The 72089-nt window shown below is 42.3% G+C and overlaps 1 protein-coding gene and 1 long non-coding RNA gene across 2 annotated transcripts; one reads left to right on the top strand and one right to left on the bottom strand.

Annotated features, from left to right (window-relative positions):
- Nucleotides 1-30503: 30503 nt before the first annotated feature.
- FBP1 (fructose-bisphosphatase 1) lies at nt 30504-63758 on the bottom strand. Its single transcript, XM_037056217.1, has 7 exons — nt 63444-63758; nt 52277-52439; nt 43539-43631; nt 37465-37605; nt 33931-34068; nt 33003-33122; nt 30504-31419 (listed from the first exon to the last, which is right to left on the bottom strand). The coding sequence occupies exons 1-7, from the start codon at nt 63611-63613 to the stop codon at nt 31228-31230; spliced, it is 1017 nt and encodes a 338-aa protein (XP_036912112.1). The 5' UTR covers nt 63614-63758; the 3' UTR covers nt 30504-31227.
- LOC118993718 (uncharacterized) lies at nt 42517-48466 on the top strand. Its single transcript, XR_005067930.1, has 3 exons — nt 42517-42606; nt 45978-45979; nt 48456-48466. It is a non-coding gene; the product is annotated as an uncharacterized LOC118993718 (long non-coding RNA).
- Nucleotides 63759-72089: the final 8331 nt, after the last annotated feature.

The following is a 72089-nucleotide window of genomic DNA, read 5'->3' as shown; positions in this document are numbered from 1 at the left end:
ATGAAGGCCCAGTCATCCCAGTGGAAGTTACCTTGTTCTCCACACCCAAAGAAGGAACAACAAAGTCTCAGCAAGATCAAGACCATGTTAACTGTCTTTTTGATTGGGAAGGAGTTGTCCATCATGAGTACACCCCTCAGGCCAAACAATTAATGAGTACTACCTCAATGTCCCTGTAGGCTGAGAGATACAATATTACGAAAACCGCTACAGCTATGGGCAACTGGTGATTGGCCACCTCATCATACAACGCACCCACTCATGCACCATGTCTCGTGAGATTTTTTGTTAAACACCAAATTACCCAGGTGACTCAGCACCCCCACAGCCCAGATTTGGGGCCCTGTGACTTCTGGCTTTTCCCCAAACTAAAATTACCTTTGAAAGAGAAGAGTTTTCAGAGTGTCAATGGGATTCAGGAAAATGCAAAGGGACAGCTGATGGAGATTACAACAAAGATTTTTGCAGAGTGTTTTCGACAGTGGAAGAGGCACCCCAAGGTGCCTCCTTTGAAGGAGACTCATTGTCCTATGCATGTTTCTTGTATCTTCTTCAATAAATGTCTCTTTTTCATAGTACATGGCTGGATACTTTCTAGAAAGACCTCATAAACCAGAAAACTCTGTTTTTTCTTCCCTAGAGATTCAGGGAATTGTGATTACTGCAGCATGGAACTTTCTTTGATCCTGATGAGTCATATTGCCTTAACAAATAACTAAGTTTTGTCTTTCCCATAGGCAATCGACTATGATTCTTCAGACATAATTACAGGATGAGATGGCAATTGGTTCTGGGCCAGTAAATGACTGCCTGATGAAGAAAGTGGCCTGATGGGTTGGTTTCCTGGTTCCTTTTGAAATCTAACATTGTCATCTAATGAAGGGTTTCCTGCATGATTGGCACAAATCAGTATCACTCCAAGTGGACGTCACATCTTCCTTAGATATGAACATGTACATCCACACAAAAACCCAGTCACAAATATTTTTAGCAGCTGAATTTATACTTGTCAGAAATTGCAGGCACACAAATACTCTTCAAGGGCGAATGGATAAACCATTGTAGGTCTATAAAATAGAATACTATTCAGCAATCAGAAGGAACAAGCTATTGTCACATGTAGCACTGGGATGAATCTCAAAGGCACTGTGCTAGTGAGAGAAGCCAGCCTCCAAAGACTATGTGCTATATGATTCCATTTGTATGATATTCCTGAAAAAGCAAAATTGCAAATAGAGAACAAGTCCATGGTTGCCAGGGCGTAAGAGTGAAGGGAGGACACAGAAAACAGGAGTATTTTGCCTGGAGGAACTGTTCTATATTCTGGTTATAGTGATGGTAACTCCAATCTATGTGTTCCTGAATCTTTGTGTTTGAATTCATAGAGCTGTACATTTTTTAAAAGTCACTTTATGGTAAAGCAAAATTCAAGTGGATCATGGGAAGTCTGAAAACTGTGCTGGTCCATTACTAGGTAGGTAAAAAAGCTCAAAATTTTTAAAAATATCTGTAACACTTTCATATATTCTGTTTATTCTGATCATATATATTAAAATATAATTTAAATTTGACAATGAAATGTAATTTAATTTTAATTGACATAACAGTCTAACACTAAACAATCAGGACCTATACTTGTATTTTATAACTATTTTTAATTTCACTTTTCCAGTAACTTTTTTTAACCATTTCAACTATTTTTAAATGTACAGTTCAGTGGCACTAAGTACATTTGCATTATTTCACAACCACCATACATCTCCAGAACTTTTTCATCTTCTGGATAAAGCACTGTGCCCAGTAAACAATAATTCCCACTCAGTCCTTAGCCCCTGGTAATCACTGTTCTACCTTCTGTCTTTATGAATTTAAATATTCTAGGTAATTTATATAGGCAGAATCATGAAATGTTTGTCTTTTTGTGACTGGCTTACTTTACTTAGCATAATATCTTCAAGGTTTATCCACACTGTAGCATTTGTCTGAGTTTCCTTCCTTTTTAAGACTGAGTAATATTCCACTGTATGAATAGACCACATTTTGCTTATCCATTCATCAGTGGACATTTAGGTTGCTTCTACCTTTTGGCTATTGTGAATAATGCTGCTATGAACGTGGTTGGAGGAATATCTCTTTGATATTTCATTTCATTTAGGGTTCATTTCCTTTAGGGTTCACACCCAGAAGTAGAATTGCTAGCTCATATGGTAATTCTATATTTAACTTCTTGAGAAACCACCATACCTTTTCCCATAGAAGCTGTACCATTTATACTCCCACATGTATTGCACAAGAGTTCCAATGTCTCCACATCCTCACCAACTGTTGTTATTTTCTGTTTTTTGATAAGAGCTATTCTGATGAGTTCAATAAAATGATACCTCCTTGTGGCTTTGATTGGCATTTCCCTAATAATTAGTGATGTTGAACATCTTTTCATGTATTCATTGACCTTTCCAGTAATTCTTTTAATTATGTTTATAAGACATAATTTGTTCACAACAGATTGGAAGTGAAACAAACAAACCAGTGGTTTAAAACAACTACAGGGAGAGGCACTAGTGCCCAGCACACTGTGGGTGTGAAGAATGAGTAAAAGACTGGATAACTTAGGCATCAGGAGGAAGAAGTATTCTTCAGAGTTAATTATAAGCAGTCAACTGCTCTCCCATAAAAGGAGCTGAGGAAGGGTCTCCTGTTTCTGCCACCATCTAGCCCAGGCTGACAGATGAGTGCACAATTATCCTCCTTGCAGCTACATTTAAATGTTATTAGTTCGAGTTACCCAGTGATCTAAAATTGCAGCTGACGACCTTTCAGCAAATGCCAAAGTTCTTTCGGGGCACACAACAGGGTGGAAACTAGAAGAGCAGCTGCGGTGAAAGCCCACAGGAAGGCAGAAGAGCTTCCAACCCACATTTGCTCCAGTGCCACTGATACACTGGTGACGACAAAGCTATCTATGGCCTTGCTCTGCTTAGTGAAAGATGCTCACAGACCTGAGTCTAGGTCAGTAAGGACAAGCAGACTCTCTGACAGCTGAGGCAATCTCGCTCATGTGTCAGGGCCTTCCATTCAAAGACATGGACCTAGAAGGTGACTCTGGAATACAAACAGAGAGACCATTCTTTGTTAGCAACTCCGCTAACATGCTTTAAATGCACTCTCTCATGTAATCCCAATTACATGGTTATCCAGGTTTGGGGGTTTTGTTTCTTAGTTTTCAATCAGGAAAGGGTTTAGTAGAAGAAACAATGTCATTGGGTACAAATGAAAAAAATACTACACAATTATATCAAAATGTTTTAAGAAATCTGTGCATTGACCACCATTGGACTATAGTACTTACTGCACACTTGAGCAGTGAACATAAGATGTCATTTTACACTGCTTCACATAGGGAATTTGATTTCTTGCAGGTTGCACCTACTTTTCTCATGCTACAGTGAAATCAGCTTGACGCTCACGCATCAACTTTGTAGGATAACAGAAAAGAAAGAAGAAAAATAAACAATACAATTTTTGGAATTTTCAGTCAAGATGTAGGCATAGGTAAAAATGGCTCACATCAAAATTACAACTAAAACATAAAACAAGCATCACTCAGAACCATCAGAAATTGAGCTGAATGTAAGCCTGAACTACAGAATTAAAGAAACCACATCAACCCAGGTGATAAGAAGGGCAGAGATGCAGAGATGCAGAACAAGCTGGTCACACACTCATATGTGGTGGATAAAAATTCTGGAGGGATATCTTAGGAGAGAGGGATCCCAGCCCCACACCAGGCCCCCCAGCACAAGTTTCCTATGCCAGGAAGATAAGTCCCCCTAACTTAAGGCTGTAAAAACCAGTGGGCATTGGGTCCGTGGAAGAAATTGCTAGATTCCCAAACAATTTCTCTTAAAGAAGCTGCACATGGATATAGTCCTATGACTGAGCTAGAGCTCAGACTTACTTCCTTTGAGGTCCACCACCAGGTTAGCAGCTTGAGAGGCACCAGTAGGATACAGGGAGGAGATGAAGTGTTGGCATCAAGGTGAGAGCCGGGAACAGCTTCCTCCCAGACAGAAAGGAAGGCAGAGGCCATTGTCCCCTTTTTTTAATCCTCCCCTGACTCCTAGAACCACAGAACCATGAGGTGGGTGCCATATCTGGGACTCCATCAACCTGGCTAACACTGTTAGGTCTTCCCTAGAGATACCCTGAAGCTCCGCCCCACCGGGCCCAACCAAGCTGTGATCAGTGGCTTTTCCATATGAATGGTTGGTCTTGGCTCATGCTTCACAACTTCCTAAATACTCTCAAATAAGCAAGAGCCAGCCTCAGTGATCCCCCAGGCCCTGTACATCTTGCTAAGTGACGTGAGGCCCAGCACTAGCAGCAGCCGACCTAGGTTCACAGCTGGGCTTCACCTGGGAACCTCCAACCCCTGCACAAGTAGCAGCCATCTGCAGATTGATTTGTAGTTCCTGCAGGTGGCCTTGGGCAGAACACAGCAGGGAGGCTAACCTTGGCCTGCACCACCCAGGAAACTCCAGAACTAGCACACCCAGTGAACAGCTGCAGACCACACTGGAGCACCATCACCCTGATCCTGCATAGCTGATCCTCCACAGAGGGCAGGTATTGGTAGTCAGTGGTCACAGCCAGTCTTTGCATCTGACTGGCCTGCGTAAATCCCTTCCAGTGACCAGCCAACAGCAATCAAGTTTCAACTGAAAAAAGAAGATGTATTCAGCTTATATGGAGGATGCACCTCAAATATACCCAGTTGGGGTGAAAGGGGAGACTGTGCCACTAGACTACAGGACACCTACCACATTAGAACATGCTACCAAGACAGGAAATCAGAATGGCACTACCTAATACAAAGAAACAAGCACAGGAAGGCTGACAAAATGAGGAGACAAAGAAACATTGTCCAAATGAAAGAATAAATCAAGAATCCAGCAAGAACTAAACAGAATGGAGATTAACAATCTATCACATGTAGAGTTCAAAACACTGATTATAAGGATGTTCAAAGAACTTAGTGAGGACCACAACAGCATAAAACAGTTCTAGCCGGAAATGAAGAATACACTAATTGAAATTTTAAAAATTTACAGAGAAACAACAGTAGAATGGATGAACCTGAGACTCAAATCAATGATTTGGAACATAAAAAGCAAAAACAAAACCAACCAATCAGAACAGGAAGGAAAAAGAATAGAAAAAATGAGGACAGTATAAGGAGTTCTGGGACAACTCAAGTATTTCAAAATTCACATCATATGGAGTGCCAGAATGATAAGAGAAAGAGCAAGGAATTGAATACCTATTTTAAAAAATAATGAAATTTTTCCCCCTAATTTGGTGAAGGAAATAGACATGCAAGTCCAGGAAGCACAGAAAGTCCCCAACTAGATGGATGCAAGAAGGCCCAGTCCAAGACACATCATAATTAAAATGCCAAAGGTTAAAAATAAAGAGAGAATCTTAACAGCAGCCAGAGAAAAGTAGTTAATTACCTATGGGGGTGTTCACATAAAACTGTCAGCTGATTTCTCAAAAGAAACTTTGCAGGCCAGAAGGGATTGCCAAGAAATATTCAAAGTCATGAAAAGCAAGGACCTACAGCCAAGACTGCTCTATCCAGCAAACTATCATTTAGAATCAAAAGACATATAGCATCCCAAATAAGAAAAAACTAAAATATTTCATCATCACCAAAACATTATTATATGAAATGTTAAAAGGACTTATTTAAGAAAAAGATAAAAAATATGAACAATTAACTGGCAATAAATACATATCTATAAAAATGAATCTAAAAGGTGAACTATACAAAAAAGAAGGACAAAGACAAAATCAAAGATATGGAGAGGATCTTGATGGTTGCCAGATGAGAAGGGATTGTGGGGGAATAGGTGAAGAAGTGAGGGAATTAAGAAGTGCAAATAGGTTGTTACAGAATAGCTATAGGGATATAAAGTATAGTATAGGAATTGGAGTAACCAAAGAATTTATACATGTGACTAAAGAACATGAGAAAGGGGTGGGAATTGCTTGAGGGAGTGGGGTTGCTGGGTGAGCAGTGCAAAGGGGGAATTATATATATATATTTTTTAATTTTTTTTACCAAGGGTGAACCTAGATTAAAACATCACTATCATCCAAAGTCCATACTTTACATTAGGGTTCACTCTTGGTGTTGCACATTCTATGGGTTTGGACAAATATACAATGACATATGTCTGTCTTTATTGTATCATACAAGTTTTTCACTGCCTTAAAAACCCTCTGTGCTCTGTCCATTCATGTCTCCCCTCCCATACCTTACTCCTGGAAACCACTAACCATTTTACTGTCTTCATAGTTTTGCCTTTTCCAGATGTCATATAGTTGGAATTATACAATATGTAGCCTTTTCAGATTGTCTCTTCACTTAGAAACATTCATTTAAGTTTTCTCCCTGTTTTTTTTTTATGGCTTGATGGTTTATCTCTTTTTAGCACTGAATACTAGTAATATCTCATTGTCTTCATTATTCACAGTTTATTTATTCATTCATCTACTGAAGGATATCTTGGTTGCTTCAAAGTTTTGACAATTATTAATAGAACGACTATAAACTTCCTTCTGCATGTTTTTGTTAGGAGATAAGTTTTCAGCTCCTTTGGGTAAATATCAAGAAGTTCAGTCACCAGATCACACAGTAAGAGTGTATTGAGTTTTGTTAAAAATTGCCAACTGGCCTGTGTTTCAAAGTGGTTGTACCATTTTGCATTCCTGACAGCAAGGAATGAGAATTCCTGTTGCTCTAGATTCCCACCAGCATTTATTTGGTGGTGTCAGCATTTTAGACTCTCATCACTCTGATACCTGTAGTAGTACAGGTAGTAGTACCTGTAGTAGTACCTGTCGTATTTTAAATTGCATTTCCCTGATGACATGACTTGGAGGATCTTTTCATATGCTTACTTGCTATCTGTACATCTTCTTTAGTGAGGTGACTGTGAAGGCTGTTGGCCCATATTTTAAATCGGGTTGATTTCTTATTGTTGAATTAAGAGCTCTTTGTGTATTTTGGATTATAATTCTTTACCAGATGTGTCTTTTGAAAATATTGCTTTCCACTTATGGCTTGTCTTCTCACTCTCTTGATATTGTCTTTTCCAGAGCACAAGTTTTTTAATTTTAATAAAGTCCAGCTTATCATTCTTCTTTTCTTTTTTTTAATATTTTATTTATTTATCTTTAGAGAGGAAGGGAAGGAGAGAAGGAGAGAAATATCAATGTATGGTTGCCCCTCGTGAGTCCCCTGCTGGGAACTGGCCTGCAACCCAGGCATGTGCCCTGACTGGGAATCGAACCGCAATCGTGTGGTTCGCAGGCCCGTGCTCAATCCACTGAGCTACACCAGCCAGGGCTCATTCTTCTTTTCCATGGATTGTATTTTTGGTATTGTATCTGAAAAGGTATCGCCATACCCAAGGTCATCCAGTTTTTTTCCTATGTTATCTCCTATAAGTTTTATAGTTTTACATTTTACATTTTGGTGTATGATCCATTCTGTGTTAATTTTCATGAAGAATGTATGGTGTATGTCGAAATTCATTTTTTTTGCTTGTGTATGTCCACTTGTTTCAGCACCATTTTTCAAGAGACTACATTTTTTCCACTGTATTGCATTTGCTCTTTTGTCAAAGATCAGCTGACTATATGAGGGTCTTTTTCTAGGCTCTCTATTCTGTCCTATTGATCTATTTGTTTACTCCTTTGCCAGTACCACACTGTATTAATTACCACAGCTTTATAGAAAGTCTTGAACATGGGTAGCATCATTGACCAACTTTCTTCCTCTTCTTCAATATTGTGTTCACTATTTTGGGTCTATCCTCTCCATATAAACTTTAGATTCAGTTCAGTTTGTTGGTATCCATAAAATAACCTGCTGTAATTTTGATTGGGAATGCCTTATATCTATAATATAATATATAATATAATATATATCTAATGCATTTTATACCTATAAATTTATATCAGGTTGGGAAGAACTGGCATCTTGACAATATCGAGTCTTCCTATCCATGAACACAAAATTGATTTAGTTTTTCTTTGATTTAATTCATAAGAGTTTTATAGTTTTCCTTATATAAATCTTGCATATATTTTGTTAAATTTATACCTAAGTATCTCATTTTGTTGAATGCTAATGTAAATAATATTTGTTTTTAATTTCAAACTCCACTTGTTTGTTTTTGGCATATAGAACAGCAATTAACTTTTGTATATTAACCTTGAATCCTGCAATTTTGCTATAGTCTCATTAGTTCTAAAAGGTTTTTTCATTGATTGTTTTGGATTTTCTACATAGGTGATCACGGCGTGTAAGAACAAAGGTAGTTTTATTTCTTCCTTCCCAATCTGTACACCTTTTGTTGCCTTTTCTTTCCTTGTTGCCTTAGCAAGGACTTCCAGCACAACACTGAAAAGGAGTGGTAAGAGGGGGTCATCCTTATCTTGTACCTGATTTTAACGGGAAAATTTTGAGTTTCTCATCATTAAAAATAGTAGTATTTGTATGCTTTTGGAGATAGTTCGTATCAAGTTGAAAAAGTTTCCCTCTGTTCCTAGTTTACTGAGAGTTAGCATCATGAATGGATTTTGTCAAATGTACTTTGTTCATTTCTTGATACGATCGTTGATTTTTCTTTCTTAATCTGTTGATATGATGGATCACATTAATGGATTTTCAAATATTGAACTAGACTTGCACACCTGGATAAATCCCACTTGTTTGTGATGTATAATTCTTTTTTATACTTTAGGTGATTTGATTTGTTAATATTTTGTTGAGGGTCTTTACATCTATGTTCATGAGATATTAGTCAGCAGGTTATTTTCCTTTTTTGTGATGTCTTTGTCTGGTTTTAGTATCAGGGTAATACTTTACTGAATGAGCTAGGAAGTATTCCCTCTGCTTCTACCCTGTGAAAAAGGTTTTAGAGAATTGATATTATTTCTTCCTTATATGTTTGGTAGAATTCACCAGATGCATCTTAACCTTATAATTTCTGTTTTGGAAAGTTAATAATTATTGACTCAATTTCTTTAATAGATAGAAGCCTACTCATAGTATCCATTTCTTCTTGTGTGACTTTTGCAGATTATCTTTTAAGGAATTGATCCCTTTCATCTAGGTTATCAAAATTTGTGGGCATGAAGTTATTCATAGTATTCCTTTGTTATCCTTTTAGTGTCCATGGAATTTGTAGTGATGTCCTCTTTATTTCTTCTTACTTTTTCCTTTTTATTTTTTTAATTTTTATTGAACTTATATGGATGCCATTGGTTAATAAAATTATATGGGTTTCAAGTGTATAATTCTATAACACATCATCTGATTACTGTATTGTGTGTTCACCATCCCAAGTCAAGCCTCCTTCTGTGATCATTTATCCCCCTTTACCCTCTTCTACCTGCCCCTACCCACTTCCCTCTGGTAATTACCTTACTCTTGTCTATGCCTATGAGTTGTTTTCTGGCGAGTTTTTTTTATTTGTTTGTTTGTTTGTTTTGCTTAATTCCTTTACCAGTCTCACCTAGCTCCCCAGCCCTGCATCCCTCTGACAGCTGTTCATCTGTTCTCTATAAATGTGTTTCTATTTTGTTTATTTATTTTGTTCATTAGATTCCACATCTAAGTGAGATCATGTGGTATTTGTCTAATTTCATTTAGCATAATACTCTCCAAGTTCATTCATGCTGTTACAAAGGTAAGATTTGTTGTGGACCACTCTGCCTGGTTTCAGGAATTGTAACTCTGCCCCCTGTGGCTTAGGAGGAGCAGTGACCTTTGGAATGTGAGCCCAGAAAACAAAGCTTGTCTCTAGTAGCAAATGCTGCCTCAGTTTCCTCCCTGCCCCCAAAGCATGGTCGAAAGTCCTTGATGGGTAAGACCCCTCAGAGGAGGGACAACCTAGGTCAGACACGATCACTTGGGAGGCCATCATGGAAGGACATGGGGGGCTGCAACAAAGAGCAATGAACTCTTCCAGCCCCCAGCTTTGAGATAGCCCAAGTCCCCATGTCCTCTGGGAGAAGCAATTCCTGGCTCTAATCCCCTTAAGCCTGAATACCTGATGGGGAGGGGTGCAGCTCCTTGCCTTGCTAGAGCTTGTTGGGGGCGGGGGCAGATCTGGCATCACAAAGAATTCCTGATAAACCTGTGAAATCTGCTGTGCTAAGAGTGCTTTTATTCATGTTAAGGGTTCAAGCAGGAAACTCTAAAACTCTCTTCCTGACAGACTCTGACTCAGACTAAGCCCTCAGATTTTTAAAAAATATTTTATTTATTTATTTTTAGAGAGAGGGGAAGGGAAGGAGAAAGAGTGGGAGAGAAACATCAATGTGTGGTTGCCTCTCATGTGTCCCCTACTGGGGACTCGGCCGCAACCCAGGCATGTGCCCTGACTGGGAATCGAATCCACGACCCTTTGCTTCACAGGCCTGTGCTCAATCCATTGAGCTACACCAGCCAGGGTGCCCTCAGATTTTTTTGAAATGTTATCTACTGTTTGATCCTTGCTGCCCTGTATTCCTGTGTATTATAACCCAATAAAAGCCCTTGGAGGAAGGGGCTCAATGCCTTTTTCCCCTGAGGAACTGGCCACTGCTCAAGGCCTTTTTCCTCTGGGAAACTGGCCACCTCTCCTCCCCACGCAGGTCACATCATGTCTCAGTCATGTTTACTCTCATCCATAGCACATGGGGGGGACTTGCAAGGAAAGTCATCCCCACATAATATTTCCTTCTCTTTTATGGCTGAGCAGTAGTGTTTCATTGTGCAAATGTACCACAGCTTTTTTTATCCATTCATCTAGTGATGGGCACTTGCACTGCTTCCAAATCTTGGCTATTGTAAATAGCACTGGAATGAACATAGTGGTGCATATATTCTTTCTAATTAGTGCTTCAGTTTCCTTTTGATATATTCCTAGAAGTGGAATCACTGGGTCATAAGGCAGATACATTTTTAATTTTCTGAGGTAACTTCATACTGTTTTCCACAGTGGCTGCACCAATGTGCATTCCCACCAACAGGCCATAAGTGTTCTCTTTTCTTACATCCTCGCCAACACTTGCTGTTTGTTGATGTATTGATGATAGCCATTCTGACATGTGTGAAGTGACATATCATTGTGGTTTTAATTTGCATTTCTCTGATGATTAGTGACATTGAACATCCTTTCATATGTCTATTGGTCATTTATATGTCCTCTTTGGAGAAGTGTCTATTCAGGTCCTTTGTCCATTTTTTAGATTGTTTGGTTTTTCTTGGTGTTGAATTGTATGAGTTCTTTATAAATTTGGGGTATCTGTGTCCTCTCCTTTTTATTTAGTTAGCCTGACTAGAAGCTTATGACTTTATTGATGTTTTTAAAGAACCAGCTTTGTTTTTTTCTATTTTCTTTGTTGATTTCTTGTTTTCAGTTTCATTGACTTCAGCTCTAATTTTTATTATTTCTTTTCTTATGTTTACTTTGGACTTAATTTGCTCTCTTCTTTCTAGTTTCTTAATCCAAATTAATTTTAGATTTCTAACATATATTCAATGCATAAATTTCCCTTTAAGCACTGCTTTTACTGCATCCCACAAAGTTAATAAGGTATTTTCAATCAGCTCAAAATATTTTAAAATTTCTGTTAAGATTATTTCTTCTATATGTTATTTAGACATATGTTATTGACTCTCCATGTGTTTTGGTGTTTTCTAGTTAGTTTCCAGTTATTAATTTCTAATTTATTTCTATTTTGGTCTGAGAGCAGAAATTGCATGATTTCTATTATTGTAAATTTGTCAAAGTATGTTTTAGGGCCACAAATGAGGTATATCTTGGTAAATGACTGCTGTTGTTAAATGAACTAGTCTAAAGATGCCAATTATATCTTTCATTGTTTAATACAGTTTATTTTCCAAATGTACTCCTGGTAGGACTTGTCACTCATGTATCTTCACCAGCAGCTGGGGCATCCCTGCCTTTGGTGTTCCTTATATAAATTACTTTAGCTCTGTGTGTTGAAACTAGTTTAATACATCCTTTACTACAGAGCTCCTGAATGGCTGCCCTAGCCAAGGAGCCATGGATCTTCAGTATCTCAGGAACAACAGATGGGATTATAAACTTGTAGCTGGGAACTTCCTGACAGAGTTTGTCATATGTTGTTTTGTCAAGATAGGTTATTGAGCTTGTCTTGAACTCTGCCTTTGTTCACTAGGGCTTTGTCTTTCTCAGCTGACTATCTAGCATCCCTCTTCTTCTTGTCATCCATGGGCAGCACAGCAAACTCAAAGAACAGCTGTTACCACTACAGCCTTGATAAGATGTCAGACAACAATGACAAAAAAAGCCCTATTTTACTTTATTGATTGGTGGTATTGTTAAGTTCAACTACCTTCTTACTGATTTTCTGCCCACTGCATCTGTCCATTTCTCAAAGAGGATTGTTGAAGTCTCCACCTGTTATGATGGGTTTATCTATTTCTCCTCACAATTCCATCAGTTTTGACTAATGTAGTTTGACTCTGTTGTTAGGTGCATACATGTTAAGAATTTTTTATATCATCTCGGAGAACTGAACCTTTCTCGCTATGCAATGCCCTGTTTCTTCCTAGTAATTTTCTTTACTTTAAAGTCTGCTCTGTCTGAAATTGATAAAGCTATCTCTTCTTTTTTGGATTAGTATTAGCATGGTATGTTTTTCTTCATCACTTTACTTTTAGTCATGTGTCTAAATATTTAAAGTGGATTTCTTATAAACAGCATTTAGTTGGGTCATGAGTTGGGTCACCCTAACAACCTGTCTTTTAAGAGATAAATTTAGACCATTGAAATTCAAAGTGATTATTGGTTTGGTTGGATTAATACTTACCATATTCATTACTGTTTTCTATTTGTTGCCCTTGTTCTTTGTTCTTATTTTGGTTTTCCACCATTTTGCTGCATTTGGCTGCTTTATTAGTTGAGGATATGATATGATTCAATTTTCCTCCCTAGCCTGTCACTTACTTTGTTATTTTTTTAAAAATGGTTGCCTTAGAGTTTGCAGTATCATTTACAACAAATCCAAGTTCACTTTTAAATGACACTATTCTGTTTACAGGTAAAGTGAGTATTATTTGTTTACATAAATAAATGATCCTAACTTCTTCCTTCTATCCCTGTATCATCATTGTCATTCATTATACTTTTATGTAAGCATATATGAGGTCTGTCCATAAAGTATCCAGCCACCTAATATGAAAAATACACACATTTATTAAACAAGATACAAGAGCATTGTACATAGGACAATGATGCCTCCCTCTCCTACAAAGTGGGCACCTTGGAACCTCATACAGTTCTTCCAATCACCATCAGCTGCCCCATCATATTTTCCTGAATCTCATCAACAGTCTGAATTCTCTTCCCTTTTAAAAGTGATTTTAGTTTGGGGAAAACCAAAAGTTGCCAAATCTGGGCTGCAGGAGTTCTGAGTCACCTGGATGATTTGGTGTTTCATCTAAAAACTCTGCACAAGAGGTGATGCATGAGCAGGCACATTTTTGTGATGAAACTGCCAATCACTAGCTGTCCACAGCTACAGCCTTCTGAATCATCCAAATAGTTTCCATGGAGGAATGTTCAAGTTTCATGCAAAATTTGATGCAGATTTGTTGCTCAACTTGCTCAGTCATTTTGAATGCCGTAATCACACAGTACACATGCTCACTCAATAGCATCTACTGCCCCAACTCACTAATACAGTAAAGTCATCATTGTTCACGCATTCGCATTCCAGTCCACTCTCCTTGGCTGCCAGGTTACACCAATATTGCACAAATCCCTCTGATTATATTAATAATGGCTGTACATTTTCTGGGCAGACCTTGTATATGCATGTATACGTAAGATACATATATAAACACACACATATATATAATCAAATACATTATTGCTATTATTACTTTGAACAAACTGTTATATGTTGTATCAGCTAAAAGTAAGAGAAACAGAAGTTTTTATTTTACCTTTACTTATTCCTTCTTCAGTGTTTTCCCTTTCTTTACATAGATTCAAGTTTCTGGTCTCTATTATTTTCCTTATCTCTAAAGAAGTTTTTAAAAGCAGGTTGACTAGCAACAAATTTCTTTAATTTATTTATTTTAGTCTGAGAAAGTCTTTAGTCTTCTTTATTCTTTCTGTTGTTGTTGGTTTAGTATATTACATATTTTAGCTGTGAAGGCTATAGAAACCAATTATTCCAAGTTTTCATATAAAAGATCCATTTTTCTAACCATTAAGCACAATTTTAACATAATGATAGAGTGATATTTCATAATTTTCCAATATAAAATGAAGTCAATGACTCAAGAAAGTTATCTTCTGCAGTGAGTTTGAGGGGAAATTTCATAATCTATATCATTACAGATATCAAGTATAATGTTTCAGATTTTTAGTGCTTGACAGTGAGGAATAATGACTAAAAAGGTCAATATGAAATCATTTGACCATAGTAGCAGTATCTAACATTTGAAATGCACCCACACTCTTTTGTATAATTGTAACAGAGAGGATCTGGCCATATCCCTGGCCAGAGAGGAGGGATCCTCAAGAAGGTCCGAAAGGCCGCACTCCCCAAAGTGAGGGAAGCATTACAGGAAAAACAAAGCAGCAGACTGAAGCTGCAGCCAGCGTGACCCATTGCCCCAGGTGAGGGTAAACACACCAGCCTGCTGTGCCCTACCCCAGGGCAGGGACGCTGTGCCCTGCCTGTGGCTAGAAACCCTCCTACCCATTTCTGGATCCTGGTGGCAGAAGGAGAAGCAAAGATGCTGTGTGGGCCGATGCATAAGATGGATATTAGCCTGGATTTGACTGGCAAGTTGGACAATCCCACATCACACAGGATTCGGGGGTGGAAGATTTAAATGGAGGGCATGTGGAAAATTTCCTTCACTTTGGGTGAAGGTTGGGGACCTGAGTGTTACTGGGCCAGCTGGCCCTGGAGACTGTGTGGCCAGGCTATAAGCCCTGTGCCCCACCCCATGCAAGAAGCAATAGAATCTCTAGTGACTGGCACTCTGCTGGCCAGTCCAGCCTGGTCAGGCACGCAGACACACTGGCAAAGCCATAGGGATGGGTCACAGGCACTGGACTGGCAGGCAGAGGCTGCATCAGCCGGACAAAAGGGCAGAACACAAGTAAGACTCTTGGTGAGTACACAGACTCCAAAAGGCACATGAAGCTGGATTGGGACTGGGAACAAGCTAAACTGTCTGGATGAGCATTCTACAGCCACCTACACGTCCAAAAGGACTGCATTTTTAAGTGTGAGAAGGAATTTCAGGTGCAGCCTAGAAGTGATCTAGCAAAGGGTGAAGAGGTTGTTTGTCCTTGGATATTTAAAGGGAATGGGCTTTGAGGCAGAATCCCATTATTCTTCCAAAATTGTATAGATAAGTAAATTGTATAGATAAATAGTCCTTTAAATAAAAGACTCCTTTCCTTTTCCACCAAAATCTCTGCCTCCAGAATTTATGGGCAGCAAGCAGCAGAACCCCCATCTGTCTGTTTGGTAGCACAGTCATATTAGAGTCAAGTATACTTACTTTTACATTTGTTATAATTGCTATTGCAAAGGAGAAACACTATTGTCTATTTTTCCAAGAGATACACACAGAGCATTTTTTTCTGCAGGAAACTCGTGCAAACCAATATAAGATCTAAATTTTTTACATATCATATAAAACAGAAGAGGTCTCTTCAGATCCATCTTGTGAAGTACAGAATGCTGGCACTTTCCAATTAGGCAACAGCATTTCAGTCCAGTAACGTGGCTCAGAGCTGCTGCTTACTCCGGGTCTAAAGCAGCAGACCTGATTTATTTTTAATATTTCTTTCCTAGTTTTTTTTCTCTTTATCTCTCTGACCAGGCCACAACATACCTCATTAGTGTTGATTTTAGACTTTGCAGAAGATTCTTCTTTTTAAAAGAATTTTTATGAGTTTATTTGAGCCAAACTGACAATTGCCAGCAAGCAGAACCTCAAAAAATTGAGAAAACGCTCCAAAAAAATTAGCAGTTTCACACCTTATTTTATATATTACAATCAAAAGAGGAGGCATAAGGGGGTTACATAAAAATTCACCGGTGATAGATTAGGGAGGCAGGAGAAAGCAAAGCAGGGAAACCTTTGGGATTGGATAAAAAGATAAAATGATAGACACTTCTTTTGCATAAGTGAGTACAGCATAGTTAACAGTCAACAAGTAACACAACAATAACAATGAAGGGATTTGTGGTCTCTGCTTAAATGTGGTGTTGTGTCCCAGAGGTCTGGAATAATAGGAACTTATCTGACATGCCAAAGGTATGTTATTACAGATACAAAAAGACAATAGACAGGCTGTATGAAGACAAAGATTGACATTTTATCATGTAAGATTCTAGCCTACGGCAATAACTGCCCACCATGACCTGCTCTTAGTTAATAAGTTTTAGTTTCAGACCATTCTTGTGCTTACTTTAGGTCTCTCTTTGAGTTTGTAAGGCTGTCGCACAGGCCTCCGCTGAACTTGTCAGGTTTCACATGTGGCCCATTTTCCCTTATGGTCATAAACTCAACCAAAGACTGCACTGATGACCAACCTTCTAGTTAGATAATGAGGCCCCACTGTGCTAGGAAGGCTCATTCCTGGGAAGTCTCAGTCTCTGCATTTTGTCTTGCTGAACAATGGACCATTTGGGTGGGGCAAGATGGTAACCTTGGATGGAAGTCTAGGCCAAATATTTTCTCAAATGAAAGGCAGGTAAATGGGAGGCAGTCAGGTCTTACCAGCCTTTATTTAAAAAAAAAAAAAAATTCTGGATCATTTCTAACCTATGAGCTATCACAGCAACAGAATGTCAGACTATATAGTTCTGGAACAGATGAGCGGCTCTATTGCCCATTGCCAAAAAACACAACTCCCAGTGCCACAGTTAGGTGAAATGGTAAGGGAGTGTTTATTAAAAGTTATACAGATTTAGAACAATGGCAGAATTCTGTTTCTAAGTCCCAGTCCCTTAAAACCAAACACCTATAAACACACAGCCCTGCCTCCCTTTCCCAAACTAGGCCAGCCAGAGGTACTGTCTCTCAGGAAAAAAAAAAAAAATAGAAGTTTGAAGCTTAGTTAAGCAGGTTCCCATTCAGTGTTCCAGCTTTTCCCAGTCACCCTTCCTTATCTAGGCTCCCGCAGTTTCCACCACCATCAGCTGTGTCTCTGTGTTCTCCAGCTTTTAATCCAGATCCATGCATCGAAGTACAACCAGTTGAGAATACTCTCACCAAGTCTTCTGTATCTCACAGTATTTCTTGCATGTCTCATGAGAGTTCCTTGCTTTCTCAGATGGGTTCAGTAAAGCTTGCACAGCAGTTAGCATTTCTATAATACTAGCCAGCTGTTATTTATATGCAAAGTAATCATTAATCACTATGCTGCCACTCTTCCTGGCCCCCAGCCAAGTTTGGAGGTTTTGAAGCTTCTCTGCNATTTTATCATGTAAGATTCTAGCCTACGGCGATAACTGCCCACCGTGACCTGCTCTTAGTTAATAAGTTTTAGTTTCAGACCATTCTTGTGCTTACTTTAGGTCTCTCTTTGAGTTTGTAAGGCTGTCGCACAGGCCTCCGCTGAACTTGTCAGGTTTCACATGTGGCCCATTTTCCCTTATGGTCATAAACTCAACCAAAGACTGCACTGATGACCAACCTTCTAGTTAGATAATGAGGCCTCACTGTGCTAGGAAGGCTCATTCCTGGGAAGTCTCAGTCTCGGCATTTTGTCTTGCTGAACAATGGACCATTTGGGTGGGGCAAGATGGTAACCTTGGATGGAAGTCTAGGCCAAATATTTTCTCAAGTGAAAGGCAGGTAAATGGGAGGCAGTCAGGTCTTACCAGCCTTTATTTAAAAAAAAAAAAAAATCTGGATCATTTCTAACCTATGAGCTATCACGGCAACAGAATGTCAGACTATATAGTTCTGGAACAGATGAGCGGCTCTATTGCCCATTGCCAAAAAACACAACTCCCAGTGCCACAGTTAGGTGAAATGGGAAGGGAGTGTTTATTAAAAGTTATACAGATTTAGAACAATGGCAGAATTCTGTTTCTAAGTCCCAGTCCCTTAAAACCAAACACCTATAAACACACAGTCCTGCCTCCCTTTCCCAAACTAGGCCAGCCAGAGGTACTGTCTCTCAGGAAAAAAAAAATAGAAGTTTGAAGCTTAGTTAAGCAGGTTCCCATTCAGTGTTCCAGCTTTTCCCAGTCACCCTTCCTTATCTAGGCTCCCGCAGTTTCCACCACCATCAGCTGTGTCTCTGTGTTCTCCAGCTTTTAATCCAGATCCATGCATCGAAGTACAACCAGTTGAGAATACTCTCACCAAGTCTTCTGTATCTCACAGTATTTCTTGCATGTCTCATGAGAGTTCCTTGCTTTCTCAGATGGGTTCAGTAAAGCTTGCACAGCAGTTAGCATTTCTATAATACTAGCCAGCTGTTATTTATATGCAAAGTAATCATTAATCACTATGCTGCCACTCTTCCTGGCCCCCAGCCAAGTTTGGAGGTTTTGAAGCTTCTCTGCCTCCATCCCATTCTTAACCTCATTCCACACCTGTTACCGTTCCCCCCTTTTCAGATTTTAGGGCCCTTCTATTCTTATAAAGGACAAAGGGTGAAGGTCTCATTATCTTCTATGGCTACTTTCTGCTGGACTTGGCTATCATCCTACCCAGCCTTGGGTCCAGAGATCCTTAAAAGAGTAGAAGATGTGGAGCAGAGGGGGGCCTTCATGCATGGGGAAGGATCTTGCAGAGTCTAGGTTGATTGGCTGCTCCCTTTGGGCTTGATGTCCAAAGGCTGGCATTACTGGACATGTTGGCTTCCTGGTTGTATTCTGGAGGCAACAGATTTGGCGAGAGGGTTGGAAGGCACAATTAAAACTATAACCACTAAATGACAAAGGCAGGGACCAGTTCTTCAATGTCCTGTATTAGGAAGAGAGTGGCTTATCTGGTAGAAGGTATGCAAGGCATGTCACACCTATCCGAAGCCCACTACATTTAGCTTGGGCTGAAGGGATTATTTTGGGGATTTCCCCTCTTTCAGACTTCTGGGTCCTTTCTGTCCAAGTCATTAGAGCAGAAAAGGGAACCTGTTTTAAAGTGAAGCCCACAGACTGCCCCATACTTCACCACTTAGTTCAGTCAAACTGTTGAGTGTCAGGAGGCGGTGATATAGATGGGCTTAAGTGAGACTTACGTTGCAAACAATCAGTTAGGTAATGAAATCATAGGCTTATGCCCGATGAAAACAGAAGAACACACAGGTTAATTCCCACAACCCACGAACCCATCTCTGAGTCCATGAGACTGTCTTTTGGGAAGACATCCAGTTGCAAGGCCTCTACATGACATTTAATAGTGACAATTTGACAAATTTTTTCTTGCCTGTAAATTGAGCATTTTTGATGATGTTACAAACTCAGTTTCAACGTTCAAGTGAAAATTTTGAATACAGCTACACTAATCTAATTTCCGACACTGAGCATTGTGATTTTCCTTAAATCACAATCTTTCTCCTTAAGATCACCCTATTGTCCTCAAAAGATTGTATTAAGTCCAATTTTAATTTTTCTTATTCATTTGCATAAACACAACAAGAGTGGCAATTGATCACACATGATCTTCAAGTCTTCTTTTCTGGAATTCATATAAGGAACAGTTAGACTGACTCTTTAGCCCATCCTTCAAAGCACAGAAGCTGAGCTACACATCTGCCATCTGGCTTCACTTGCACCAGTTGTTTCTTTCAAGTTCTCCAGGCCTTCATTGTCTTAGTTTCCTTTTTAGCCATCTTTCAGGAAAGCAGCCTTCATTCCTTCCCTGGAAAGACTTCCATGAACCATATAAACAGGCTATTTTCCTCATGAGCTTTCATTAGCTTCACAAGTCAATCCCAGTTCCTCGGGGCTTTCTGGTGAAATCCAGAACCTAGATATACCTCCTTCATATGCAACATTCCAGTCAATACCTTCGTTAACAAAACCACCATTAATGACTGGTCATTGGTCTCATGCAAAGAAATCTTATGTCATCACTCACTCCTTCAGAATGCCAAATTCTGGAGGGATTAGGTAGGGAGAAAACTACACAGTGTGAAGGAAAATACTTGTCCTTTCAATATCTACTAAAATTGCATTTCCATGTCTTATACTTTCCTTTTTCACTTATTACAGAGTGTGAAGTTTCAACTCTCCCTGGGAAACCTCAATTTCCTTCAAGTACAGAAACAGAACAAAATTCTGAACACAGACAGTTTATAACAGAACAATAGAGAGGCGAACTTTCCCACGTCCTTGCTGATAGAGGCACTCTCTCATCCCCATCAGAGCATCTGCTGACCTCCTGGCAGAGACACGCCCTTTTAGGCTGAGTTTCTTCATAGAGACACGTTCTTTTGCCTCAGGCCAAAATACTCATCAGCCCTGAATGACCCTTCCTTGGTCCTGAGTGGTAAAGGCATTCTCCCCAACCAGTTACAGGCCACCTTTCCTAGGTCTTACTGGCTACCCAGATACAAAGAATTTCTGACCAGAAACAGCAAAATTCAACCACATTTTTCATAAAATCAGAAAACAAGTAATTGAGGTTTCCTTTTCTCCAGGTTCGAAAATTTTACAACCTTAATACATATTTTTACCCATTCAAGTTTAACCATAACTCATTTTCCATTCTTATTCTTTTGCACTGAGAAGGACTATACTCAAACTCAGTATCTGGCATTTAAAAGTCCCTAGCTTTTCAAGCACATTTAACAAGTGACAGAAACATGGTCACCTCATGTTGGGGTTCACTGTCCTTCTTCAGAAGAGGAATTTCAAACTTTCTTCCAGAATGCAAGTCCAGCTTTCCTTTTCAGCATCAACCGTAACAACAGGGTCTGCATGCTTCTCAGGCGGTGCCCATTTTACCCATGTGTGATGCATTCCCATCACCTTCAGGGAAGAATGCATTGCCAACAGGACATCACAGGGACTAGCTCATTTTTCAGCCAGCTGCTGTTCAGGGCCTTGAGTCTTCCAAGCCTTCAGTAAGACCCAGTCCCCTGACTGGAGTGGGTGCAGGGGCTCATCAGACAGAGACAGACCTATAATGTGCAAACTTCTGAAAAATGCTTAGTGTTTGCCCTAAATGTTGTACATATTGCTTAACTCTTGCCTCATGCTCCAAATCTAGAGAAGACATTCCTAAACCAGAGATTTGGAGGGGTCCCCCATAAACTATTTCAAAAAGGCTCAATTTGAGCCTACTTTTTTGAGCCTCCTAATTTGGAGCAAAGCAATAGGGAAAGCCTGGTCCCATTTTAAATGCATTTCCTGGCATATTTTTCTTTCTTTACTGTGTGATTCATTTTTTGTCTTTCTCATAGATTGAAGACTCCAAGATGCATGCAATTTCCATTGTATTTGCAATGCCCATCCAATCTTTTGGGAGTTCTCCAAGGTAAATAATGAATGATTTGAATGAATGAAGTCACCTTGAATGCTTCAAGGAGGTCCAATCCTAGGAATTATTTCTTTAAGTAACAGTTTTGCTGTCTCAGTTGCCTTTTCAGTTCTAGTGGGATATGCCATTACTCATCCAGGAAAAAGAATCCACAAGACCAACAAAGATTTAAAATTCCCTCTAGTTTTAGGCATTTGCATGAAATCCGTGTGCCAGTCCTCAAATGAGCATCCCTTTGTATTGTAATCCCTTCGCCATGTGGATATGCTCTGTCTTAGAATTGTTCTTGGCACATATATGACAGACATGGCTGATCCTCTAGACAGTCCTTTGTAAATAAAACCCTTTTAAATGTGACCTAAGGAGGTCCACAAAAGCATCCCTTCTATAATGGGTCTTTTACGTAGATGTTTGAGCATGGGATACACTTGAGCTTCAAGGAGAAAGATCATTCCATGGGTGTTGACCTTCCACATAGAATTGGGATCAGTGTTGGTGAAGCCCCATTCATGGGCCCATTCCTCATCCTGTTCTGTATAATGAGGTTTAAACTCTGACAAATCCAGATGGGGGACCAGAGTCCCTAGGCTAGGTGGCTCCCTGGCTGCCTGTCTTGCTGCTCTATCAGCCATTAGGCTTCCCTGACTCGTTTGGGAACCATCCCTCCAGTGTTCTGGGCAGTGCATTATGGCCATTTGGCCTGGTACATTCACTGCCTTTAGCAATTGTAAAATCTCCTCTGCGTGTTTAACATCCTTATTCCCCAAGGTTAAAAGTCGTCCCTCCTTCCGTATTGCTCCATGGGCATGGACTACCCTTAAGGCATATTTGGAATCTGTATATATGTTAACCTTCTTTCCTTGAGACAGGATAAGGCTCTTGTGAGGGCTATTAGTTCAGCCTTTTGTGCTGAGATTCCCAGTGCAAGGGCTTGAGCTTCTATTACTTTGTCTGTGGTGACTACCACATACCCAGCTCGCCACTTGCCATTGTCCATGTAGCTACTTCTGTATGTATACAACTCCCAGTCTGGTGCTGCCAGTGGCTGGTCCACCAGATGTGGCCTGCTGGGATAAACTTGATCAATAATTTCCAAGCACTCATGCTGTAGAGCTGAATGCCTCTCCATATCTGGGAGTAGAGTGGCCAGGTTCAGAGTTATGGTGGTCGGCAAGGTGACATTTGGACTGTCCAGCAGAATGGCCTGGTATTTCCCCATATGCCCTGCTGTCAGCCAATACCCTCCTTTTTTCCCAATAGAGTCAGGACCTGGTGTGGTACCAATACTGTAGTGGGCTACCCCAAAGTAAACTTCTCAGCTTCCTGTAAGATGTCACAGGTAGCTACTACTGCCCAGAGGCATGGTGGGCATCCCTTTATTGTGTGATCCAACTTCTTTGAGAGATAGACTATGGGTTAGGGTACATTTCCCGGAGTCTGGATTAGTATCCTCAGTCCAATCCCCTGCCTTTCATGAACATAGAATTTGAAAGGTTTCTATAAATTGGGCAGTCCTAGAGCAGGAGCTGAAATCAGCTTTTCCTTTAACATATCAAATGCTACCTGACAATTCCCTGTCCATTCAAGGTGTTCCAAGTCCAGTCCTTTTAAGAAATTGTACAGTGGCTTTGCTATGAGTCCAAAGTTTAGAATCCAAAGCCGACAAAACCCTATAATTCCTAAGAAACCATGAAGCTGCCTCAATTTTCTGGGATTTTTAACACAGCAATTGCTTGCTTTCTGTCTGCCATCAGGCTCCCAGTACCCTAGAAATTCCATTGAAATCCCAGATATGCCACTTCTTGTTTGCAAATTTGGGACTTATGAGGGGACACTTTATATTCCCTTTTTGCCAAATGATTTAGGACTTTGATGGTGTTGTGCAAACAATCCTAATAGTTACTGCTGGCTATTAACAGGTCAACCACATACTGCAAAAGAACTCCTAATTTCAACTGAACATCCCTTATGTCTTTTGCCAGAACTTCCCCAAATGTAGTTGGGGTTCTTCAATCCTTGTGGCAGCACAGTCCAGCAGTATAGGAGCGTGGCTTTAGTCTCTGGGTTCTGCCATTCAAAGGCAAACAATTGCTGAGCCTATTCATCTATTGGGATGCAGAAAAGGCATCCTTCAAGTCCAGGACTGAAAACGATTTGCTATTCCCAGGCACCATAGCCAACAGGGTTAGGCACTGTTGGGTGAAGTCATTTATGGCACTAAGATCCTGGATGAACTGATATTTTTCAGGGTGCAGCTTTTTGACTGGCAAAATGGGAGTGTTGTAGGGGGACTGGCATGATCAAATCAATCCTGATTTTAAAAACTTTTGCAGCATTGGCTGGATCCCCTCTAAAGCTTCCTTCAGGGGGTACTGCTTCTTTTGTGGAAACTGTGACCCTTCTGTTAGATTTATCTTTATGGGTTGCACATTCACCAATTTACCTGGGGTTCCGTCAGCCCAAACAGTTCAATCAACCTGTTCATAGATCTCAGGTGGGAAGGGGTCACCTCTGGGACCTTCTGGACAGATCGGGAATGGCTGCAGTCGGAGGGCATGTTCCAGCAGGACTTCCACGCACAGCTGCTGATTCTTGGGAGAAAAGGTTATTTGCGCTGCAGTTTACAAAGTAAATCTTAGCCCAGCATAGAATGGGACAATCTGGCATATAGAGAAAACTAAGCTTTTGATCCCCAAGCTGGCATTCTAGAGGTCACAGGAATGCTTGTTTTTATAACTGGCCAGTCACTCCAGTAACCATTACTTCTTTGAACTTTTCTTGGTTAGTTTTATGTTCAATACTGAGTATGTATCTCCCGTATCTACAAAAAATCAGTTGGCTGGTTCCCCACAGTCAACTGTACCTGGGACTTCCATGGGGAAATAGTAACAGGTTGGGATATGTCCAATGGAGCTGCTGGGCCTCCTTATTCACCATCCTCCCTTCTCATTTTTAGCATTGTTCAGTGAGGATTCTCATCTCCGTTTTCCCTGTTGTGATTTGGGTACTCATTCCTCCAAAGACCCTCCACTGTTCAATAAGCACATTGATAGGCCTAAAGAGTCTTTCCTCCCCTCTTTAGGGCCCTCCTTACAACAGGCACAGTGGTGGGTGCCTAATGAGTCTCTCTTCTCTACGGTCTTGACTCTTCTTTTGGCCTCCCCCGCCTGCTCTCACAAACAATCAAGGCCTGTTTTGTCATGCCTGTTTCCCAGGCATTGTAAACTTTAAACCCCATTGTAAACCCCATCTACATGCTGCAGTTTCCTTCTAACACCCAGGACACTTTGCCCAATAAAAGTCATGTTCATCATTCTCATATTTTCTGGTGCCTCTGGGTCAGCATCAGTGTGCTTCCTGTAAGCCTAATAGATCCTCTCTAAAAATTCAGAAGGCTCCTCATCTGGCCTTTGCTAAAGAGTCTGTATCAAATCTAGCCTCCTCTGCTTGGGTACTCCTTTTCTAAGCCCTTCTGTTACATACCTTTTGTAATGTTTCAAGGAAGCTTGGCCCCCACTGTTATTTGGGTTCCATTTAGGCTCCACTACAGGAATTGCCCCAACAGGGTCGGGGTCCCAGTGGGATCTTCATTGTGGGGAGACTGCGCCTCTTCCCTTGCCTTATTTATAACCATCCCTTTCTCATCCATAGTCAGCAAAATACTTAGGAGCGTCCGTACGTCTGCCCAGTTTGGATGAGGAGCGGCAAAAATAGAGGCCACGAACTCTGCCATTCTCCGAGGATCCTCTCTGTGGGGAGGGGGCGGGGTTGGAACTCCTCCAGTTCAGTAAGTCGGAAGTGGAGAACGAAGCACGGGCCCACAGTAGCCAGCAGGCTGGCTTTCCTGATTTACTCCGCCTATAGGATATTGCCTCAAAGGGAACTGTCTTGTTGTGAATCAGGAGGTCCCCTGGCTACACGGGTGCCCTGACCAATTGGGGCGGGTTAAAACCCATTCCATGTCCTGCAGGGGTAGAGCAGTTGGCTATGTGGTCTTCACTTCAGGAGCAGTTCCCAAAACGGGTGATGGCAGGAAGCCCCTCCAGTGTGTAAAGGGGGCGATGTCCTGATGGGCACTCCCACCTGCAGGGGGGAGGTGTCGTGGAGGCCCCTCCTACTTCCAAGCCTCTGCCCCTGGGTTTAGAGCATTAATGAGGTTTATTCCCTCATTACCCCTTTCTTCCTGCATTTTACTATTAGGGAGGGGTTTGGGGGCCACCTTCCTTCTCTACCATAAAGTGATTCTCTCTGTCTCTGGCCAAATGCTATTGCCCAAAGAAAACGCATTGAGATAGCAGAGTTCCTCCCAGTTTTCTGACTGTTGGCAAGGTTGTTTCAATTGCTTAAGGATGCAGTAATGATGCAGTAAGGGAAACATCCACAGGCCACCTTTCCTCACCATTCAAAACATACTTGGGACAAAGAGTTTTAAAGTAGTCAATCAATGTTTCCTTAGACATGGGATTCTTAGACATCGGATTGCTGCAGTAAATCTTCCAATCCTCTAAATTCTACCCAGTGGGCTCCCCCTAGGGGCCAGACCAGAACTGCCTTTATTGTTCCAGCAGCACATGCAAAAAAGCCATAACAAAGAAAATACAGACCACGTGAAAGTCACATATACCCCAAACTATTGTCCGAAACTCCAATTCCATTATTCCAAAACAGTGCTCAGAAACAAAATTTCAACCAGTCTCACTTCTCTGATATTTTCCCAGATCTATGATCCATTTCCTTTTCACCTTCCAGGCGTGTTTAGACAGACAGTGCCCTCAGGGGGTGTGCAGGAAATTTTCAGAGACTGTGGAAGTCCACAGTCTCCCTCTCCCACTCCCAAGGGCATTGACCTGCCACAGGAAAGTCTCAGCCACTGGTTGGACACCAAGAACTCTAATGGAATGCCAGGTTACTCGGTCCGGGAACAGATTTGGGGTTCTATTGCCCATCACCAAACAACATAACTCCCAGTGCCAGAGGTAGGTGAAAAGGAAAGGAAATATTTATTGAAAGTTACACAGATTTAGAATGGTGGCAGAATTCTGTTTTTAAGTTCCAAGTCTCTTAACCAAACACCCATAAACCAACACAGTCCTGCCTCCCCTTGCCAAACTAGGCCAATCAGAGGTACCATATCTGAGGGTGGGGGAATAGAAGTTTGCCACTTAGCTAGGCAGGTTCCCTTTCAGCATTCCAGCTTGTCCCCGTCGCCCACGCTTGGCTAGGTCCCCGCAGTTTCCAGCACCATCGGCTGTGTCTCCATGCTCTCTAGTTCTTAACCCGGAACCACACATCCCAATGCAAGAAGTGCTACACGCGACCAATTCAAACACTCTCACCCAGTCTTCTATGTCTTGCAGGATTCCTTGCATGTCGGGAGAGTTCCTAGCTTTCTTGGGCAGATGCAGTAAAGCTTGCACAGCAGTTAGCATTTCTGTAATGCTAGCCAGCTATTATTTATATGCAAAGTAACTGTTAATCACTATGCTGCCACTCTTCCTGGCCCCCAGGTAGGTTTGGAGGTTTGGGGCTTCTCTGCTTCCACCTCATTCTGAGCCTCACTCCACACCCATTACATCATGACCCAGGTTTTGTTGCCTGCCTCACTTTTCTATATGTTGCACCTAATATAACATTCACTTATAGTCTGAGAGCTAATCATACACCTTTTCAATTTCCATAATCTGACCATGAGATAGGATTCTAGTTTCTATAACCCATTCACTTCCCATTGGAAGTACTCAGGTGCTGTTGTTAGTTTGATTTCTGATAGTTGTGCAATTGGAAGCCGTCATCTTAAATTTTAATCTGGGCTAAGTCTGTAAGAACACAATGTTTTAAATTACAATTGTCGTCTAAAAAAGTCCAGATGCCAGGAGAACAGAAAGAGTTTTATAAGTAAATTTTTCTGTGCCTCAGGAGCAGCTGTAGATGGCCATCTACAGAAAGATGTAGAAGATTCTTAATAAGCAGAGTTACACCACTGTCTTGCTAAGTTCTTACCCTGTTCTTTACCAACTACTTACTCATCTTCCAGGTCATATTTATTGCCAACCAAAATCATTGAAACATCTTCTTTTTCCTTAACCTGTAAAATTTGTCCCCTCAGGTCCTGTAAGTCATTAAGTGTGGACTGAGCTGTAACAGTGCAAACCCTTGGCCATTCTTTATATACAAATCCCTCATCACTGTAAATTGCTTTATTTCTTCTGTATCCATTTTGAGCATACACTGTTGGCAATCTATTTCATCTTGCTTTCTGTAGGAATCTTCTATCATTGGGTCATATTTTTCAACAAAAATTCTCTGGACATATTGGACTGTCAGAGAAGACTTCCTCACCCCTCTTAAAGCAAAGGCCAGTAGCTTGCACTCACAAAGTGGTCTTTTTAAATACTCGCAATCCCTACCACTCCCATCCAGCTCCTCCTCCTCCCCCTCCTCCTTCTCCTCCTCCTTTCTCTTTTGGGCTGTGGCTCCTTAGGCTCTGTGACTTTATCACTCCTGCACTTTTGAAGGATAATTTTACAGGGTACAGAATTCTAGGTTGGTACAATTTTTTGCTCTCAACACGTTAAATACTCACTCCACTATTTCCTTGTTTGCATGGTTTCTGAGAAGTGAGATTTAATTTTATCTTTGTTTCTTTCTAGGGAATGTGTTTATTCCCTCTGGCTTCTTTCAGGATTTTTTATATATCTTTGATTCTTTGAAGTCAAAGATGTAGTTTTTTGCTATTTATTCTGCTTGGTGTTCTCTGAACTTCCTGGATTTGTGGTTTGGTGTCTGACATTAATTGGAGGAAGATTCTCAGTCATTCTTATTCCAAATATTTTTTGTTCCTTTTTCTCTTTCTTCTTCTTCTGGTATTCTCATTTCATATATGTTACATCTTTTGTAGTTGTTCTATATTCCTTGGATATTCTGGGGTTCTTTTTTCAGTGTTTGTTCTGTTTTCAGTTTTCAGGGATTCTCTTGATATATTCTCTAGCTCAGAGATTCTCTCTTAAGCCATGTTCAGCTCATCAAAGGCTTTTTTATTTATTTTTTCCAATTTGTATTTATTTATTTTTAGACAGAGGGGAAGGAAGGGAGAAAGAAAGGGAGGGAAATATCAATGTGTCGTTGCCTCTCACACATCCCCTACTGGGGACCTGGCCCACAACCCAGGCATATGCCCTCTGGGAATCGAACCAGTGACCCTGTGGTTTGCAGTCTGCCACTCAATCCACTAAGCCACACCAGCCAGGGTGCATTCTTCATTTCTGTTACCGTATTTTTAAATTTCCGGTATTTTTTTTGTTCTTTTTTAGGATTTCCATCTCTCTGTTCAAGCATGTTGTGTATTTTATCCATTAGGGCCCTTAGCATATTAATCATGATTGTTTTAAATTTCTGATTTAATGATTCCAACATCTCTGCCTGATTTTGCTCCAATCCTTGCTCTGCCTCTTCAAAATGTTTTTTTTTTTTTTTTGCCTTTGGTATGCCTTGTAATTTTGAGTTGATAGATGGACATGATATACTAGGTAAAGGAACTACTATAAAGGAACTACTATAAAAGGCTTTTTTGTTGTGTGATGGTGAGGTGTGGGGGGGGAGTGATCCACAGTCCTATGATCAGGCCCCAGTCTTTCAGTGAGCTCATGCCTCTAGACTGTGAACGTCACAAGTGGTTCCTAGTTCGTTCCTCCTCCCTTAGGTGGGACAAAGTGGCTAGAGAGGACCAGAGTTGGGCATTTCCCTTTCCCAGGTCACTCAGGCTCTGTTAATACCAGGTTAGGCTCCAGTTAATCAGTTTTCCCTGAAGGCAGGCCTTATTAAGAAGGGTAGAGTGCTCTGGTATATTTCAAAACGGTCCCTTTTCCCCTCCACCCTGCCAGAAGCCCATGGATTTTTCTCTGATGTTTACTATGGCAATATGGTCAAGCTTCTAGAGATAAATCTCACCATACTGTTTGCTCTTCCTCCCCCGTGATGAGTTTTTAATTCACAGACTTGTCCACACTGAGCCTCCAGGAAATTGTCAGTTATAGTTCAGGTTCTCCTAGTGCACAGGTTCCCATGGTGGTTCCCTCTTGTGAGTCTCTGCTCTGTAAGTCCATGACCTCTGTACACACTTGTTGATCTTTCTGATCTTAGGGGCAGTGGTTTTCCCTGTGTCCTCCCATACCTCAGGGACCAAGAAGAATTGTTGGGTTTCCAGTCTGTTTAGCTTTTTACTTGTTAGGATGGAGTTTCATCATGGCACTGAGGTGGGGGAGGATCATTTCCCATCTACCTTCCAGACTGACACGGCTCCCTCAGTGCTTGGAGAACCAGAAGTGACAACGACTGACTTACAAGTTGACTAAAAATCAAAAGGAGCTTTGAAAGTCAGGGGAGAAATAGTGGCACTAGGTCCAGTCAGTGGACAAAAGCAGAGCCAATGCTTGAGATCAAACTAAGTTTCCTATTGGAAATCCATGGAATCGATGAGGAGTATTTGTAGAAAAAGGAGGAGGATTTACACAAAAACCTGTTTTAAGTTAGCAAGTAAAAATACATACATACATACATATATACATACATTTTTATAAAATCTAGAGTAAAGTATATGACTGTCTAACACTATGCTGTCTGCCTGAAATTAATACAAAATAATGTTCAATGTAAACTGTGACTGAAAAAATTAAAAAATAAAAAAAAATCTAGAGCCAAAGAAAAGCCAGATGTTTCTTAAAACCTGATATAGATTGCCATGACCTTGGAAATTCTAGTCCAAAAAGAACCAGGGTCAGCCAGGGGAGCAAATGTTTATACAGAGTCTAGTAAGAAATACACTTGCTTGCAACAATGTATTATTTCCATAAATTTTGCTTTTATGATGAAATCTTCCTTATGATAATTAGACCTTAGAAATTACTAGACTCTTGAATTCAATAAAGTGTTGTTTTTATTTTTAAAAGTCACCATTGAGTAATAATGTAAACTTTCATTTGTAATTCAGATCATTATACCCACATATAGAAGCCAAGAGGCTGTAGACAGGCACACCCACTAACTTATCACCTCTCCAGCTCCCAGGCACAAACAGCTTTGCTCAGGTTCATTCTACACACCCAGACCTGAACAGACAATACATAGGAGAAGCAATGGGCTAACTCAGAGTTTAGTGACCAGATTGCCTGGGATCATATCTGAGCTCTGTTGTTAATCGGCTGGAGATCTTAAGCAGATTATCTCAATTCTCTGTCTTTCATTTTATCATGATGTAATGGTGAAATAAGTTATTCATAGCACCTAATTCATAAGGTTGCTGTGAAGATTAAATGAGTTACCTAATGTTATATGCATTAACTGTTATTACTACTATTACTATTATTTGATGCAAAGCAATAAAGACTATTTTTAGAAAAAAGGAAAAATATGTTTATTTTTTCTCTATCCATTCAAAACATATTTAACCATCAGTGGCATTATATAGATAGCATTTTGGTTAGGCAGCAGCAGGCGTTACACAGCATTTGATGGTGAAGGTATCTGTGCTTTTTATTCCTGCTATCTAGGAATGTATAATGCACAGTCAGAATAGGGTATTGCCATGTGAGATAAAAGCCCAGATAAAAGGCAATCTTTTTGATGTGGGAAAAGTCAGCTCTTCATTTGGCAGCGTGCTTCTTATATATCTCCAAGAACTCAGTCACATCTTCAGGGGACCCTAAGATGACTGGCGCCCTCTGGTGGATGTCAGTAGGAACGATGTCCAGTATAGCTTCCTTCCCGGTTGTAGCCAATCCTCCCGCCTTCTCAATGATGTAGGCCATTGGGTTACACTCATAGAGTAGTCTCAACTGGAAAACAAGAGCCAAGGGCAGGGACTTCACACCAGAAGGTATTACATACAAAGGGGATTTATTCCATAGCAAAACAGTGCAGAGCTAGTGGAAGTTTCCAAGGTAGCCGATACTTTCCCTTTCCTTCTATGAAGTTGTAAAAGCTCCCACATACCCACCAAAGGTTCCATATAGAACTAAATGGTTAATTTGGCCATTTGGTTAAATTAAGCCATTAATCAAGCTAGAGGCAAGAATTGATTGCTTGATGCAAATATGAGACAGACCACCTGGACTCAGTACTGAATGACATATTGGCAGAACTGATGGTTCCCTTCTCTTTACAGCATAGAAATTGGACCTAATGAGTGATTCTGTGTGTGTTTTGGATGGAGCTTTGCCTATTCTAAAAGCATACAAAAATTCATGGTTGTGTCTGGCTGCAGACATCTGGAAAGCATACTGGCTCCTCCAAACAGTATAATATTGTTTGCAACTCTACACACATTCCTTTTATAATTCTCCCAGGGCTTGAGGGTTGGGGTTTACTGTATTATATGCCTTGGCATTTACTTCTAAATATTAACTTTTTTATTGTATGTATTTTCGTGCAGTCTGCCTACCGAGCAGACAGCTTTTTGCAGGTGTTTCCTGACTCTATTTCTATACAGGTGACATGGCCAGATTTGCAAAACTGAAAAAAAAGAAGAGACTTCAATATTTGTGCTAAGAAACAATTTTTTGAAACATTAGAGAAAAGTGCTATGAAGCAGGCTAATCATACAGGTTGGGACCCCAGAGGTGTCTATGGCACGAGTGTTTTAAGTAAGAATGCCTTCAGTGAAGTGGACACCATGTGCTGTAAACAGAGATCTGAACATATCTGAATACACAGATTTCTAACTATCTTAAGGGGATTATTGTTTCCATTCCTTCTCTCATATTTAAAAAAAGGCACTCTGTTTATTGGGGGGGAAAGGACAATATTGAGAAGGAAACACTGTCTCTCTGTGTAGAAGAAAAGTGAGACCACTCAGCCAGCCTAAGCCAGCAGAGCCCCACCCCACCTTGTGCAAACGCTGTAGGCATTAACTGGTGCAATCACTGCTAACAGCTTACCTAAAAGCTCTAGGTTTCCCCTGAGATTCTTTCCTTCCCTAGAAAGGTACCATTTTCCAAGCAGCAAATGTCAGCTCATTAGTTATTTCTATTTTATACCCTTTACAAGCAATCAAAGAAAACCTCTAATACATATTTGATTTGCTGCCTTGGTAATTGGGGCTGGACTGTTTCATTTCTCTTTATGAATGGGATTTATTCTGTTCAAGCCAAACCCTGTGCCCAGTGGAAGCACTGAACACTTTTAGTCCCCTCCTGGCCATAACACCATCACTTATCTTTGGCAACAGCAGGGCTCTGCAGAGACCATTTTTAGCTCCTGTTGCCTGGCTTTAACCAGGGCAATCTCTAATCTAGACACGAATATGTCACAGATACCCTTCACACCCTGCTGCAGAGTCTAACGGTTATCATAACCTTTCTCCCTAATCAAATCCCTGGGCTGCAGATGAAACCCAGTGCTTCTCAGAGGATCTGTTTACCTTTCCTTTGGGGCTCTTCTTGTTAGCTGGGTACAGAAAGATCCCTCCGTAGACCAGGGTGCGGTGGACATCAGCTACCATGGAGCCCACGTACCTGGAGCCGTAGGGGGCTGAGTTATTCTGCAAGGTTAAGACCAGAAATAATCAGGGTTGCAGAAAAGAAAGAAAAGGAAGTTCTCTGTGTGTCCTTTACACTTATTTGATTAAAAATGGTTTAGTGAGCACCTATACAGTGCATGTTTAGATGTTTTCTAGGAAATGTGATGAAAATCCTGTTCCCAAGGAGCGGAAAAATGGAAAAATGGAGACAGTCTCTCATATGTCTTACACTAGGCCAAATTATACTCAGAAGCCTTGAGGAGGGTGCTGTTGATTCTGGCTCTGCGTTTGGGGCAGGTATCACAAAAATGGTACCACTTAGCAGAACCTTGCAAGGATTTTGCCAAGCTGAGGAGGGTGGGATTTTCATCTTGTGAGAGAGGGAGGTGCACAAGCAAACTATGTACAGAAGCAAATGCTGTCTACCTGGGTCTGGGGGAGGAGCCATGGGTGGGGTGGGGTGGGATGAGGGGAATTCAAGGTAAAGTAGAAGGAGAGATGGTGAAGCTGGAAAGAAAGCCTGGGGCCAGCTCCGAGGGCCCTGAATGCCATGCTAACATTTGGGCTTCCTCCTTAGGACACAGCAGCCATCAGTGGCATCTAATAACAGTGTGACAATATTGGACATTCCCAGATAAAAGCAGCTCTGCAGACAGTCATTTCTTTTCTTCATACTCAGTAATTAGTAACTGACAGATACCAAGATGGACACCTTCAGTCTTGTGAAAATTTGATAGAAATCCACCAGACATTGTAAAGCAGGTACCAACTGGCTTAATTATCCTGATTTCATTCTGCCAAGAGGAAATAGCAAAGAGCTCTCACTTACTGGCGGAAACTTCTTCCTCTGCACATATTCAGTGACAACAGGATCAAAATCCTTGGCATAGCCTTCATTGAGGCTGTAAATGTTCCCTTTCTTTTTGATCTTCACATCCTTGTCCACCAAGATGAACTCTCCGATGGCCTGTGAAACAGGAGGAAAAGGTGTAGAAGTGACGAGCCCTCTCCCCTATCTGTGTGAGGGTGCAGCAGGCCAGGCCAGGTTGGGGGAGGGGCACAAGGCCAGCAGTCACACCCGTGTGTCAATACCAAGAGCCTGGTTTTCCGTTTTGTGAGTTTTTCTTATTGAGGTATAACTGACATGAAGCATTATATTACTTTCAGGTGTACAACACAGTGATTCAATATTTGTACACATTGTGACATGACCACCAGCACAGGAAGCTTCTCCTGGCCCTGGGACTCCGGTGCCTCCAGCCCACCTCTCCAGCAACTGTGGGCAGGGCCAGGGCCGGGAAGAGTCATGGGTGTGACTAGCGGAAAGGAACTGGGAAAGACGAGAGGTCCCTGCAGATGTTGATGGGGATAGAGGAGACTTTTGACTTTGCTTTTAAATGGTTTCAGTAAAAGATGAAAGAAAACAGCCCTGGCCAGTATGGCTTAGTCGGTTGGAGCATCATCCAGTAAACCGAAAGTTGGTAGGTTCAATTCCCAATCAGTGCACCCAGGAGAGGCAACCGAATGATGTTTCTCTCTCACATCGATGTTTCTCTCCCTCTCTTTCTCCCTTCCTCCCCTTCTCTCTAAAATCAATAACTATGTCCTTGGGTAAGGATAAAGAAGAAAGAAAACATTAAAAAATATGGAGGGCAGAAACAGGTAAAACAGCAGCAAAGCCTCGGGGAGAATAAGAATTTTGTGTCCAAAGCAACGTAACAAGTGCATGCCTTCGAAAAACACAGCAAAACAAGGACCTGGTGCGGACAGGAGGTGGGCTGTCAGCTAAGTCACACCAACATGCTGAGGGCTGCTCTCAGATTTCCATTTCTACCTGCTGACATTTCCCTTCTGTGTGTTACTACAGAACAGAGTAGGACCCTGAGTTCTGGTTCACAGCACATATGTTCAGGTGACTCTGCTCAATGACTCACAAAGTATTTATTTCTCAGAATGTCCTTCCACAATGTCCCAGTGCTAAGCTGGTGCCTTTAAAGCTTAGGTTCTTCAAAGGAGTTTGGAATTTGGAGGAAAAGTGTCACATAACTTCTATTGCTCTGGACTGAGGATCACTTGGCACTCCTGGGTGTCACTGAGAAGAAGGTGATTGGGGCTCTGCTCATCTGGTGCAGGGGTGCTCCATGGAAACAAGAGGCAGAAGAAGGAAGCCCCCATCAACACGTTTCTCCCCAGCCATTTATTCCCATAGCAAAGGTTGCTGCCTGCCAGTATGCACTATGTTGGAACTGCAGAGGGAAGGAGGAGGGTGGGCAGGAGGAACGGTTAGGGGAAGAAAAGAGACAAGAATTAACAGTGGTCATTGAGAGGTGTCATTGCAAGTGGATTCTTTCTTTTATTCTTTGCTGGTATTTCCAACTCTTTCGAACACAAATATGTAGAAATATTCTTTTTACAAATACCTTTACAAAAAGAAGTGTGGGAAATGAAGTCATGGCGTAACAAGTGCCGCAGAGCTCACGCAGCCAGGCTTTGCAGACACCCCACCCAGGCACCTAGCCAGAGCACCCAGGATGTGGAGGGGAGTTTCTGCACATGGAGACAAGAGACTGGAAGCTTTGTGAAAGTTAAAACCTGCTAAAAATGCAAATAGAGCTGTTGGGGCCCTTTCTAGCAGAAACTCTCAGCTTGTTCCCACAGCAAGCCAAAATGAAAAGAAAAATGCTAAGCCAGTCCAAGGCTCAACCCCAGCATCAGCCAGCAGAGGGTTAGTCAGATCTCCGGAGGGCAGCCAGCAGGGGATAGGACAGCAGGCTTGCATTTTCCTTCCAAACACTGAGGGCCATTAGGTGTGAGGAGAGCAAAAGACTATCAAAGACTATCAAACACCCAGAAACTTATTCCTGGAGACACCGGTCTGCAATTTAGAAACAAGAAGAGATTTATTTTTTTCTACAGGCCCAGCAATGTAAAGGTAACAGAGAAGTCACCAGAAGAATGTCAAGGAAGCAGGAAGTGTCTAGTGAGACATTAAATCAATACTCGTCAATGATTTCTGAAACTGTACCCTGGGCTCCGAGTGAAGTGTGCTCTGGTTCTGCCACTGTTTTCCCTGAGGTCACCTCATTTGGAGGCTGAACCTAGTGCTGGCGCCCCACCCTTGTTTACTTAAGTGCCAGTACTTCCAAGGAGGCAAAGTCCGATTGTGCAAGAGTACAGGGGCAAAGGCAGCCTAGGCTCCAAACTGTGCGACCTGTCAACAAGCCCCACACCTGAACCGTCCCTCACAGGACTCCAGCGGCCTGTGTGTCCTCGTATTCAGTGTGTCAGCAAAAAACACAAAATAAATAACATGCTTCATTAATGTCCCCCAAGAACATTTCCAAAACTAAAGGCTGTTTATAAACTCAATTCTTTCCCCCTTGGGACACTGGACCAAACACATAATGTATGTGCTGACCTATTAAAGATTGTTCTATGGAATTTGTTTTCAGTGGTGTGGTTAGTTTGTGCCAGATATTTAAAAAGATTTCTTTCTCTAATTTATCTGCTCTCTTGAAACTGTTATCTAACTCAATAAATAAATAATTCCAATTAATAGATATGTAGAAGACATTATGCACAAATAAAACTGCTAATGAATATTTTTCATGGTACCCTTGGCTTCTCTCCATCAGGGAGCTTTTCTCTATTAGGTGGACTAAGGAGTTCTCTTCATTTTCTTCTGGATTTTCATGTCCTTGAGTCATCAAAGCTTTGTCAAACTGCAAAGGTTAACTAGAGGTTTGCGTGCATGTGCACATCAAATAAACCTGGTAGCTATTTTTGAGAAAACAATGCTTCAGGTGGGATACCTGTTCACTCAGGAAAGCAAGCTAGTAATGAACATAGTGGGTGGTAAATAGACCATCTACAGGCCCTATCTGGTCCATAAATGTGTTTTAGTTGGCTAGCACACTGTTTTACAAATCCAGAAACATCACATTTAAAAAACAACAACAGTGTTTTTTAAATATTGGAAGCCTTGACAGTTGTTGCTATTCCTCTCCGGTCCACCACAGTCCCCAACATCACTGCAGCCCTCCTTCCCCAGCACACTTGACTGGAGAGGAAGTGTGTCTGGCCTTGATAGGCATTGGAGTCAGTTGAGTAATGTCTGTTCTAAATGTTTCATCTTGGAACAAAGGGCCCATTTTAATGTCTGGAGAGATGTTATTTAGCACTTCAATAATCTCGTGATGTACACATTGTCCTCCATTTCACTCATTTCCCCACGTCATCTCTGTCCCTCCCTAGAACTTATCTCCCACCTCTATGTACCCTGCCCACCCCACCCCACCCACACATAAGAGACATGCACTCACAGCCATCGGTCAAGTGCCTAACCTCCCCCCGGGTCTCTCACCGGATCCAGCATGAAGCAGTTGACACCACATGCCATGGCCAGGACCAACATGGTAGCACTGCCATACAGTGCATAGCCAGCGGCTACTAGGTTCCGGCCTGGCTGAAGGGCATCCTTCTCAGAAGGCTCATCAGTAGAGTTCTAGGACAAGGAAGAAAACAAACACATTTTTGTTTTGTCTTTGTGGTATTTTTTTTTCAGTTCAACCATTAGCAAGATTCATTATCAAGGTGCTTTCTTAATAAAATAGGGCATCTTCTTAGGGGGACCTCCCTTCACGAATCAGTGATGTCCTGATTATATTAGCACAGCAGCCTTCCCACACACCCCAGATTTCCTGCAGCTGGATCCTTCTTTCCAATTACAGCCCTCCTCAATTTTACTAATTTGATATTCCCTCATTTCTCTATTTTCACTTTCAGGAAAGAGCCTACATTCTTGCCAGCTCCCACTAATTTAATCTTATTATGCACATCAATGTCTTTCACCTGCCTACTCCATCTTCATTTAAACAAATTAAGACTGGGCTGCAGGGCTGTGAGTCTGGCGAGGACATCAATTTCATGAGTTCTTGCCAGTTGTAGCCCATTCCCCAGTGAGCAGTGTGGACCACATCACTTACATATCAAAGAAATTTTCAGAAATACAGGAACTTAGAATATCTCTCCAGACTCATTACAAATTAGAGCAGATGCTTCCCATTTTTTTGACCATGAACCACAGTAAGAAACACATTTTCCATAACAAACCAATTTCAACACACACTCACATGCTCACACAACTACAGAAATGTAACAAAACCATACTTACACTTGGAACATGACACACACTCTAATCTTTTCTTCTTTCTTCCATTAAAAACACAGCCCACTAGGTCATGTGACCCACAGTTGTGCAATATTAAGGAACTGAACAGCCTACAGCAGGGGTATCAAACTCACGGGGCCAGCGGGCGGGAGGGGGGGCCACCTCAGCCTCCCAGTTGCCTTCAAAGGGCTAAATGAAATTTCAACTCCTTAATAGTTAAGGAGCAGTTACATTTATACCATTCTAAAATTATTTCAGCCCTTTGAAGGAAACCACGAAGCTGGCGTGGCCCCCGTGAAAATGAGTTAGACAGCCCGGCCCTAAGGAGCTCGCTCCTAATCAATGATGGCTGACTGACAGTTACCATCTTCATTAACACTGGGTTGCTTTCTTCGTTCCTCAGAGCAGTCCCAAATATTTCAGTTTGAATACTCTCTATTTGAATTTAAACAGAAATGAAAATGGGCAATTTCCGCCACTTCTAATTAGTTCTAAACCAGAGATTCAGCAGCTGAGAGTAAGGGAACCTACAGCACGATGCTAACAAAGGTCATTCCAACAAAAACGTTCATGGTGATTTCCTCCATAAGTTTTGAAAGTGTGGCCCAGAGATTGTCTGCATCAGAATTCCTTGAGAAACTTATTAAAATGCATATTCTGGGGCTGTGGTCTAATCCTGCTAAGTTAGACTTTCTAAGGGGGGCTGAAAATCTGCATTTTACCATTTATCATAGATGACTCTTGCCCTGAAGTTTAAGAATTACTTATGTAAAAGGAAGAATTGCTAAAACCACTCTTTCCATTTTTCCCCTCATCCCCACTCCTCGTGTTTAATAAACGGTTTTCATGGAGGTGGCTGGCTGTTAGTTGGTTAGGCTGGGTCAGGTTATTTGATTTGGCCTAGTTTGCATTCAGAGGATAGCAAGCATAGGTTAACACAAACTAAACACAGAATAGAACATTGGAGTTGTTCTCCCTAACTACTAATTTTTGCCCGTGCACAACCTTCAAAAAGAAACCAGCTTCCTTTGAAGCCAGTGACATAGTGGGAAGACTCGGGCCTCTATCCTCTATCTCAACCACTTACCCCCCTCAGCCAGTGTGAAATCAGGCAAAGGGAGTATGTAAACAGGCAAATTAGCTGGAAGCTGCTAGAGGCTTAGAGTGATCAGTTCCCCATTATGAAAAGTTCCCCATCAGTTCACCTTGCCTGGTACCTCCATGCCTGCTTACAGGGAAGGTGCAAGAGTAAAGAGGCTTTCTCTTTACTGAAACACTGTCACCAAATAATCCTACCTGTTGACACCTTTGCATGAAATAAGAAATGGTAACACTGTCTAAGATCCACATACTCACAACAAACAGAAAATAATGCCATCAAGTCATTGATTTGGAAGAATTCTCTTCTTGCCTGACCCCCTTCCAGTGCATGAATTCCCTCCTCCAAGCCCCCAGCTGCAAATGCCTTTGCTCCAAGAGACTCATTACATTCCCATGTGGATGCTCATGGGATAATGTGTACAAAAAACTTGGCAAAACTAGAAAGCCTCCAGACCTACCCATTCTGTGTATCCTGGGCCACCACCTGCTGCAGGAATTGGTCTGTTTTATTCCACACCATCCCATAAAGAGCATAGGGGAAGACACATGGATTCTGGAGACTCAAGGTGGCAGAGGAGAAAGTCAGGCAGAAGTGTAATGGGGCTGTCATGGCACCAGATAGTCTTCCCTAAGAGGCGCAGCCAAACCCTCCTTAGAAGGTTTCACGTGACATTTAGCAGAGTCCCCAGTAACTTGGCCAGTATTGTTCAGCTACTATTGTACCCAGAAACCTACCAGACGAAAATATATTTGATGCCACTGCCTCAAGGAGTTTATAATTGGTACTGAAGATCAGTTAGTTTTGCCTAGACAGTATCGATCACCCTGCTGCTGATAACTGATAACTGTACCTCAATCTTTCTTAAAATACTGCCTCCCTCCCTCTCAGCTCCAGGGGTGGGTACATAACCTTGGCCTGGTCAACCAGATCATTGCATGCTTCAGGCCATAGTGATTGGTTGAAGGATGGGCACATGACCTAAGCCAAGCCAATCAGAGCCAAAGAGACGATATTCTTCTTGGAACTGTTAGAAAAGAGGCTTAAACTTTCTATGTGAGAAAACTGTACTTGAAAAATAATTAAATAAAAAAATTAAAAAAAAAAAACTTTCTATGTGAGCGGCTGAGAGGATTGAGTGTGAGCCTGGACGTGTTGGCAGCCATTTTGCCATTAGAGAGGAGGGTGGAGATAAACAGGAAGTGTGTCCTGATTATGTGGTCTCAGCCCTGAATGCAGCTGCACTGGAAGTATACTTACCCACTGGGCTTTTAGTTACGTGAACCAATTTTCTGTCCCTTCCTCCCTCCTTTCTTAAGTTAGAGTTGTGACACTGCCCACCGAATCTTAGTACAGCAAACAACACTGGTAATATTAATAGTTACCATTTATTGAGCACTTTTTAATGCCAGGCACTATTTTCAGTGCATTAGACTTAATTTTCAGTATCTCCCCTTGATGCCTAAGGAAATAAGAGGCAAAGAGCCATTATTACCTTGCCCAAAGTCCCACAGAGCTAGTGTCAATGTCAGGAAGCCATTATTAATAGCTAATATTACATATAGCTATTATTAATACATCTTCCTGTGCTCAGTTAAGGGAAATATGTTGAATTCTGAAGCTGATAAAACACTTTTGAAACTCTGCTTGGAATTATGTGGATTGGATTTCTTAGAGGACACTGCAAATTATAATGTATCCAGCAGAGGATGACCACGTTTGCAAATGTCTAAAGTTAACATCTCATATTAAAGATGTTTACCTTAAAAACGATTTTTTAAAAGGAGGGCAGGAAAGCCATTTCTAAACATGTAAGAATCTTATGTTCTGAATCTCTAAAAGGCCAAATAACAATAGGAAGACAGATTGGACTCAGTATTTGGATAAACATTCTAACTGTGATGGTTGTTCAACACTTTGGGGGAATGGGTATAACAAGCCAGAAGCTGGGTGACCCCTCCTGAGGCGCTGCAGCAGGAACCACGTGGAACACTGGACCGTGTGCCCTCCAGGTCCCCTTGGAGCCTGTTTCTGTGCATTGTGTGGGCAAGGCCGGTACTGTTGCCGGTTCCAGTTACAGATGCTGAGCTTCTGGGAAGGTGCCCTAGGGAGCTGAATTCTAGTCCAGAACATCCTTGCAGAAAGCAGGGAAGGTCACCTTTGAAATATCAGGCACATCAATATTTATGCCCCATAAGCCCTCAAATGGTTTCAAATTATCAATAAGCCTTTTGAAAACTGAAATGACTTAAAGGCACTATCACACTCCTTTTTTTTCAGTCTTTTGAGAGTCATTTCAGGCTTACTGAGTGTGGAGATTCATTGCTGACTCATAGCATCTTTAATTCAAGCTACTGTGGCAAGCTGTTTTAATTATTTTAGTTAATAGCCAGTGTCCCTCTGTTTTTTAGTTTTATTTCTTTTTTTCCCTTCAAAGGGTCTTTGTTTGGGGGCTTGAGGTGGAGACTAGGTCTGGCAAACATGCTGCTTTAGTTTTGGTCAAGTCATTAACCAGCGGTCTTCCTTCACACGAGGACTTTTGCTACAAACCTCACTATACTAAAGATGTGATATTTTGCAGGTAAAATTATCTGCTTCCATGTCTGCAACAAAAATGGTATATTTCATGGTTGACTTAAGAAATAAATAAATTCTTGCATTTCCCTTTCTGACATGAGCATTAGAACCTATTACTCAAATTGATTTGATGTGTATCTCCCTCTGAACCCAGACAAAAGCAAAATACACTCCGATGACAAAAGAGAATTATTCCATGGTTGTCCTGATTTCCATATGTTTGAAAGGAGATTATGTGCAATACTAGACAACAAGTCATTTTGAATAGTAAAGTGAAAGTCAGGGTCTCACTGCTTAAAGTATGGCCTCTGTATTCTAAAATAGAAAAGTGGGAGAATCTCTACGGTCAGCTCAGCCTGCCACCTTGTCCATTAAGGTAAAGAAACTGGTTCAGCTTCCATGTCTGCTGTGAGGTTTTATTGCTAAATTAAATAAGGGCTGAAGCTAAAATGACATTTCAGATTTCATGTTTTATGCTGGGCCCACAGGTATTCACTCTATTTTGTCTATATATTTGAGAACTGTTGCACCACCTGTGTGTGTATGCACACAGACACACACATGACACGTGGCACTTACAGGAAAAGGGAAGCTTTGGCGGTAGAGTTGCCTGCCCAGGTCGAGCAGGTGGCAGGTCGGGACAGGGGTCCAGGTGCCAAGTTTGTTTCCACAGGTGGCCAGATGGGGGGAATTGTGGGCTCTATTGTCAGACAGTCTCTACCACAGCCATGCGGCTCTGCCAGTGCATCATAAAATCAGCCAAAAGCAACACGAAAACAAATGAGTCAGCCATTCAAACATTATTTATAGACAGTGAAAATCAAATTTTATGTAAATGTTACAGGCCATAAAATATTATCCTTTAGTTTCTACAGCCGTTTAAAAATGCAGAAGGGCCTGGCTGGTGTAGCTCAGTGGATTGAGCGCGGGCCTGCGAATCAGACGATCACAGTTCAATTCCCAGTCACGACACATGCCTGGGTTGCGGGCCAGTTCCCAGCAGGGGACCCACGAGAGGCAACCATACATTAATATTTCTCTCCCTCTCTCCTTCCCTTCCCCTCTAAAGATAAATGAATAATAAAATCTTGAACAAACAAACAAAAACAAAAAAATGCAGAAGCATTATTTTTTGCTTATAGACCTCAAGCAACTGGCTGAATTTGGCCCTGGGAGGAGTCATACTTTGCAGATCCCTGATTTGGAGGATTTAAAGGGCAATTTTGACATAATAATCTCTACTGTTGTCACACTGTCACAATACAATGTGACATACAATTCTCAGTTCACATACAATCACCACTGTAACCACCCTCTGTAGTTTCTTTTACTATCAACTTCATTTTCTATTATGAATAAACTATAGGTCTCTTCCCACCCACACTTTACTATATTTTCTTTTAACAACTTACTGAATCTTCATTATGCAGCTAATGGTGAAAAAGTCAAAACTAGAGACATAAACCTATGTCAAGCCTCACAGAGTTTTATGATATACATTCTGGCTGCTGGAACAGCGAACCAGGACCGGCCACTGGACCTTTACTCTGTTGTCAATTCCAAACCAGGGACTTGAAACATTACATTTTACCTTTCTGTAGATGCCAAAAATGGTTCCAATGGACACAAGGCAATCGATATTGGAGGATCCATCCAGGGGGTCAAAACAGACCACATATTTACCCTGAACAAAAAATAAAAAGGAATACAACTTTACATTAAAAATTAACACATTATAACAAAATAGTATAAACTTAGAGGATAAAAAATGAAATCTAGGGGAAGTTCAAGAAGTGTTAGTCTTTTTTTAAGTATATTTTATCAATTATGCTATTACAGTTGCCCCATTTTTTTCTCCCCTTTATCCCCCTCTGCCCTGCAATGCCCTCCCACCAGCATTCTCCCCACTTAGTTCATGTCCATGGGTCATACATGTAAGTTGTTTGGCTTCTACATTTCCTATACTATTCCTGACCTCCCCCTGTCTATTTCATGTCTTTGAATTATGCTTCTTATTCTCTGTACCTTTTCCCCAATCTCCCTTCCCCCTCCCCACTAATAACCCTCCAGGTGATCTCCATTTCTGTGAATCTGTTCCTGTTCTTGTTGTCTGCTTAGTTTTTTAAGTGCAGTTGTTGATAGTTGTGAGTTTGTTGTCATTTTACTGTTCATAGTTTTTATCTTCTTTTTCTTAGGTAAGTCCCTTTAACACTTCATATAATAAGGGCTTGGTGATGATGGACTCCTTTAACTTGACCTTATCTGGGAAGCACTTTATCTGCCCTTCCATTCTAAGTGATAGCTTTGCTAGATAGAGTAATCTTAGATATAGGTCCTTGCCTTTCATGGCTTGGAATACTTCTTTCCAGCCTCTTCTTGACTATAAGGTTTTTGGGTTTTTTGTTTTGTTTTTTAGAAATCAGCAGATAGTATTATGGGAATGGCTTTGTAGGTAACTCTTTCTTTTCTCTTGCTGCTTTTAAGATTCTCTCCTTATCTTTGGCCCTGGCTGGTGTGGTTCAGTGGATTGAGTGCCAGCCTTCAAACTAAAGTGTTGCCAGCCAGTTCAATTCCTAGTGGGGCACACACCTAGGCTGTAGGCCAGGTCCCCAGTAGGGGGTGCTCAAGAGGCAACCACACAATGATGTTTCTCTCCCTCCCCTTCTCCCTCCCTTCCCCTCTCTATAAATAAATAAATAAATATTTTTAAAGAGTCTCTCCTCATCTTTAATCTTGTGTACTTTAATTATGATGTTTCTTGGTGTGTTCCTTCTTGGGTCCAACTTCTTTGGGACTCTCTGAGCATCCTGGATTTGCATGTGTAGTTCCACTGCCAAATTGCCAAGTTTTACTTCATTATTTTTTCAAATAAGTTTTCAATTTCTTGCTCTTCCTCTTCTCCTTCTGGCACGCCTATGATTCAGATGTTGGAATGTTTAAAGTTGTCCCAGAAGTTCCTAAGCCTCCCCTCATTTTCTTGAATTCTTGTTTTTTTCATTCTGTTCCAGTTGAATGTTTATTTCTTCCTTATGTTCCAAATCATTGATTTGAGTCCTAGTTTCTCTCCCTTCACTGTTGGTTCTCTGTATATTTTTCTTTGCTTCACATGGTCTTCATTTCTTCCTTTATTTTGCGACTGTACACAATCATTTCTGTGAACACTCTGATTACTGGTGTTTTGAACTGTGCATCTGACTGGTTGGCCATCTCTTTGTCACTTTGTTGTGTTTTCTGTGGAGTTTTGAGCTTTTCTTTCATTTGAGCCATATTTCTTTGATTGGCACACCTGTCACATTGTAAGGGGCAGAGCATTAGGTATTTGCCAGGGCACGGCAATCCACTTAGCTGCACTGTGGGGAGGGCTCAGAGAGAAAACAGTGCTGCTTGCTAGCTTGCTCAGCCCTCAGCCCACTTTCTGTCACTTCCCTAGCTTCCCACAAGTGGATTGTGCCCTTTCAGGCACTGATTCCCAGGCGGGTGGGTTTGTATATATTCTAGGATCCTGTGGGATACTCCAACAGACTCTCTTGTGAGACAGAGAGTTTCTCCCACTACCACAATCCCCATGTGTTTTTAAGAAATATTACTCTTATTTATACTCTGTCATGGAAGGAATGAGTGCCATACAAAATGAAGATAATGACTATATATGTATACCAAAACATCATTAGGCAGAAAAATACAACTTAAAATAAAAGGTATAGACGAAAGTAATGTAAGATAGATAAATAAGTCTTAATTTTCTACATCATTGATATAGCTGAATCACAATTTTGACTTGTGTTTCCTCACAGCCAAATGAAGAAGAAAAACAAGGTTAGTCATTTATCTATTTTTACTCACTAGGGAAATAAGGAACATAATTTTTTCAGAGAAGCAAAGACATTAAGAATTAAAGAAATTTCTCATGCAGGTCTTAAAATGACACTTGTCATTGCAGCACACAGAGCTCCAAACAGTAGCCCAACTGAACTTCCCAAAGGAAGGAACCCTCCTTTGCAGTGGGAATACTGAAGATTCATTCTTCCAGTGGTCTTGCCACTAGAATGCTGGAGCTGGCTGGTATCCACGCTCAAGAGCTAATCATGCATATCTCTTCCCAACTCTGCTTTCAGTGACATCATGTTAATAGCTTGAAATCAACTACAGGACCATGACTGATGTGGCTCAGTGGATTAAGCACTGGCCTGTGAACCAGAGGGTTGATGGTTCTGTTTCCAGTCAGGACACATGCCTGGGTTGCAAGCCAGTTCCTTGTTGGGGTGTGGGAGAGGCAGCCACCTGCTGTTTCTCTCTCACATCAATGTTTCTGTCCCCCATTTTCTCCCTCCCTTCCCCCATCTCTGAAAATAAAAGAATAAATTTTTTAAAAGAAAATAAGTCAACTATGGGGAGTATTTACAAAATTGATACTGACAATTAGTAAAAATCAGAGATTTTCTTTCTTAAGACAGAACCAGTTTACCAGCACACCACTGGGGGTTTTTCCATCTCCAAATTAGTTGTTTTAAGATGTGGTTTTTGCAAACATATCAAAAATTTATATGGAACCATAAACAAACCCAAATAGGCATGGCGACTTTGAGAAAGAAGAACAAAGTAGGAGGGAATCACAATACCTGATATCAAGGCCACTGTAATCAAAACAGCCTGGTACTGGCAAAAGAATAGACACATAGACCAATGGAACAGAACAGAGAGCCCATAAATAAACCCAAGTCTCTATGGTCAACTAATATTTGACAAAGGGGGCAGAAGCATAAAATGGAGTAAATATAGCCTCTTTGACAAATGGTTTAGGGAGATCTGGACAGCTACATGCAAAACAATGAAACTCAATCTCCAACTTATGCCATACACAAAAATAAATTTAAGGAGACAAAGACTTAAACATAAGTCATGACACCATAAAAGTTCTAGAAGAGAACATAGGCAGGAACATCTCAGATATTCCATGCAGCAATATTTTCACTGATATGTCCCCTAGCACAAGGGACATAAAGGAAAGAATAAACAAATGGGACTTAATTGAAATAAAAAGCTTCTGCATAGCTAAAGAAAACATCAGCAAAATGAAAAGGAAACTCACCATATGGGAAAACATATTTGCCAATGATATCTCAGATAAGGGTTTGATCTCCAAAATATGTAAAGATCTCACATGAGTCTACTTCAGGGAGACAAACAACCCAATTAAAAAATGGGCAAAAGACCTGAACAGACATTTCTCCAAGGATATACAGAGGGCCCAGAGACATATAAAAAGATGCTCAGCATCACTAGCCATCAGAGAGATGCAAATTAAAACCACAATGAGTTACCACTTCACACCAGTGAGAATGACCACCATAGACAAATTAACTAACAAGTGTTGGAGAGGATGTGGAGAAAAGGGAACCCTAGTGCACTGTTGGTGGGAATGCAGACTGGTGCAGCCACGTGGCAAACAGTATGGAATTTCCTCAGAAAACGAAAAATGGTACTGCCTTTTGACTCTGCAATTCCACTTCTGGAAATATACCCTAAGAAGCCAGAAATACCCTGTGTACCCCTATGTTCATAGCAGCACAATTTACAATATCCAAGTGTTGGAAGCAACCTAAGTGCTCATCAATAAATGAGTGGATCAAAAAACTGTGGCACATTTACCCAGTGGAATAGTACATAGCAGAAAGAAAGAAAGAGCTCCTACCCTTCACAACAGCATGGATGGATATGGAGAGCATTATGCTAAGTGAAGTAAGCCAGGCAGTGAAAGACAAATACCCTATGATCTCACCTAGAAGTGGAACCTAATTAACAAAACAAACAAGCAAACAAAATATAACTAGAGACACTGAAATAAAGAACAAACTGACATTTATCAGAGAGGACAGAGAAGAGGGATGATAGGAGAAGGGCTATCAAGGAGCATGTATAAAGGACATATGGACAAAGCCAAAGTGGGTAGGTTGAGGGTGAGAGGCAGGGATAGGTGGGGAGGGGGTGCATGGTGAGGTAAAAATGGAGACAACTGTACTTGAATAACAACTTTAAAACGATATATTTTAATTTTTAAAAAATGTAGTTTTTAAATTTCTACATTGACTTCCAGTCAAGATTGGGGTGTAGATAAACATGGCTTGCTTTCTCAAACAACCACATTAAAATTGCAACTACAAACTATTGAACAACCATCAATCAGAACCATCAGTAATTGAGTTGAATGGAAGTCTGACAACTATGGAATTAAAGAAACAACATCAATCCAAACTTGTAGAAGGAATGGAGACAATGAATGGGCTGATCTCACATCCACATGTGGTGGATAAAAATTTGGGAGGTATATCTCAAGAGCAAGGAGTTCCAACCCCACACCAGCCTCCCTAGCCCAGGGTTCCAATACCAGGGAGATAAGTCCCATAGCTTCGTATGCAGAGATTGAGTAAGTGGAAGAAACCTCTGGAGTCCCAAGTAGTTCCTCTTAAAGAACCCCCACACACACTTACACAGACTCACTCCGTCTGAGCTGCAGCATTGGGATAGCAGTATGAAAGGCACCAGAGGCATACAGGAAGGAACTAAAGTGTCTGGAATTAAGGTGAGAAATGAAGGACAGCTTTCTACAAGGCAGAAAGATGGGCAGAAACCACTGTCCTTTTCTGAACCCTCCACACACAGAGCCATAGAGCCAGCAGGTGGGTTCCATATCTGAGACTCCATCAACCTGACTAACACTTTTTAACCCACCCTGGACATTCCCTGAGCCTTCATCCAACCCAACTTACGGACCTACCCAAGCTGTTAACAGTGGCTTTTCCATATAAATGGCTGGTTTGGACTCATGCTTCATAATTTCCTAAATCCTCTCAATTAAGAAACAGGTGGCCTTAGTGAACCTCCAGCCCCTGTACCACTTGTTAAGTGTCCAAGGACCAGCAATAGCAGCAACCAGACTAGGTTTACAGCTTGGCTTCACCTGGGAACCTCTAAGCCCAGCACAAGAAGCAGCCATCTACAGACTGCTTTATAGCTCATACAGGGGGGCTGGTATAAAAACAAGAGGGAGCTGCCCTTGGCCTGTACCACCTGGGAAACCTCAGGGCCAGCACACCCAGTGGACAGGTACAGACCATGTCAGAGCACCTCCATCTTGCCCTTACACAATGATCCTTCATGGAGGGCAGAAACTGATGGTCAGTGGTCATGGCCAGTCCTAGTAGCTGACTGGACTAGGAATATCCCTCCCATTGATCTTCCAACAGCAGCCAATGCTCAACTACAAGAGGAGGGTGTACTCAGCCCATATGGAGGATGTGCCTTGAGTACCCACCTTGGGAGATAGGGGAGGCTGTGTCATCAGACCCTATAGGACATCTAGTAAATTAGGCCAGGCTACCAAGACACAGAGTCAAAGCAGCTGTACCTAATACATAGAAACAAACACAAGGAGGCTGTTAAAATGAGAAGACAAGAAAACATGGCCCAAATGAAAGGACAGATCAAAACTCCAGCAAGAACTAAACAAAATGGAGATAAGCCATCTATCAGATGCACAGTTCAAAATGCTGGTTCTAAGGATGCTCAAGGAACTTAGTGAGGACCTCGCAGCATAAAGAGACCCAGTCAGAAATGAAGGATACACTAATCAAAATAAAGAACAATTTACAGGGAAACAACAGTACAGTAGATGTAGCCAAGAATCAAATCAATGATTTGGAACATAAAAAGCAAAAAAACAAGCAATCAGAACAACAAAAAGAAAAAAGAATCCAAAACAATTAGGATAGTGTAAGGGCAGCCTCTGGGATAACTTCAAGCACTTCAACATCCACATCCCAGGGATGCCAGAATGAGAACGGAATGAGCAAGAAAGTAATCTATTTGAAAAAATAATGAAAGGAAACTTCCCTAATTTGGTGAAGGAAATAGACATACAAGTTCAGGAAGCACAGAGAGTCGCAAACAAGGTGGGTGCAAGGAGGCCCATTCCAAGACACATCATAATTAAAATGCCAAATGTCTAAGGCAAAGAGAGAATCCTAAAAGCAGCAAGAGAAAAGCAGTTAGTTACCTACAGGGGAGTTCCTATAAGACTATCAGCTGATTTCTCCAAAGGAACTTTACAGGTTGGAAGGGATTGGCAAGAAATATTCAAAGTCATGAAAAGCAGAGGCCTGTAGCCAAGATTGTTCTACCCAGCAAGGATAGCATTTAGAATAGAAGGGCAGATAAAGTGCTTCCCAGACAATAAAAAAAACTAAAGGAATTCATCATCACCAAGACATTATTATATGAAATACTAAAGGGATTTATTTAAGAAAAAGATCAGAACTATGAACCATATAATAGCAATAAATACATATGAATCTACAATTGAATATAAAACACAAACTAAGCAAATAAATACAGAAATAGAATCATGGATATGGGGAGAGTTTTGATGGTTGCCAGATGGGAGAGGAGTGTGGGGAAATAGGTGAAGAGTTGAGAGAATTGAGAAGGATAAATTGGCCCTGGCTGGTGTGGCTCAGTGGACCGAGTGCTGGCCTGTGAGCCAAAGGGTCACTGGTTAGATTCCCAGCTGGGGCACATGCCTAAGTTTCAGGGGAGGTCCACAGTAGGGGGTGCACGAGAGGCAATCACACACTGATGTTTCTCTCCTTTCCTTTCTCCCTCCCTTCCCCTCTGTCTAAAAATAAATAAATAAAATCTAAAAAAAAAGAAGTACAAATTGGTAGTTATAGAATAGCCACTGTGATATAAACTAAAGTATAGAAAATGAAGTACTCAAAGAACTTACATGCATGTCCCACAGACATGAATAATGATATGGGGATTGACTGAGGGAGTGGGGGTGCTGGGTGGAGCAGTGCAAAGGGATAACTGTAATAAAATAATCAGTAAAATATAATTTAAAAAATACACTGAAGGCAAGAAGCAAAAGGGACAGGTTCAAGGCAGGCACTATTTAATTGCCCTTGTACAAAGCAGGCTGATTGTAGTATAGAACTGTTTCCCCCAAAGGGGCTGGAAAGAGGTGAAGCCAAGAGGGCATAAGATGAGCTCAGAGGTGTGATAATTACTGTGTTGGTATAATTATTATTATACATTCTTATTAAATCCTTGTGTTACAGATTCTTATCTGTGCTTTTTGCTCCATTAGTGTGCTCCCAAAATGTAAGGATACTTTCTTCTTTTCACACCTATAACTCAGTGTTTTGCAAACAGGATATAGTCAATATTTGTTCAATTTAAATGACTTGAGGTGGCATTAAGTAAATAAATAAATTTCTTCATAAAATTAGGATAATTCTCTGATTCCCTGACCACTTGTCCTTTACAAATCACCCTGGTTGATGCACGATAAACTGTCATCTGAAAAAGGGGAACATGAGTATTATTAGTAGGCCCTTTGTAGTCAGAGAAGTTGGGCTGACAGAGAATATTGAACAACAAATTCAATCCACATGCCTAAAACTGCCAAGTACCTTGAGAAGCCTAATAGAGAACAACATGAACATTGAATCTGACATGTAATAGTATTTTAGGAATGATGTAAAACAAGTTAATCGGAGGTGGCTGTCCATCTTCTTCAAAAGGTCAAGACTGGGTATCAGCAGCCTCTATCAGTTCATCTTCTAAATGCTTTTTTCTAATTCTACTCCCACATGTCCCCAGTTTTTCTCACACAGGGAGAGATAGTAAGTAAGCCCATATAACTCCACTTCTAATTTCAAACGTTTTTTTAACTATATGACTGTTGTTATTCTATAAAAGCTGGATACACTCTTTCCATTCTCTTTTGCAACAATAATTTATTATTGAACCCTCACAATGGGCTTGGCATTATGCTGATGCTAGAATACACAGAAGAATGTAAGTTATCTTCACCCTCCAGAATCAATCAGATCAATAGGATTCCAAATAGACTGCATAATGCACAAATCAGTGATACGAATTGCAAGCAGTGTAGACTGGCAGGAGAGTTGGATGTGAAGGGTGGGAATTTGGTGGGTGGAGATGAAGTAAGGAGGGCCAGACATTGAAGGGCCTTGAACATGACACTGAAAAGTCAGGAATGGAGATGAGTGTGAGTATATAAGAGTTCCTCCCATGTATGAGTCCACCGGAGAGATGACAAACATGAATTGTGGTGATAGGGTATACAGGAGTATACAGTTTGAGATATGATAGTCAGGATGAACCCGGGAAATGATGACTTATGGTTCAGAAGGAATCTAGGGTGATTCCTAGGAATGCAGTTTGGCTGAACAATTGGAGTAATTTATGCAACAAGGAAGAAAAATGGTTACATTAAAACCCTGCATGGTAGAAGTTCAGACCTACCCTTTTCTCAGGTTCTACAATTATGGCTTGTTTGTTTTCTTCTGACACAAGAACACAGGTTGCAAAGGATGACTGTAACACGTTAATGACCAGGTCATTCGAGAGGACATCCAGCTTCTTTACTTGATCACCTGTCACATTGGTAGAGCCAGCAATTCCATAGCTAGAGGGAAGAAATGCCACAAAAATATAAGTGGTGACCACCAGAACATGTAAATGCACGTATAAACTCACTAAAAGTGTCATGGAGTAAGATTTAGAAGAAAGAAAAATAGATGCATGGTTTGGAAGATGGGGTCCTGGGGTTGGGGGGGAGGAAATATTGTCATTGACCTGCCCAGTACCCGTCATGGCACCCAACATACTTTTGTGGTTGAATCTGTGTTTCTCAACCTTCCCCTACCCTGCCATTAGGGCCTCTAAGGAAGATTTTTAGGTATTTTTTCCTAATCACACTCCCTCATTAAATTTTAGTTTTAATACTAAAGATATGGTGTATAACTGTTTATGTGCTGTATGTATACATATCTGTGTTTTATACACAAAAAGATTGATTTTTTTTACCCCACCCGCCAAAATCAGTTTTACCCCCAAATGCAGGGTTAATGCTTGATAAATCTGCTGAGAGACACAGCAAGCCAGGAAACCTTCTGGGTAAGAGGGATCCTGAGATGTGAGTGAAGCCAAGGGAGTCTGTTTTTATAGCTGAAAACATCCTAAAAGAAAAGACACTGACTGGTCCCACCACCTCATTTCACAGAGGTGGGTGGAAGCTCACTCCCAGGCAACAAGGGGATTGTCCAAACCAGAGCAGCAGAGCACAAGTACAAAGCTCACTGGGACTCCCAAGCCAGGGCTCTCTTGGTAGCACCCCACTGCCACTGGCAGGGGTCCTAACAGCTGGGGGGGCGGCTAGCAAGTCTGGAGTTTCTGCTCTATTTTCAAGGTACCAGCAAGCCAGTAATTGTGGGATTCCAAGAATCTGAGTGATTTGTCCAAAATGCAGCCTAGTTTGTTAGAATGAGAGAGGAGAAGAGTTGTCATAGCCTGAGGTTGAATAGGAGCACTGAAAGGAGGAGAAAGATTCTAAAGGAAGGGTGTACAGAACAAGAGAAGAGATTAGATGTGAGATGGAAAGAGTAGAGGCATGGAAGATGCCACAAAATGACTGGGCTTGGGGCAGGTGACGAAGGCACACCTGCAGTCATCAGATTTCTGGGAGCACTCACCTGGGGACTGACTGTTATGGCATACACTGCTTCAGCTCCAAAAATGCATTTTTTCCAAACATAACTTACATATCTCTGGCTGGACAAACCTTAGCCAACACCAGAAATCATCCAAACCCAAGTGTCTTGTCTGGCCTGACTCAGGGAGGTAACTCGGTGATCTCATCACCCCATTGTCCAGTGTTTCCTAGAGACACAGCCTGAAGCTGCAAGCTGATTGATCCCTTGGTCTTTTATTCATGAAATAAGATGATGAAAAGAGAAGAAGCATGAGGAAAGCTAGAGGGATGAGATGCTGTTCTTCCAGGTGGGTAAGGGAATGATGCTCTGTCTCTGAGCTTTTCATTCTCATCCCACATAATCTCTTCCTCACCTCAACTTTAAGGCCAGCGCTGGTGGAGAAACAAGACAGCCAAATTCTGGGTGGTGCTGGAGGGGCTTTGCAGGGCCCACCAACTGAAATACATCTTCCTGACTGGTCCTACTGGCACCCATCACCTCCCCTTCCCAGCTAGAGGTTTCCAGAATTAAAGTCACTGCTAATCCAGGACAACAAGCAGGGCTGAGGGAAAGAACATGCACGTGATGGCAGAAACCTGGGTTGGTCCACAGCTCTGCAAGCCCCTCACCCTCATGGAGCCTCCCTTTTTTTGACTTTATTCTTGAGAGCATTAAGTTCCACAGGAAGCTGTGAGAGGACTGCAGGCAATAGATAACTACAGAAGAGCTTAGCCCAGCCCTGGCCCCTAATGTTAGTCCCTGCCTTGATCTCTGGAGGGAGCTCATTAAGGATCTGCATGTAGAGAAATGGGGGTCTCAGGGAACCCCCAAGGCTTCATGTGCTATATGCTGGCATGATTGTTTATCCTTTCCTTCCAGAAGGATGAGGGCAGAGGGCATGTTTTTCCCTAGTGTCCCAGTTTCCAGAACATAGTGGGTCCTCAATAAATACTTGCGAACCAAATGAGTGGCATTCACTGAGGAGAGGAGAGACTGTGCCTGAAAGAACAAGAACAGGAGAGATCAACTTCTAACATTGTTCCACACCTTGGAGTGCCAGCCCTGGCACAGTCCCCAGAGGGTCAGGCCTGTAGGGACAGCTCCAGGGAGGCCCAGAGGCTGGGGCTAAGGGACAAAGAAGGCATGGAAAAGGGCTGTTTCACACTTCGGCCCACACTCCACTGGCTCGGGTATCTCACTCAGCAAGATGGGAGAGGGCCGGTCAGCTCCTTGAGGAGCTGCATAAGTGTTCATTTATTCCACAAGTATTTATTGGGCACCCAATGTGCCCCCAAAACTCTCCTGACTGCTTGGGTTAGAGTGCAGAACAAGACAGATGACATCACTGGCCTCATGGAGCTTTTATTCTATTGAGTGAGACAAACAAGAAACGAGTACCTTTGAACGAACGAGATACCATCAGATAGCAACCAGTGCTCTGATAAAATGAAACAAGATGCTTAGGGATGGTCGGGGAGGGAATTAGATGGTCAAGGAATGCCTCACTGCAAAGGGGCCATTCAAGCTGAATGATATCTTGAATATTTTTATTAAAAAGGAGAAGGTATGAAAATGTCCAAAAGGAACCCAAGTAAGTCCACCAGTAATGACTCCACAGAACAGCTCCATGTCAGAAATGTATCTATAAACAACAGGGAGTTTGTTTTTCACACATGTCCAAATGGGAGAGTTTACACTGTGCACATTCACATAACTTTTCAAACCTCGGGGTCTTTTCCCCATGGATTCATGGAGCTCTGAAATGTGGGAAGAAGAGACCCAGGGGGGAGAGCCCAGCAAGGCCAGCTCTGGTTTGTGGGGCTCCTGAGCCAGCACCTCTCCCAATGCCCTAGACTCACCTCCCGCCCCTGTCACCCAATTCAAGGACAGACCAGTTTTTCAGTGACTGATCCACAGGCAGAATCCCCATCATTTGTTCAGGGGAAGTGAATGAAAGTGGCAAAGTTCTTGATGTCCAAGACTGATTGCATTTTCTGAGTTTGCACACTGAGCAGCTGGCCTGACAGAAGTGAGAAGCAAGTTCTATAGCCCCAGATCATGCTGTGGATGTGAGCTATGAGGGGTCACAGGCCGTGTTCAGAAAGCTGACTTGTCTAGCCAAGACTACCAGCTGGACTGCTCAATGCTGCTCCAGGACTCTAAGGTGGCTCCTGCCCTTGGGTCACAGAAAGTGGCACCACCTGTTTATGATGGGAGTTGGGTGAGGCCACATAAAATGCTGCAGGGTGAGCACTGTGGGAACACTCACTACACCTCGCATTGAAATGACCCATCACAGATAAAAGGCCACTTCTCAGGCTCCGCCTCCTTTCAGGGTTAGGTGGCTACTCCTCCCTGCCTTCTCTTTAACTTCCCCCAAAATTGAGGGTCCCTCCTTTGTTTTAAGCAGAATGAATCTTCTTTAATCACCCTCCAGTTCCTTGTAAAGAATAACATTAAGCAACATGGAGATTGACTATTCTGGACCACTCCAATTCAAAATTCAGGCACGTGATTATTTTTCTAGGACATCTCCTGCGGAGAGTTCCCCTGGTAAAACCTGGTATTAGGAAAGCCTCCGTGAAAGCACAGGAGGGTGACTCTAAGGCAGAAACAGGGTTCAGGAGAAATGAGTTCCCAAAGCACCATCTGAGTTTATATACTTTACCACAAAGTCTTTGCACTGCATCTCAGTTCACAAAGCTATCTGCGACTAGGTTTTCACACACAGCCCTGCATTTCTCCTCAGCCATGATGAGTCAGGCTAGGCACATGCTTCTCCCCACATGCCTGGGAAGGCAGCAAGTTGTTCCCAAGGTAGCCTGTTTTCACAGGTCAGTAAAAAGTCAGAAGCAATCAAGCTTCTGATGACTTTGACAAAGGAAAAAAGCCCCCGGAAATATCCTTAGGGAACTAAGTAGGTAAAGAACACATGGAGTTTATTTTCTCCACAAGTTCTCAGAATCCCCCTTAGAAACAATAAATGTCTGCATTCTGAGCAGTCACCATCCCTAAAAGGATAGATGAACAAGAGCCTTCACCTTATATTTCAGTGGCCACTCAGAGGAGCATTGTAACCACCTACAGAAACAAGAGCAGACATGGGCCTCAGTTCCTGGTGACACAGCTCCCTCTTTTGCTGGGCCCATTTGACCCAGGGCTTGGAAAATTATTCAGCTGAGTCCTAGGCAGACTCAAGGAGAGCCTGGTGGGTCAGGAGGGCTGTCCTGGTTTGGACAAAGCTTCCATGCTTATCATTGTGAACAGAGGATGCTACCAATGATCTTCAGTGGGACTTCAGCCGTGCCTTTCATACACCACCCCGCTCATGGCTCATTCTCAGATCAGTTCCTAATGTGTAGCTCCTCCAGGCCAGAATCAGTCAGCAAATAAGGCTGCAGAGATGTGTGTAAATTATCACACAATCGTGTCCAAAAAGTCTTCCGGGGGCCAACTGTGCCCTACAATCAATAAAGAGAAACAAGTCAAACCGTTGAAGAAATGGGTTGACCTGAGCACGCGGTAAACCTCGAGGCTTGGCTCCCTCCCCTCCCCATGCAGAAAAGGAGCTTGGAGCAGTGGGGCACTACCGATCAAGCAGGGACAGGGGCCTTAGTTGTGACTGAGCCAGTGAGTTGACCTGCTGAGGAAGTTTTTTCTAGATGTAAGTTATCACAGAAGGAAAGGCATCGTCATGGGCTTTTTTCCAGGAGCTGGCACTCCAGACCACTGGGGTCCAAATCCCAGCTCTGCCCACCACAGGCTAAGCAACCCTAGGGAAGTCACTTCACATCTCTGACCTTTGGCTCTTCACCTGTGAAACAGGGATTTAGTACCAATATATCTGCATCATATCATACAGATAGACAGGGGCAGTAAACGATTTGATATGGGTGAAGGGCTAGAACAGAGCTTGGCAGGTGAGCAAGAAGTGCTCTTATCCCTGCCCATCCCTAACTCCCTGGCAGTCACACAACCGTGCAAGGCAGGTACTGACAAGAACACAGCACCTGAGACCTGGGTCCTAATTCGGCCTTTCCTTCTCACTGATTGTGTGTCCAGGTGTGTCAACTTCCTGATGGATTGTTTCTGTTTTCAAGCTTTATAAGAATGAGGGCTGATCTGCGTGATGCACCTGGTTCCCAGCAGCCTAATGGCAGCCACCATTGTTCTACACGGAGCCCCCCAGGCACCCATTAAGTGAATGCTGATTGATGAGGGGAGCAGAAACCAAGACCTCTAAACCAGTTTTATGGGCAACTCCTGGGAAGACAGCCAGGGCAGAACTGTGTCACAAGTAATCAGCAACAAAAGAAAGTGCTCCAAGTTTATGCATGACTTAAGTCTCACTGTAAATATTATTTCATTTGAGATGCTTATAACATTTCACTTCCATTTCATTCAATTTAGTTGACACTGCAGCCCGAGTCAGTTGGGGCTGGAGGCAACCCCTTCAAAGTTTAAGCCCCTGTGGCTCTTCCTCTTTAAACCCCTAGAGACACAGAAGTTCTCTTTCTGGAGTTGGAGAGCAAAAATTGATTTGAAAATACATCTCTTCTTTTACTTGTACTGTAAACTTCAATGAAAATCTAAAAAAACTGTAAGTCATTTTAATTCATATGATGGGAAACTCCTTAGAATAATAGGTTATTTTGGCCAGTTCTTATTATCCTTTGAAATTTGGATTAAATATTAACATTGTTTTTAAATTGGCATCTGGTTTCTGGAATGGACTGAGCCATTTCCCAGCCATAGAGTCTGTGATTTACAATTTCTGAAGCACAGCCCTACACACAAGGACCCCAGCCAGGGCCACAGTTGAAGAACAATTCTCAATAACTGCCTTGATTTGCTAACTGCAGGTCATTTCCTCCTGAGGTCAACGTGCCAGCAGGTGGCACTTCAGACAGTACACAAAAGGAATAAGTGGAAAAGCTTGTTTTCAGAACACTCAACCAAAGAAAAAGGGAGGCAGACTAGGATTCAATCCTTATCACTAAAGTCCAAGGTGACACTGACTTGTTACTAATTGATTTCAAGGTAAATGACCAACCAACCGGTCACCCAGCAGGGAACGTCCAAGGGTCAGATCAGAAACACATTGGAGAGGCCCCAACCAGAGCAGTTTTTAAAGGTCACAATCCCCAGGCTTCACTTGAGTTCATGCCAGCCAAAATGGGCAAATAGGATGGAGTGTGGTTGGCTGTGCTTCTGCTGTGAAAAGGAAGTTACAGTTCAGTCTTTGGAAATGTGGAGAAGCTAATTCAAAATATATATATATAAATTGGATCGTTTCCAAAAGTTTAATGCCATAAACTCTGAAAATTTGAATATAAACTGAAGCATGTATTAACTGACCTGCAATTCCAAAATTAGAACTGAAGTTACTTATTTTTTCTTCCATCTATATAGAGAGGGCCCCGTATACAAAAGCAATTGTTCTGGGCACCTCATGAGCGTGATGGGAGGATATTTCCTAACCTGTCTGAAGGGACAACATTGTTTTAATATATAATGGTCTAGCCTGAAATACATGCCTGCTGTATGTGATGTGGGCAACTACTAAGGAATGAGAAGCAAAATAAAAACATACTGGTTTATAAAAAAATAATAATCTTCAGCCTAGAAAAAATGATGATATTAGTACCCATTTAATGAACTCACTTCATCCTCACAGAAGTCTCTGAGGTTGAAAAAGACATTTGTCTCCATCTTACAAGTGAGGAAACTGAGTCTCAGAGATGTTACATCAATTGCTCAAATCCTCACAAAAAATTAAATGGCGGAGCCAGGAATCTGAACCCAGCTCCATAATTCTTTGAAATTTGTTCTTAAGCAGTGCATGCTCCTGTTCTTCTTCATCTAGTCCTGGTTTTCTCCTCTTTCTACCTCAGGGCAGAATGAACTAAAATCCAGCAGCTAAATCTTTAATCAGCGCTTCATCCCTAAATTCCAAACTGGTTCATCCCACTACTGAATGGACCACATCTCCAACTGGGTAGCCTTTTAACACCTAAAGTTCAGTGTTTCCAAAATGTCAGAATCATCTTCTCAGCCTCCCCTGCCTCAAAAAACCAGCTCTTCCTTTGGAATTTTGTTTTTGTTTAGTTCTGTTTTCAAAGGCGGGACCCTGCTGTCACTTGCTGGGACCCGCTCTTTGAGAAGTTGCCCTGCTCACCCAGTCCACACTCAGACTTCTCCCAGGACCCCCCTTCCTCCTGCTTATGCTCTAGATCTGGTTGAATTTTCTTGCTCTGCCCCTTTTCAGGGAGCTCCGAAATGAGGGAAGAGGAGACCCAGAGGGGAGGGCCCTGCAAGGCCAGCTCTGGTTCATGGGGCTTCTGGGCCAGCACCTCTCCCCATCCCGCTTATCTCCCCCCACCACCCCATTCAAGGACAGACTGGTTTTCCTGTGACTGTTCCACATGCAGAATCCCCATCATCTGCTTTTCCCTGTGTCTTAGCTTTCCCTTGTCAAGCGTTATACTTCTAGCCGTATCTTCCCCAGACTGATCTGTAATCTTGGCACTGCCCTACTCAGAGACCTTCACTCTTTCCCCTTTGCACACCCACAGAATATAAAGCATTTACCCTTGCCATTTGGTGTTCCCCAATGCATCCACAATGAGACATCCACAAACACCCCACCACATGTACACCATGCTTCAGTCAAACTGAATGAGCAACGTTTCCAGAAACATTTTTCCGCCTAGTACCTTTCCTCATACAATGGTCCAGCCTGAAATGCTCCCCAGCCCTCAGGCCTTAGGACCATCCGGTCCTGCCAGTGAGAGATGCCCACCTGACGCTCCAGGATCCATTGCATCCACATCACGTCTTTGGCACCTCTTTGAAAGCATCTTTCAGAATCTCTACTGTTTTATAACTAATTCTATACTTGTATTTTTCCTGCAGATTAAGTTCTGTGTCATTCTCATCTCTCAGGCTCTTTTGGAGCTTTGTATATTGTGGGTGTTCAATAACATTTTATTGAATTGCACAGAATCAGTGAATTCTTCAAACAGTGATTTGGAAACATGCACAAAGGGAAGTCAACTGAACATGACTAAAGCAAAAGCCTAAGCCACAGGAGGACTACTTTTGTCCAAAGGATTGGAGACAGAGAAGTGGGGGGAACACTGGAATTTGAACCATGAACTCACTGGGTCCCCCTGCAGACTGCTGACTGGTCTCATGAGAAAACAAAAGACTGGTTGCCCCTCATCTCTGCTGAGAGTGGGTGGAGGCCACAAGCAGAGAGCATAGGCTTTAAGTGCAGGATGACGCTAAGGCAATGGCTTCTTGCAATGCTAATCTTAACTCACGTCAAAAATGTAATGAATAGATGAGATTTAGAGATGGGTCAGCTTTAACTGATCTCTAAAAAACAGATGTGTGGTTTGGTGAAAAGAGCCCAACCTGGGCCAAAGGCCAGGTCACCTTGTCTTCCTTGGCCTTGGGATCCTCGTCTGTACAAAGAGGGGTGGGACCACGTGACTTCCAAGGCTTTCAGCTTAAAAACTCTATAAATCTATGAATATCTTATTAAGAGCAAGGAAAGTAGATAAAGATCAACTGTTGATTGACAGAGAGAACAAGTACCCCAGTGGGCTCTTTGCTGAAACTTCTGAAGTCTCCCTGATGAGACATCATGGCTGAGCTCCAAAAACTGGTTCCCGAGAGGTTCCTGCAAACCAGCAATCATCCTGTCATTCTGGACGCACATCCTTCTAGGCCAGGTCTTCACACTAACAAGCTATCTACAGGCCGGCTAGCCTTTTCATCCAGGACATCAAAGCCAGTAATGAATATAATTTGGAGCCCTGACTTGAGATCTTGTCTAGCTGCTGCTTCCCTGACTGCATGTCGTACTGAGACAGCAAACTCTTCTCAGTTCTGGTCCTCCCCATCAACGGCCCACACGACCAGCATCCATCCATGTTCCGTGAATACAACACCTGTGACATGTGCTAACACAGGGGGAGAATAAAACAACTTGTTTGTGTACCCATGCAATGGAACACTAGGCAACAGTTAAAACAAAGGAGGTGGATTTATGTCTTGCCATTGAAGGATGGCCATTAGATATTGTTGAATGATGAAAGCAAACTACGGAAGAATATGCTGTGATCCCATTTTGTTTGCTACTTACATATAGACACATGTAATTATATCCATCTGTAAACTTATATGAGCATAGATAAGTATCTGAGAAAATAACCAGTAAATTATTAGTGGAGGACACCACAGAGAATGGATAGAGGTGGGTTTCACCTTTCCCTTGGTGGTTCTTTTGAGTGGTTTGAATTTTTGTCAGTTAGTGACTCTTATTAAGTAGTTTATAATGATAACAACATTTTTAAACTTGGTATTCACCACTATTTGGTCTAAAAATATGTACATATTTCATACAGCCAAAATGAGTACCCTGTGTCCAGGTCCCACTATTTGAGGTTTCTGAAAATGCATAAAATATACAACTCAAAGCAGATCTTGCATTTCCAAGTTTCTTTGGGGGTGTGGAAGGTATAGACATACTTTTAACATAATGTAGGAAATGACAGGTACTCTTTTTTTTAAAGGCCCCTTGTTCTCAAAGACAGGTCAATCTATGAGATCACCTCTACTTTTTGAAAATCAAATTTGAAGTGAGATTTTAACTGAGTATGTTTTCTTTCAAATGTATTATTAAGAGGATCTTCCTAACATACCTGCTCCAGTCCCTCTCCCAGCCAGACCTATCCCTGCTTGACATCTGAAAATAAGGGTGCCCATACACTCCTTTCTTAAGAGCCAGCAATCCATGTTGGGGGACCAGAGCCAAACACTTCACCAGAAAAGGAAGCCAGGTTGCAGGGGTTATACTTTCTCAGATCATCTCTGAACATCAGACACAAATTTTATACTGTACCTGAGTGTATGAAATGTTAGGGAGGAGTGGGGGCGATCTGAAAACCCATGTACTCTTCAGCTAAGCGAGGACCAGATAAATATAAAATAATCGTGCACACCAGAATAAAACAAACAGTATTTGTGTAACTTAGAGAAGCCTCACAAGAAGGTGCCCTTTGAATTCCCATGTTCTGTGATTCCTTTGCTATACACAAAGTCATCTGCAGATCAACAACGTGGTAACACAATCACCACCTAAGAATTTCCTAGAAATGCAGACTCTCAGGCCCTAGTAGGGCCTACTTCCCCAGCTGCACGCAGCACTGCTGCTCCAGAGAGCTCTGGGCTGCAGGCTTCCTCTCAGCCTGCCTGGGGCTTCCGTGGTGGCTCCTAACAGCGCTTGTTTAGGCTTAAGGAGATACTGGATTCGAATCCGACTTGCATAGCAGTGAAGGAGATCAAAGAAGAGAAAGGGAAAAGAAAGTACCTGTATGAAGCTAGGATGGGTATGGCCAGCAGGCCAGGTGCCCAGCAGCCACCCGTTTTCACCAAAAGGAAGCTGACAGCCCTGGCTGGTGTAGCTCAGTGGATTGAGCGCGGGCCTGCGAACCACACAATCGTGGTTTGATTCCCAGTCAGGGCACATGCCTGAGATGCAGGCCAGTTCCCAGCAGGGGACTCACGGGAGGCAACCATACATTGATATTTCTCTCCTTCTCTCCTTCCCTTCCCCTCTAAAGATAAATAAATAAATAATTTTTTTAAAGGAAGCTGACAGTGGTGCCAAGCAAGATAGGCTGCTCAGCCCCCGTGAAAGGGATGGATGTAGGATGAAGGCAGGTGTGGATGGGGTGACAGGCCCCCAGGTGGGCGCCTCTAAGATCAAGAGAGGGGGAGCGGGGCTCAAGTACAAACCTCTGGAGAGGAGAGGACAGACAGACAGACTGACAGCAGGAGGACCTGAGGACCAGACATCAGACTGTCGGGCACATCCCCAGCTGGACAGACAGACAGGATGCGGCCCAGCGGCCTGAGGTCTGACTCACAGGTTCGCAAGGCCCGCCTTGCGCACAGCTGTGGAGATGGCTTTGACCGCGGTGCAGAGCGAGTTGAGCAGCTGGGTCATCTCGCCCGTGCCACGGGCCTTCCTGCCCTCCTCCATGACAAAGCGGGTCAGGGTGACGATATTCGTCTCGAAGGCCGTCTGGTCGGTCATGCTGGGGCTGGGTTGCTGCGCTGTAGGAGACCGAGGCTGGCTGGCGAGGACGCGGTGGTACACGGCGGAAATGCGGCCGCTGAGTGTCAGCACGGATCTGAGTGTAACTAGCCCTAGACAGCTCTCCCCGTCTTATTTGAGCCCTGGGGACGCCTAAAGGTGCTGGGTCAGCGTCCCTCCCCGGGAACACCTCCGCGCCCGCCCCGCCGCAACTGGTGCACAGCCCTCTCCATTCCCACCCGCCCCCACCCCGCCCCACAGAGATCCTGGTCTCATTTCCCTTCCCCCATTTGCTCTGCTATCCCCACCCACCTCTGCCTCCGCAACCACCTCCACTTCCTCCTCTTGCTCCACCAGACTCCCGCCTAAGGGCGGCCAATGGCATTGTGGAGCGTTCCTCTGAGCCACCTGCACTATCACTTTCAGTCCCTGCACGGACCTGCCATAAAACGGAAGTTCAGAGGGTTATGTAAAGTGCTCAGTGTAGCAGAGCTGGTCACTCCAGTGGCTCAGACTGCTTAGGTTCCCTCCCCTACGTTGTCCCTGCTCCCCACCCTCTGTCCACCCTTGCTTGTCCTGCCAATGGTTCATCTGGCAAATCTCAGGAGAAGAGGATTCAAGCTGTCCTTCACATGGGTGAAGATCCATGTTTGGGTCCTTAGTTCAGTCCTCTTCTTCTAAAGATTCCTACAGCTCTGGAGCTTTGGGGGACTTTAGTTTCCACTACCTGTGTTTTGCAGAGAAAACAGTAATAGATACTGGAAAGTGTCTCCAAGATACACTGAAGCCAGAGGCTCGGTAGCCGACATCCTGACCCACACTTCGTAGCCACAATGATGCTGTCCTAAGGCAGTTCATACACTGATCCATGAAACAACATTTTTGAGCACCTACTGCATACCAGGCACTGGCACTAGGGATAGAGCCTGAACAAAACTGGTAACTGCCTACTTTGACCTTACATTTTAACAGAGAGACAAGAAAAATTAAACAAATCATAGGTTAAAATGTTAGGTAAAACATAAGTGCTATAAAGAAAAATGAAATAGGGAATGTTAGGGAAGTATTAAATAGAGGAGTCAGGGAACACTTCACTGAGAAAGTGACATTTGAGCAAAGAGCTGAAGAATGTGAGGCAGGAGCCAGTGGAGATGGGAAGTGTTTCCCACAGAGAGAAAAGCTGTGATGTCCACAGGCCCTGCAGTGAAAATGTGTGTGGCATGTCTGAGGAGTGGCCTGGAGACCAGTGGAGATGGAGCAGAGTTGGCCAGGAGATGAAGTAGAAGAGATAGGGTGCCTGGGGGAAAAGGAGGCAGTAGGGGTGAGGCCCGGAGGGCCCAGTGATGCTTGACTTCCACTGGGAGGAAACCACTGCAGAGTCTGCGATAGAAGAGATCTGCCCCTTGTCTTCATACTCTGGCTTCTGTCTTAAATCAGACCAAAGAGAGAAGGCAGATGCTCTTGAGGTTGCTGAACAATGGTAATCCAGGGAGATAGTAGGGAAAATGGTAAGCATTTGCTGGATTCTGGCTTGAAGATAGAACAGAGAGATTTGTTGACAGATGAGAGGTGGGAAAGGACAGTTCAGGATCATACTAACGGTTGGAGCCTGAGCACCTGGAAAGGTAGAGTGGCCCTCATCTAGGAAGACTTAGAGGGGAGTATGTTAGGGGCAGAGTTGAAGATTAGGGATGAACTATGGGATACATTAAGTTTGTAATGCCTATTAGATATCCAAGGGAATAGCAAGTAGACAGTCAGATTTGTGAGTCCAAAATCAGAGAAGTCCAAACTGGAAATATAAATTGGAAAACCTCACTGATGAACAATGGTTGGAGCCATGAGACTGGATGGAACAAATTGCCAAGGAAGGGAGGAGTCAGCTGAAAGCCAAGAGGTATAGCATTCAGGGGCCAAGTAATAATGTGAATAAGGGGCAGGGCTGATCTTTGTGCCAAATGCTGCAGACAAGACCAGCAAGACAGACCTGAAAACTGACCCCTGGGGTCGATGGCAGAGACCTGGTTGGTGTACTGATGCTGGATTAGGTGGTCAGATGGGAACCTTGGATGAGGGCAGATAGTGGTACCAACAGGAAAGAAGGTTACTATTGCTTTGTAGCCCAAGAGGGCATTGATACCACCACAGGGAAAGCAGATAATTCAAGGACCTGCTTAACTCTTTGCTCCTTGGGCAGTTTTTCAAGGGAAACACTGCAGAGTGATGGCATAGGAAGTAGACTTGGGAGAGAAATATTTCCCTAAATGTAAACTTTGGAAGGTGATGACTAGTATTTTTGGCCTAGTGACTAGTTGTAGCAGCTCTGTTCAAGAGTTTAGGCCTTTATGTGTCAGATGTTTAGTCCCTTGGGATCTCGTATCAGCCAGTTGACTAGTCCAACTCAGCCCTCCTGAAGTTTAATCCCTTGGAAACTACCCTTGGTAAGAGGGCGAGAGCTCAAGATTTGGATTGGGAAGGTCTGCTGGATTCCCAGCTTAGCCCTCACCAGCCTGAAGACCTGAGCCATTATGCAGTCTCTCTAATTCTGGTTTTGTTTGTCTGTAAAATGAGATGATTGTTCTAGGTGGCAGGGGTGGCATGAACATGATGTGAAATGACGTTGCAGAGTGCTCGCCTCTGAGCCAGACACGGAGAACACACTAAAAAATGGAAGAGATCTCTGTCTAGCTCATCGATTGTTGTCTGCCACCCACAGGGATGTGGAGCCCACCACCTGCAAGGCAACCATCACCTTAAGAATAAGCCACTTCTCATGGTGGTCAAGTGTCCTAAAAGGTCTGGATTGGAGTCCTGGCCTTGCCCTTTAGTAGTTGTGTAAATTTATGCAAGTTACCAACCTTGCTGAGTAACATTTCAATTACCTATGAATTTGTGCTAAAAATTGTAGCTAAGTCATGAGATTATATAGGCAATGTAAGTAAAGTGTTTAAGAGCCATGCCCATCCTGCAGTAAACTCATGTTGTGTAAGAGTTTCCATTATTAAATGGATAGTGTCAACTATTATTTTCATCTGAACAGAAGAAAGCAAGTTCCCTTTTCATCAGAAAAGGACATGGGAATGGATAGCGTCTGACTGTATCTACCTGTTGTGCAATCATGTCCCCTACATCTTGTGGGATGGCTGTGACTAGCACTTTTCAGGGTCAAGATGCATAACCCCACTACCTGAGAGTTAGCCAGGCACTGAGGAAGGTGTTCCACACGTGGGACTCTCCCTCCTGCCTCCCCCCACCCCATTGCACAGCTGCTCCTCACCAGCTTCAATGATTTCTCTTCCTCTCTCATCACAAACTCACTCCACCTCACACAATTCTGCAGATATAAGTATTGCGTGTGATATTATCAATTTTGTGACTGCTTTAAATCCTGCAAAGTAACAGTGATCACCCATTTCCTCATGGGCTCCAACCCCAGGAGGTCAGCTGTGGGTTGTGTCAGAGGCAGTAAGTTGAGAAGTAACAGTCAGAATGATCACTCACGTCCAGCCCCCACAACACCCACTCCCTGAACCCAGGGCACTTCGGCTTATTTTTCCCCAGGATGGCAGTTAATGAGTGCAACAGGAAAAGAAATGCCAAGAGGCTACTCAAAAGAGGGTTTGTAACAGCCCTTCCTTAGGTTAGTCCCAACCTCTGTGGCCAGAGAGGCCTCATGCTGGCAATGGAAACAAGACCTATAATCTCTGGAGTAGTGGAAATTAAAGCTCCAAGCTGTAAAGCAAACACCTATTTAGTACTTCTTATATGTCCAGTGCTTGCTTTAATCAACCTAGAATCCATGAGGTAGCTTGTACTCATATTCCTGCCTTTACAGATAAGGGCACTGAGGTTATTGAAGGCTAAAGGGCTCATTCAAGGCCTGTGGCCAGCCAGGAAATGGCAGAGCCAAGACTTAAAGCCTGGTCTGTCTGATTCCAAACCCCACATTCCCACTGGCCTATAGGTCCACTGCTAAGTGGCAGTTGTCTCCATGGCAAGGCTGTGAGCCTGCAGGCTACAGCTTAAAAAATCTGCTCTATGAATTGTCCAACCATTAGCTCTAGAGCTACTTCTTAAGCTTGTGCTCATTCATTCTTCCTCTCAACAATTAGTTATTGACCCCCTCCTATGTGCCAAAACCATAGCACATGCTGAGGTTGTGGTGGTGAATGGGATAGATACATCTCTGTTCATGTGAGGCCTACATTCTTTGTGAAAGACATAATCAAGAAACAGAATCACATAATGAAGAGAAATACAAAACCATTTCAGGGAGCAAAGAGTGCTACCAAGAACACAAAATGGCATTGAGGCAGAAAATAATCAGGGGGAGAGTTCTTAGGAAATAACCTTTGATTTAAGACTGAGCAACAGAAGGAATGGGGGAAACAAACAGCTCATAGAACATATAGGGGGAAAAATAAAACAAAGAAAGCAGCAGGTGCAAAGGCTCTGAGGTACAGGTGGGCTATATATTCAAGGAACAGCAAAAAGATGGCCAGTGTGGCTAGAAGGGTGGGTGAAGGAAGACACACAGGAGATGGAGTTGGGAAGGAAGGCAAGGGCCAGATTATGAAAGAGCTCCCTAGATCATAGCAAGACACTAGGGTCCTCATCCTAGTGTGGTGAGAAGGCATTGGAGGGTATTAGGCCGGAGAGTGATATATCCTGAGCTAAATGTGTAAAAATGCATTGTAGGAGGTCAATGAAAAAGATGGGAGACCCAGGAGAATGAGTTTCATCCATCTTCTACTTGATCGCTTGTGAAATACAGGGGCTGGCAGAAGTAACACCTGCTTGAGTGTGGTCGGTAGGGTAATAACATGGGTGTAATAATTTATAGTTTTAATTTGAACATTTCACCTAAAATGTCAAATGCTGTGCTTGAGTGTGAAATTGTTGTGTTACAGAATTACATGGTAATGATTTTGTAATAAAAGATTTTGTAACAAGAGATTTTGTAATAAAACAGGGGTGTTATTTGTGCCGGATGCTGTATGTGAAGGCTGATGTCATATTCTTCATAAATCTTTACTTCTTCGCTAAGTATTTTCAGTTCCTTCAACTGTTGCTCATATGGCAAGGTTTTGAAGTTCGTCCCCTCCTGCTTTGGACCCATTGACTTTTTGCAGCCCTTTCCTACACCCTGCTCTGTTTCCATGATTCTCTCTTCTTCTGCATTTGCTCCACACCATGTCACATGGTCCATTCTCCCATCTGAAAAATTAGCTTTCTTTTCTTACCCCTGCTGATAACACTAGGAACAGGCTGATTTTTGCAGCAGCAGGATGGGACAGAGGGGGACGTTGAGCTATGATGCAGTGACAACAAGGGGCTCGGCCAGCCCTTTTGGGATCTCTAAAGCTGGGATAACGTTTCAGGGTTGTCTTGTGTCAGGGTAAGGGGGCCAGGACCTATATCCCCATGCCAACATGTCACTGCTTACAGACTGCTTTGGGAAGGGGCATGGCATGCAAGAGGGGGCATGGCTTGGAAGAGGGGGCATGGAAGGGGCATGGCTCTCTTCTGCAAGGCAATAGTCCCAGGAGCTGGACAACAAGTTATTTGTTTTCAAAGAGGAACTGGGTGGCACAGCATAGTATCCACAACAACAAGCAAAGACGAGAACTGGAGCAAAAGGCAGGGGTCTGTCTCCACACTGCCTGCTTTCCTTTCTTGGTGGCATCACTCTCAGATATCTCTTCCCTTGAAGTAGCGTGCATGGCCACAGGCACTTTCAGACCTGTATTCTACCAGCTTAGCTTTCTCCCCTGATTCCAGCAAAAAATCCAGTGTTGGACTTTGTCCCAGATAGATGACTCTTCCTTAGCGAATGATTATTATAGAGATACCACTAGATCTGCTCTGGTTTATAAAAGATGTAAATAATTACAAACATTAGCACTTTACCTATTACACAGAGTCAATGAAATCATAAAAGCCTGGGAATTAGTAGATGTTCAACCTAAAGCTGCTGCTGCTATTGTTGTTAGGATGTAGATAGGTATGGAGGCTTGGTAGACAGAATGGAACATTCTGGGGCCAGGGGGAATGTGAACTGACATGAAAAAGTGGAAGGTGAGTATAAGGGACAGTGAGTAAACCACAGGCTTACAACATAGAGAGCTTCAATGTGAGAAGAACAGTCAGCAAACCTGGAGACTACAGAAGGATTGAACTTGAGAGTAAGGAGTGTGGATGTTGTTCTATAGACCATTGCTACTGCAGGTAGGGTATGCTCTACAGTATTTGGTACCTATCCACAATAAATACATAAATCAAGAGTAAAAAGTTACTACAATTTGACTGAGTAAAAATATATATACATATCTCTATGGCCAATTAATATTTGACAAAGGGGGCAGCAACATAAAATGGACTAATAATAGCCTCTTCAACAAATGGTGTTGGGAGAACTGGACAGATACATGCAAAAAAATGAAACTCGAGCACCAACTTACACCATACACCAAAATAAATTCAAGGTGGATAAAAAAGTTAAATATAAGCTGTGACACCATTAGAGTCCTAGAGGAGAACATTGGCAGGAAAATATCAGATATTTCATGCAGCAACTTTTTAACTAATATGTCCTCTAGAGCAAGGGACATAAAGGAAAGAATAAACAAATGGGATCTCACCAAAATTAAAAGCATCTGCATGGCTAAAGAAAACAGTACTAAAATAAAAAGAGAACCAACCATATTTGCCAATGATACCTCAGACAAGGGTTTAATCTCCAAAATATACAAAGAACTTACACAACTCCACTCTAAGAAGACAAGCAACCCAATTAAAAGATCGGCAAAGGACTTGAACAGACACTTCTCCAAGGAGGACATACAGAGGATCCAGAGATAGATGAAAAGATGCTCAATATTGCTAGCTATCAGAGAGATGCAAATTAAAATCACAATGAGATACCACTTTACACCAGTCAGAATGACCATCATAAACAAAGCAACAAACAATAAATGTTGGAAGAGTTGTGGGGAAAAGGGGACCCTAGTTCACTGTTGGTGGGATTGCAGATTGGTACAACCACTGTGGAAAACAGTATGGAATATTCTGAAAAAAACTAAAAATGGACCTGCCTTTTGACCCAGCAATTTCACTGCTGGGATTATATACTAAGAACCCTAAAACACCAATCCCAAAGAACCTGTGCACCCTGATGTTCATAGCAACACAATTTACAATGGCCAAGAAGTGGAAGCAACCTAGGTGCTCATCAGTAAATGAATGGATCAAAAAATTATGGTACATATACACAATGGAATTCTATGCAGCAGAAAGGAAGAAGGAGCTCCTACCCCTTGCAACAGCATGGATGGACCCGGAAAGCATTTTGCCGAGTGAAATTAGCCAGGTGTTGAAAGACAAATACCATATGATCTCACCTTTAACAGGAAGCTAAACAACAAAACAACCAAGCAAGCAAAATAAAAATGAAGACACTGAAATAGAGAACAGGGGAACAGTGACCAGAGGGGAGAGGGGAAGGATTTTCAGGGCAAAAAGGGGAAGGGTTTACAGGAACTAGTATAAAGGACACATGGACAACAACTAAGGGGGGTGGAAATGGGAGGGAGGTGGGGAGCACTGGCGGGGGTAGGCTAGGATGGGAGTAAAAGACAGAAAACTGTACTTGAACAATAATTAAATTTTTAAAAAATTAAAAATATATATTAACATATATAGAATCTAATAATAAAAATGGGATTTGTATTTGTGTCTTCTTCATTTCATTTTTCTAGAAATTAATTTTTATTGTATTTTACAAAACAATGGCCCATGATGCACTGGAAAGGTATTTTTAAAACTGTTCCTTCACCAGAGATAGTTTGAGAAACACCACAGAGGCAGAGGGCCATCATATTTTTGACAAATGTCATGTTACAGGATTTTAGTTTCCCTAAAGAGAATATTGAGGGTAGACTGAAGGGGAGAGGAAATGGAGGAAACCACACCCAGTGTAGGACTCCTGTGACTACATGGGTGGTAGTCAGCAAAGGCCAGTGGAAGCTGAGTTGGTGAAAAGGAGGGACTCTGGGCAGAAGGAGGACTCTTTTTCTACCAGGGTCTTGAATGCATAAGGAGAATTATAATGAATTGAATATATAAGCACTGACCTACCCAGAGGCCCCTACACTTCAGACACCATGTGGAATAAATTTAGAACTCTGAGGACAGTATTTGGGCAAGATGACCTATCCGATCATACAGACCCCAAATCTCAGTGCAGTTGTGACCCTGCTGCATGCCTGGTCCCCACGTACAATCAGGCCACTTTTGTTCTGCTTCTCAAACAGCTGCCCCATGTCCTCCCTTCTTGCCAGTTTTGGTCCTCTTCTTTTCTCTCTGCCCTTAATGCATCTCTTGAAGGCAATCAGATCTTGTCACTTTTTCACTACAAAACATCTCTTGGCTCCCATTTGGGGATAACATAGTTCAACTCTTGTGCAGGAGATGTAAG

This window comes from Sturnira hondurensis, unplaced genomic scaffold, assembly GCF_014824575.4.
Source record: "Sturnira hondurensis isolate 20B ecotype Veracruz unplaced genomic scaffold, ASM1482457v3 Scaffold0008860, whole genome shotgun sequence".
NCBI lineage: Eukaryota > Metazoa > Chordata > Mammalia > Chiroptera > Phyllostomidae > Sturnira > Sturnira hondurensis.
The sequence above is the reverse complement of the archived record's forward strand: the minus strand, read 5'-3'. Positions and strand labels throughout refer to the sequence as shown.

What these genes read in the sequence shown, in the direction of transcription:
- FBP1 (XM_037056217.1), bottom strand. Translation starts at nt 63,613, where the DNA reads ATGACCGACCAGACGGCCTTCGAGACGAATATCGTCACCCTGACCCGC. An exon ending in AAGGCGGGCCTTGCGAACCT is followed by an intron (nt 52,440 to 63,443) that starts GTGAGTCAGACC and finishes TCTTCCCTCTAG; the next exon opens with CTATGGAATTGCTGGCTCTA. An exon ending in AGAGGAAGAAGTTTCCGCCA is followed by an intron (nt 33,123 to 33,930) that starts GTAAGTGAGAGC and finishes TTAACCTTGCAG; the next exon opens with AATAACTCAGCCCCCTACGG.